This window comes from Zea mays, chromosome 8, assembly GCF_902167145.1.
Source record: "Zea mays cultivar B73 chromosome 8, Zm-B73-REFERENCE-NAM-5.0, whole genome shotgun sequence".
In the NCBI taxonomy this organism is placed as follows: domain Eukaryota; kingdom Viridiplantae; phylum Streptophyta; class Magnoliopsida; order Poales; family Poaceae; genus Zea; species Zea mays.
This window is the reverse complement of record NC_050103.1, coordinates 137,025,477-137,096,860: the sequence shown is the minus strand read 5'-3', so window position 1 is coordinate 137,096,860 and position 71,384 is coordinate 137,025,477. Positions and strand designations below refer to the sequence as shown.

The window sequence follows — 71,384 nt, the reverse complement described above, 5'->3', positions numbered from 1 at the left end:
GAGAACAAATGAAGTAAATATGCATAGAATATCACATACGATAATGAACTTACCATGGTTAAAAAGAAATGGGGAAAGGTCTCGCGAGAGTTAAAGCTTATGCCCGAGACGCACTACGGGTACACAAATGACTAAACGTCACGTGCTCTAGTTCCAATTGGTTCTTGAGAGCACCTAGAGGGGGGGGGGTGAATAGGTGATCCTGTAAAAACTTCAAACTTATAGCCACAAAACTTGATTAGGTGTTAGCACAGTTTATGCCAAGTGGCTAGAGAGGAGTCAAAACACAATAACCACAAGAATCCAATCAAGCACAGAGTGACACAGTGGTTTTATCCCGTGGTTCGGCCAAGACCAACGCTTGCCTACTCCACGTTGTGGCGTCCCAACGGACGAGGGTTGCAATCAACCCCTCTCAAGTGGTCCAAAGACCCACTTGAATACCACGGTGTTTTGTTTTCCTTTCACTATCCCGTTTGCAAGGAATCTCCACAAATTGGAGTCTCTTGCCCTTACAAGTATATGATCACAAATGAAACACAGAGTAAGGGAGGGAAGCAACACACACAAATCCACAGCAAAAGCGCACACACACGGCCAAGAATCGAGCTCACAAGACTATCTCAGAGTTCTCACTTAGAACAGAGCTCGAATCACTTAGAAACACAAACGAATGCGCAGAGACTTAGTGTGGATGATCAAGAATGCTCAAAGGTTGCTTGTGTGTCTCCTCCATGCGCCTAGGGGCTCCTTTTATAGCCCCAAGGCAGCTAGGAGCCGTTGAGAGCAAATCCGGAAGGCCATCTTTGCCTTCTGTCGTCGGGGGCACCGGACAGTCCGGTGCACACCGGACACTGTCCGGTGCCCGATTTGTTTCCTTAAACGGCGAAGACGACCGTTGCAGACCGTTGGCAGATCTGGCTCTGTTGGCGCACCGGACATGTCCGGTGCACACCGGACAGTCCGGTGCCGTCTTCCGACCGTTGGCTCGGCCACGTGTCCCGCACGGATTGCGCGGCCGACCGTTGGCCCTGGCCGACCGTTGGCTCACCGGACAGTCCGGTGCACACCGGACAGTCCGGTGAATTTTAGCCGTACGCCGCCGGCCAATTTCCCGAGAGCGGCCAGTTCGAGTCGCGCCAGCCTGGCGCACCGGACACTGTCCGGTGCACACCGGACAGTCCGGTGCTCCAGACCGAGCTGGGTCTTGGCAGCACACAGCCAAGTCCCTTCTCCTTTTCTCTATTCTTCTTCTTTCTGTTTCTAACACTTAGACAAATATATTAGTACTTAAAACCAATGTACTAAGGCTTAGAAACATACCTTTACTTCATGATTTTCACCTTGTTCATCCATGTACATAAATTCACATTTAGGCCCTTGTGTTTGCACTCAATCACCAAAATACTTAGAAATGGCCCAAGGGCACATTTCCCTTTCAATCTCCCCCTTTTTGGTGATTTATGCCAACACAACATAAAGCAAGTGGAACAAGTGCAAACTCACTTCAAATAAAATAAATTTAAGTTTTATTCAATTTTGGCATATATGGATCATCCTTTGCCACCACTTGGTTTGTTTTTGCAAATCAAACTCAAATCTCTATCTCTAAGTCAAACACACATGTTGAAGTATAAAGAGAGTCATTCCAAAAGAGATTGATCAAAGATTTCAAAAACTCCCCCTTTTTCCCATAATCAACACTTCTCCCCACAAGAAGCCAACTTTTGAAAATAGAGACAATAAGAGACAATAAAAGCTTTTGACAAAACAAAAACTCTATTCTACTATTTTCAAAATCTCTCAAGTGGTAGCTGATCCATTTATCGCTTTGGCCTTTATTTTCTCCCCCTTTGGCATCAAGCACCGAAACGGGATCAATCTTGGCCTTTTAACCCCATTGCCTCACCAAAGTCTTCAATTAAGAGCAAATGGCAATAAGATTTCATGAGATGAACTTGGAATTAGTTACCCTCTCATCGGAGTGCAGTGGAAGTCTTTCATGGTCCAAGTCCACCTTTTCCCTTTCAATCCTCCTTCGAGACTAAATCAAGCAATCTCAAGCAAATGGTTAGTCTCAAAGGGTCAAGTTGTAACACATCTCCCCCTAAACATGTGCATCACTTTGCAACGGACTTGTGAGGTCCAGGGAGTGTTGGTACAACTTGAGCACCACAATAAGCAACAAAATGCAGAATGAACCTGATCAAATGCATAAACACATGTATGCTACAATTCAATCCAAGTTCCGCGAATCTAAGACATTTAGCTCACTACGCAGCCTGCAAAAGGTCTTCTCATCTAGAGGCTTGGTAAAGATATCGGCTAGCTGGTTCTCGGTGCTAACATGAAACACTTCGATATCTCCCTTTTGCTGGTGGTCTCTCAAAAAGTGATGCCGGATGTCTATGTGCTTTGTGCGGCTGTGTTCAACAGGATTCTCCGCCATGCGGATAGCACTCTCATTGTCACATAGGAGTGGGACTTTGCTCAGATTGTAGCCAAAGTCCCGGAGGGTTTGCCTCATCCATAGTAGTTGCGCGCAACACTGACCTGCGGCAACGTACTCGGCCTCAGCGGTGGATAGGGCAACGGAGGTTTGTTTCTTAGAGTTCCATGACACCAGGGACCTTCCTAAGAATTGGCACGTCCCCGATGTACTCTTCCTATCGACCTTACATCCAGCATAGTCGGAGTCTGAGTATCCAACTAAGTCAAAGGTAGACCCCTTTGGATACCAGAGCCCGAAGCAAGGCGTAGCAACCAAATATCTAAGAATTCGCTTCACCGCCACTAAGTGACACTCCTTAGGATCGGATTGAAATCTAGCACACATGCATACGCTAAGCATAATATCCGGTCTACTAGCACATAAGTAAAGCAAAGAACCTATCATTGACCGGTATGCTTTTTGATCAACGGACTTACCTCCTTTGTTGAGGTCGGTGTGTCCGTCGGTCCCCATCGGAGTCTTTGCGGGCTTGGCGTCCTTCATCCCAAACCGCTTTAGCAGATCTTGCGTGTACTTCGTTTGGGAGATGAAGGTGCCGTCCTTGAGTTGCTTCACTTGGAACCCAAGGAAGTAGTTCAACTCGCCCATCATCGACATCTCGAATTTCTGCGTCATCACCCTGCTAAACTCTTCACAAGACTTTTGGTTAGTAGAACCAAATATTATGTCATCGACATAAATTTGGCACACAAACAAATCACCATTACAAGTCTTAGTAAAAAGAGTTGGATCGGCTTTCCCAACCTTGAAAGCATTAGCAATTAAGAAATCTCTAAGGCATTCATACCATGCTCTTGGGGCTTGCTTAAGTCCATAGAGCGCCTTAGAGAGCTTACACACATGGTCGGGGTACCGTTCATCCTCGAAGCCAGGGGGTTGCTCCACGTACACCTCCTCCTTGATTGGCCCGTTGAGGAAAGCGCTCTTCACATCCATTTGAAACAACCTGAAAGAATGGTGAGCGGCATATGCTAGCAAGATTCGAATTGACTCTAGCCTAGCCACAGGAGCAAAGGTCTCCTCGAAATCCAAACCTGCGACTTGGGCATAACCTTTTGCCACAAGTCGAGCCTTGTTCCTCGTCACCACCCCGTGCTCGTCCTGTTTGTTGCGGAACACCCACTTGGTTCCCACAACATTTTGCTTCGGATGAGGCACCAGTGTCCAAACTTCATTGCGCTTGAAGTTGTTTAACTCCTCTTGCATGGCCAACACCCAGTCCGGATCTAGCAAGGCCTCTTCTACCCTGAAAGGCTCAATGGAAGAGACAAAGGAGTAATGCTCACAAAAATTAACTAATCGAGATCGAGTAGTTACTCCCTTGCTAATGTCACCCAGAATTTGGTCGACGGGATGATCCCTTTGAATCATCGCTCGAACTTGAGTTGGAGGTGCCGGTTGCACTTCTTCCTCCATTACGTTATCATCTTGTGCTCCCCCTTATGCTTAGATAGGCGACGGGTCCGAAGAGGTCCATATGCAGTAGCTCCAGGGGTCTTGACGTGGTCATCACATTCTTGCTGTGATGCGCTCCTCCCACCTGTTTACCTGCCTGACAAGCTGCACAAGGTCTATCTTTTTCGAAATGTACATTTGTTAGACCTATCACATGTTCTCCCTTTAGAAGCTTGTGGAGGTTCTTCATCCCCACATGTGCTAAGCGGCGATGCCATAGCCAGCCCATGCAAGTCTTAGCCATTAAGCATGCATCTAGACCGGCCTCTTCTTTTGCAAAATCAACTAAATAAAGTTTGCCATCTAGTACACCCTTAAAAGCTAGTGAACCATCACATCTTCTAAAGACAGACACATCTACATTTGTAAATAAACAATTATATCCCATTTGACATAATTGACTGACAGATAGCAAATTATATCCAAGACTCTCCACTAAGAATACATTTGATATAGAATGCTCATTTGAAATTGCAATTTTACCTAGCCCTTTTACCTTGCCTTGATTCCCATCACCGAATATAATTGAATCTTGGGAATCCTTATTTTTGACGTAGGAGGTGAACATCTTCTTCTCCCCCGTCATATGGTTTGTGCATCCGCTGTCAATAATCCAGCTTGAACCCCCGGATGCATAAACCTGCAAGGCAAATTTAGGCTTGGGTCTTAGGTACCCAACTCATGTTGGGTCCTGCAAGGTTAGCACAAATGTCCTTAGGGACCCAAATGCAAGTCCTGTCTCCCTTGCATTTTGCCCCTAACTTCCTAGCAACTATTTTCCTATCCTTTCTACAAATAGCAAAGGAAGTGTTTAAAGCACAATAAATTATAGAAGGTTCATTCACTACTTTCCTAGGAGCATGAATAACATTCTTTCTAGGCACATGAGCAATATTTCTCCTAGGCATATCCCTATCATGCTTATAAGAAGAACTAGAGGCAAACATGGCATGAGAATCATAAACATGTGAATCAAAATCATTATAAGCATTTCTAGCATTTCTCCTATCATAATACATAAAAGCATGGTTCTTTTTAGCACTACTAGCCATAGGAGCCTTCCCTTTCTCCTTGACGAAGATGGGAGCCTTATGGCTTGTTAAGTTCTTGGCCTCTCTCTTGAAGCCAAGACCATCCTTAATTGAGGGGTGTCTACCAACCGTATAGGCATCCCTTGCAAATTTTATTTTATCAACTTCATTCTTGCTAGTCTTAAGTTGGGCATTAAGACTAGCCACTTCCTTATTTAATTTGGAAATTAAAACTAGATGTTCACTACAGGCATCAACATCGAAATCCTTACACCTAGTGCAAATCTTAACATGTTCTACACAAGAATTAGATTTATTTGCTACTTCTAACTTAGCATTTAAATCATTGTTAACACCTTGTAAAGTAGAAATGGTTTCATGACAAGTAGATAGTTCATAAGAAAGCATTTCATTTCTTTTTACTTCTAAAGCATATGATTTTTGTGCCTCTACAAATTTATCATGTTCATCATACAATAAATCCTCCTGCTTTTCTAAAAGCCTATCCTTTTCATTCAATGCATCAATCAATTCATTGATTTTATCTATCTTAGATCTATCTAAGCCCTTGAACAAGCATGAATAATCTATGTCATCATCACTAGACTCACTATCACTAGAAGAAGCATAAGTGGAGTCTTGAGTACTCACCTTCTTCTCCCTTGCCATAAGACATGTGAGACGCTCGTTGGGGAAGAGAGCCGATTTGTTGAAGGCAGTGGCGGCGAGTCCTTCGTTGTCGGAGTCGGAGGAGGAGCAATCCGAGTCCCACTCCTTTCCTAGATGCGCCTCGCCCTTTGCCTTCTTGTATTGCTTCTTCTTTTCTCTTTTGTTCCCCTTTTCCTGGTCACTTTCATTATCGGGACAGTTAGCGATAAAATGACCAAGCTTACCGCATTTGAAGCATGAGCGCTTCCCCTTGGTCTTGGTCTTGCTTGGCTGCCCCTTGCGACCATTTAGCGCCGTCTTGAATCTCTTGATGATGAGAGCCATCTCTTCATCGTTGAGTCCGGCCGCCTCAATTTGTGCCACCTTGCTAGGTAGCGCCTCCTTGCTTCGTGTTGCCTTGAGAGCGAGAGGTTGCGGCTCGTTGATCGGACCATTCAAGGCGTCGTCCACATATCTCGCCTCCTTGATCATCATTCGCCCGCTAACAAATTTCCCAAGAACTTCTTCGGGCGACATCTTGGTGTACCTGGGATTTTCACGTATATTGTTCACCAAGTGAGGATCAAGAACGGTAAATGACCTTAGCATTAGGCGGACGACGTCGTGGTCCGTCCATCGCGTGCTCCCGTAGCTTCTTATCTTGTTGATAAGGGTCTTGAGCCGATTGTATGTTTGCGTTGGCTCCTCGCCCCTTATCATTGCGAACCGTCCAAGCTCGCCCTCCACCAACTCCATCTTGGTGAGTAAGGTGACGTCGTTCCCCTCATGAGAAATCTTGAGGGTGTCCCAGATTTGCTTGGCGTTATCCAAGCCGCTCACCTTATGGTATTCATTCCTGCATAAGGAAGCTAGAAGAACAGTAGTAGCTTGTGCATTCTTATGAATTTGTTCATTAATGAACATGGGACTATCCGAACTATCAAAATGCATTCCACTCTCTACAATCTCCCATATACTAGGATGGAGAGAGAATAGGTGACTACGCATTTTGTGGCTCCAAAATCCGTAGTCCTCTCCATCAAAGTGTGGGGGCTTGCCGAGTGGAATGGAGAGCAAATGAGAATGTGAACTTTGCGGAATACGAGAGTAATCAAAAGAAAAGTTCGAATTAACCGGTTTTCTTCTCTCGTAGTCGTTGTGGTCCTCGTCCTTTTGGGAAGAAGTAGACTCGTCGCTGTCGTAGTAGACGATCTCCTTGATGCGCCTGGTCTTCTTCTTCTTTCCTTCCTTCCGTCTTTGGCCCGAGCCGGAGTCGGTAGGCTTATCGTCCTTCGGCTCGTTGACGAAGGATTCCTTCTCTTTGTCGTTGATCACTATACCCTTCCCCTTAGGATCCATCTCTTCGGGCGGTTAGTCCCTTTGTGAAGAGAACGGCTCTGATACCAATTGAGAGCACCTAGAGGGGGGGGTGAATAGGTGATCCTGTAAAAACTTCAAACTTATAGCCACAAAACTTGATTAGGTGTTAGCACAGTTTATGCCAAGTGGCTAGAGAGGAGTCAAAACACAATAACCACAAGAATCCAATCAAGCACAGAGTGACACAGTGGTTTTATCCCGTGGTTCGGCCAAGACCAACGCTTGCCTACTCCACGTTGTGGCGTCCCAACGGACGAGGGTTGCAATCAACCCCTCTCAAGTGGTCCAAAGACCCACTTGAATACCACGGTGTTTTGTTTTCCTTTCACTATCCCGTTTGCAAGGAATCTCCACAAATTGGAGTCTCTTGCCCTTACAAGTATATGATCACAAATGAAACACAGAGTAAGGGAGGGAAGCAACACACACAAATCCACAGCAAAAGCGCACACACACGGCCAAGAATCGAGCTCACAAGACTATCTCAGAGTTCTCACTTAGAACAGAGCTCGAATCACTTAGAAACACAAACGAATGCGCAGAGACTTAGTGTGGATGATCAAGAATGCTCAAAGGTTGCTTGTGTGTCTCCTCCATGCGCCTAGGGGCTCCTTTTATAGCCCCAAGGCAGCTAGGAGCCGTTGAGAGCAAATCCGGAAGGCCATCTTTGCCTTCTGTCGTCGGGGGCACCGGACAGTCCGGTGCACACCGGACACTGTCCGGTGCCCGATTTGTTTCCTTAAACGGCGAAGACGACCGTTGCAGACCGTTGGCAGATCTGGCTCTGTTGGCGCACCGGACATGTCCGGTGCACACCGGACAGTCCGGTGCCGTCTTCCGACCGTTGGCTCGGCCACGTGTCCCGCACGGATTGCGCGGCCGACCGTTGGCCCTGGCCGACCGTTGGCTCACCGGACAGTCCGGTGCACACCGGACAGTCCGGTGAATTTTAGCCGTACGCCGCCGGCCAATTTCCCGAGAGCGGCCAGTTCGAGTCGCGCCAGCCTGGCGCACCGGACACTGTCCGGTGCACACCGGACAGTCCGGTGCTCCAGACCGAGCTGGGTCTTGGCAGCACACAGCCAAGTCCCTTCTCCTTTTCTCTATTCTTCTTCTTTCTGTTTCTAACACTTAGACAAATATATTAGTACTTAAAACCAATGTACTAAGGCTTAGAAACATACCTTTACTTCATGATTTTCACCTTGTTCATCCATGTACATAAATTCACATTTAGGCCCTTGTGTTTGCACTCAATCACCAAAATACTTAGAAATGGCCCAAGGGCACATTTCCCTTTCAGTTCTAACAAAAGAATTAGCTACATGCACTAATGTAAACGTGACCACTTTTAGTAGATTATCATTGAATGAGATAGATGATTAGCTATACAAATTAACTAACGTAACCAATTTCCAAATTGAGACTCCTATCTTATTAATATAAACACGTTATTAGCGCACATAGGACACGGGGGGGGGTAGACGGGGGCACGACGGGTCGTGCCAAGGCACGCGCACTACGCGAGCACGCGCGCGAGGCCGCACGCACACGCCACGAACTAGCCGTGCGCACGTCGGGGCCGAGCGCTAGCCGAGCTCAAAGCCGCGCGCTAAAGGCACGCTGGGCCGAGTTCGAGGCCACGCCGGGGCCGTCACGACGCGAGCAAGGCACGACGGGCTGAGCGGGAAAGCGCGCCGGGGCAAGCGAGCACGGGCGAGCGAGGACGCGGCCGGGTGAGGACACGGCCGGGCAAGGCCGGGCGCGGGGGCGGGTGGCCGAGCCGGGGCGCGACGGGAGCGGCCGAGCCGGGCACGGGGCGGCCGAGCCGCGGCGAGGGGCGGGCGGCCAAGCGGGTGGCCGGGCACGAGGCGACCGGGCGCGGAGCCGGCCAGGCGCGGGCGAGGCCGGGGCAGCCGGGGCCGAGCTCGCCGGGGCCGAGGCGGGCGCGCCCATGGCGCGGGGGCGGGGGACGCCGGCGGGAGGGAAGGAGGAGGGAGGGGAGGAGAGGAGGGAGGAGAGGGGGAGAAACCTCACCGGAGAGGGAGGCCGGCGCGGCGGCGGCGCCGGGGAGGGGCGGCGGCGGCGCGGGGGCGGGATGGGGGCGACGGCGGCTAGGGTTAGGGTGTGGGAGAGAGAGAGGGGATGACGAGCGGGGCCCGCGGGGAGGGGATTTTTGGAAAAAGAAAAGGGGAGGGGGCGGTTGGGCCGGCTGGGCCCAAAGGGGAAGGGGGGCGCGCGGCTGGGCCGCCAGGCGGCCCACGGCGGGAAGGGAAGGGGGGGCTGGGCCGCCGCGAGGCCCACGCGGGGGGGGGGAAGGGGGGCGGCTGGGCCGAAAATGGGGAAGGGGGGGAGAGGAGAAGAAAAAGGTTTTTCTTTTTCTAAAATCTATTTTCCTCTAGATGAATGCATTCACATTTTTAAACAATCAAAAGGTATGCATGGTTCGGCATGGTGCATCACACAAAATAAAATATTTTAGGGTTTTGCTTTACATGGGATCTCAAGCCGAATCCCGCTATACTTTGGAAAAGATCAAGGTTTAGCGAGGAGAAAAGGGAAAAGGAAAGGGTTACGCCTGAATTTGGTGAGGGAAAAGAAGAAAAAAATCTACCCCCAAATTCAGGGCGTTACAAACCTATCCCCCTTAAAAGAATCTCGCCCTCGAGATTCAGGGTTAGCTAGCAAAGAGCTCTGGGTATTTAGCCAACAGATCATCTTCACGCTCCCAGGTTGCTTCTTCCTCTGAATGGTGATTCCATCTAACTTTGCACATTCTGATGGTCTTCCTTCGGGTGACTCTGTCTACAACCTCAAGGATTTGCACTGGCTTCTCAACGTAGGTCAAGTCCTCCTGGACTTCAAGACCTTCCACTGGCAACTGCTCTTCTGGCACACGCAAGCACTTCTTCAACTGAGACACATGAAAGACATCATGCACAGCAGACAAATTCTCTGGCAGACTGAGCTGATAGGCCACTTCTCCACGCCTTGAGAGAATTTGGTACGAACCAATGTAGCGGGGTGCTAGCTTGCCTTTGACTCCGAACCTTCTGACTCCTCTGATCGGTGACACTTTCAGATAGACAAAGTCTCCGACTTCGAAACTCAGCTCTCTTCTTCTTGTGTCTGCATAGCTTCGCTGCCTTGATAGCGCTATCTTTAGATTCTCTCGAGTATCTGTTGGCGCTTTCCAGTTCAGAATGTCTGCCACTTTCTTCGGATCCACAGCCAATCCTTCTTTGTTGATTATGTGACCCAAGAACAGGACTTCATTGATCCAGAATTCACATTTGCTCAACTTTGCATACAACTGGTGCTCTCGCAATCTCTGCAATACCACCTTCAAATGATCTGCGTGCTCTTCTTCGCTTTGAGAATAAATCAGAATGTCATCAATGAATACCACCACAAACTTCAAGATAATCCATGAATACACTGTTCATCAAGTTCATGAAGAACGCTGGCGCATTGGTCAAACCAAAAGACATCACTGTGAACTCATACAAACCATACTTGGTAATGAATGCCGTCTTCGGAATGTCCGAAGGTCGGATCCTAAGCTGATGATAACCTGACCTCAGATCAATGTTGGAGAACACACTGGCTCCTCTCAACTGGTCGAACAGATCTTCTATTCTGGGCAAGGGATACTTGTTCTTGATCGTGACCTCATTCAAAGCTCGATAATCGATACACATCCTTTTGGTGCCATCTTTCTTTTCCACAAACAAGACAGGAGCGGCCCAAGGCGAGGTGCTTGGCCGAATGTAACCTTTCTCTGACAGCTCATCAATCTGCTCCTTCAGTTCAACCAACTCTGGTCCAGATATTCTGTAAGCTCTCTTAAAGATAGGGCGGTTCCAGGAAGAAGCTCTATGGCAAACTCAACTTTCCGCTCTGGTGGCATACCCGGTAAGTCCTTTGGAAACACATCTGGGAACTCGGACACAACCTTGATACTCTCGATTGGGTCTGCTTCACTGCTATCCACAGCTATCTGATAACAACTTCCTTTCTTTGGCTCAGGCGGGACTAACTCGGTCACCACTTCCTCTCCTAGTGGGGACACCAACTTGATTGTCCTCTTATCACAACTGATAACTGCCTGATACTTATCTAGCCAATTCATCCCTAGGATGACATCTATTCCCTGAGTACCCATTACTATAAGGTTAGCGGGAAAAGCTATCCCCCTTATTTCCACACTTACATTCAAACAAATGCTATCGGCTCGAATTCTACCACCGGCTGAGTCAATTTGAATGGGGGTTGACATGGTAGTAATCGGAAGATTATGTGCTTCTACCCATGATGCAGTAATGAAAGAATGCGTTGCTCCAGTATCAAATAACACTTCTGCAATATGGGAGTCAACTGGGAACATACCTACTATCATGCCGGGAGTCTCCTGAACTGCTTCAGCCTCCAAGTGGTTCAGTCTCCCATGATTGTAACGTGGCTGAGAGCGGTTGCCTGCTCCAGGCTGAGACACGTTCTGCTTTGCTGGGGCATTGGGGCCTGACTGCTGCTGGGCTGCCTTCTTCGGACATTGCATCACCCAGTGGCCTTGCTCTCCACAGTGGAAACATGCCCTGTTTCCAACCTGAGCTAGTGTTGCCTGATTGTTCTGCTGGTTTGCTGGGGCAGGAAGACGAGGTGCCTGCTGATTCTTCCTCTGAAACTGACCTCCTCCTAACTGATTGCTCTGACGGTTCTGATACTGATGCTGAGGATACTGCCTTTGGAACTGCTGATGCTGTTGAGGTGGACGCTGGTTCTGCCTGAACTGCTGAGGTTGATTGCCTGAAAAACGAGGACGATTGCTGCTTCCAGGCTGGGGTCCACTGATCTTGCGCTTACGATCCTCCATCTCCTTACGCTTCCTTTCTGTCATGATTGCTCTGTCAATCAGGTGCTGAAATGTCGGGAAGGTGTGATTCATCAGTTGGTACTGCAGAGGGTCAACCAAGCCTCTCAGGAAACGGTACTGCCGCTTGGCGTCGGTGTTGACATCTTCAGGAGCATAGCGAGACAACTGCAGAAACCTGTCCCGGTACTCACTGACAGACAATGGCCCTTGCTTGAGAGCCAGGAACTCCTCCTTCTTCACTATCATCAGACCTGCCGGAACATGGTACTGATGAAAGCTCCCTCTGAACTCTTCCCAGGTGATGGCGTCAGGGTGGGCATGGGTGGCAAGGTAAGACTCCCACCATGACTGAGTTGCTCCTCTCAACAAACGGGACCATACAGGACTTTCTCTCTGTCATCACACTGAGCGGTGTGCAACTCCCGCTCCACAGTGCGCAGCCAGTCTTCAGCATCCATGTGGTCAGAAGAGTGAGCAAACGTTGGTGGATGACCTCTCATGAATTCAGCACACTTGTCTCTGGGCATCTGAGGCATCTGAGGCTGAGGTGGGGCCTGCTGCTATTGCTGCTGCTGCTGAATGGTGGCCAGAGTCTGACCGATGGCTTGAACTGCCTGAGTCTGCATCAGAAACATCTGCTCGATCGACATCGGGGGCGGGGCGGCAGGTGCTGTTGCTGGGGTACCTCTTCCTGTTGAGCGGCTCGCTCCTGCTGAGCACGCCTTCCTCCTCTGCGTCTGTTCTCTGACATCTGCAGAATGCAACCACACATGAGAACTGATCTGGCAAATCTTGCAGCATAAGAAAAGAGTATAGAATCCTTCAATAGCACTGAACAAATGAGCATCTTCACTGATCTCCAACACAGACCACATAGCTTCTCAGATAAAGAGGAAAGTGGAATAAAAGGTTTCCCAACTATATAACTAACTCCTTTAACATATAACAGGTAAACCAAAATGCAGGGGATGCCCACACTCTGGTGACAGTCATTACAAAGATCCAAACCAAACATAGTTCATCATGACAAACATAAATGCACAGGATATAGCAAACTACCCTGTCTAACTAAGACTTAACTAAGAGCGAGACTAACGCTAAGACTGTAGCTTCTACGTATATATTTTGTATTAATTACAAGACCCAACTCTAACGATCTATGGTTCTAGATTTATATTGGTCTTGCAGTCGGGATTGCCATAAGGCTGGCGTCCATGCCGAGGTGAGCGGTACGGGTGCTGAGTCCCGACGGGAGCGGGGGAACCATCATCCAGGTGACGATGTTCCGCGCGCTCAGCCCGCAGCAGGGCGATCTCAGCACGAGCCCTACTCAGCTCGTCTAATGCATGGTCCAGCTCCGTGTTTAGCACGGCGGCTAGGTTGACTGTGCTGCTCAACCTAGGATTGTCCTCACCGACGGGTGAGACAATCACGCCTCCTGTGCTGCCAGATGGACGGCGGGGGTAATACTTCAGGTCGAGACCGTCAACTACCCCACCGAGAACCGAGCAGTAGTGCGAAAGCGCACGCCGTGCAGCATATTGCATGGCCGCCTCAGCTGAGTCCCGCTCAGAGATAGAATAGTGCTCTGAGCAGGCCTCCGCACCCTGGGGACTGTTCTCCGGACGGCGCACCAAGCAGGTCGCCTCCCAGCGGTCCGGATAAACCCCACGACTATGCTGGTAGACCACACAGCGATACTCGATGGACCAAGTACGCCGGTTAAGTGCCCGACATAGCAGGGTGTCGAGCGCATCGTGGAAGTGACACCCGCGAGCAGCGTCGCGAGCGACGGGTCGAGCAACCCATCCTTCAGGCTCATGGTCAGCAGAGAAGTCGGTGTCGTGGCTCGAGCTGTCGTCGCCACCTCCGTCATCTGGGTCTCCTCCAGCAGCTACTCCAGAAGCTGGGGCGCCCAGTGGTGGTGCAGGGGGCGCCTCCAGGGGAAGCACAGGGGAGCAGCTCCTCACGGACTCTATCTCCTGTTGGAGCGAGAAGGAAGAGCCCTGCTGCTCCTGTCGTCGACGTTCCTGCTCCTCATGCAGGTGGTGGTGCAGTCTCTCCAAGTGGCTGGACTGTCCGGCCACGGGACGGCGAAGCGGACGCACAGCAAGGCGGGAGGGTAAGAAGGGGATGACGGACTTTCGTGCAGTGTGTCTAAGTCGAGCCATCTACAAAAGACATCGCAAGCAAAAGAGTGAGAACAGAATTAATATGACCAGCAAATAATGAACCATAAGTAAATGAAGGATTAGAATAAAACATAATTTTCAGCAAGGTATAATATATAGTAGAACATAGGTTTGGTCGGTATGACCAACTTTTGAAGGGATATCAAAGTCAAGGCAGGGACAGAGGCCTATAGTCCTTAGAACGACCATTCTATTCTAGGTTAGCGGTCCTACAGTCAGCACGGCTTTGATACCACTTATGTCACACCCGGTTTTAGAAGGCAAACCGAATGCGAACCATGTACGTGTCAGGATCAGTTATTCATGTACACAACAGTTACATAACATGGACATCATCACATAGTGCTCAAAATAGTATTAAAAGGGAAATAATAGTCGATTACATCATACGTCCGAGACATCCATATAGTCCTTACAATAAATCAAAGTGCGGAAAAGAAACGTAGATAAACGCGGCCTTCACAGGCAGCCGACTGGGGGTTGCCGCTAACCCACGCCTAGAACTCGTCGTAGTCTTGGAACTCCTGGAAGTCTCCTTCCACAGCTTCATCTTCTCCTGAGCAGTGGTTGCAATGCTGACAACCTGGGGATGGGGGGGTTTGGTGTGTAGAGCAAGGGTGAGTACACATCAACATACTCAGCAAGTATCCTGTTTGGCTGTAGTGGACTAGCTTTATGTGGGGGTAAGTCAAGCAGTTGCTTTTAGTTGGTCAGATTATTATTTACTAATAGAAAGCCAGGTTTTAGCATTAACCCAAGTTATTAGCCCGATGTACCCTTTCCAAACGGAAAGAATACCACTTACCAGCACCATAGTCATAACCAAAACCATCGATCTCATAGCCACCTGTACCATAATGTCTCTGATCAAGTACCACTAATCACTGGAGCTCCCTTGGCCGCTCATAACCGCGAGCACGGCTGATATATCAGTTTTCAAACACTCTGCAGAGGTTGTGCACTTTACCCACAAGTCGTGATTCCCATTCTGCCCGGAGAGAGCTACTCCCCATTAACCACTACCTAGGTGGTCTAGCAGGGTATCACTACGTAGCCTTTACAAAGATTCCACGGGACTGTAGCCACCCGTTAGGTTTCCTAAATGCACCGCACTCCTCCCCAAGGGGCGAACCCAAACTTAGCAGAGCGAGCCGCATACACCGAGCCCCATTGACGGCACGACGGCTAAGTGAACTACACCCCGGATCCTCTAATTATTCAGCTAAGGGCATCCCATTCCACCCTCATGGTTGCACTGTTTTCCCGGGCGGTCATCCATAGAACAGGTCCTTACGGAGAGGCACTCGAGAAACCGCTCGAGCCCCCTTAAAGGCCACAAGTACAACATCATATTAAGAGAAGGAAAAACAGCGTATCATAGATAATCTCATCATGTTCATTGATTAGAGTTTGAGCAATAGCATAAAGCTAAACAATAATAATCAAACCCAAATATGTAAACAAGGACATGGATAACAAAAGCTAGTCAATCCTTAGGCATAAATGTGTAAAGCGGGAGGTGAATTAAAGAATGAATAGGACAGAGATAGGTCAAGGGACACTTGCCTCCACCAACCGACTGCTGCTCAGGGGCTTCTCCTGCGAGTTCCTCGGGCTCTTCGACCGGATCGTTCTCTATGCGATTGCAAGCATACATACATCCATCCATTCAAATTAGGGAACAAACAATACACCATACAAGAGAACAAATGAAGTAAATATGCATAGAATATCACATACGATAATGAACTTACCATGGTTAAAAAGAAATGGAGAAAGGACTCGCGAGAGTTAAAGCTTATCACCGAGACGCACTACGGGTACACAAATGACTAAACGTCACGTGCTCTAGTTCCAATTGGTTCTAACAAAAGAATTAGCTACATCCACTAATGTAAACGTGACCACTTTTAGTAGATTATCATTGAATGAGATAGATGATTAGCTATACAAATTAACTAACGTAACCAATTTCCAAATTGAGACTCCTATCTTATTAATATAAACACGTGATTAGCGCACATAGGACACCGGGGGGGTAGACGGGGCGTCTGGGGGTAGACGGGGGCACGACGGGTCGTGCCAAGGCACGCGCACTACGCGAGCACGCGCGCGAGGCCGCACGCACACGCCACGAACTAGCCGTGCGCACGTCGGGGCCGAGCGCTAGCCGAGCTCAAAGCCGCGCGCTAAAGGCACGCTGGGCCGAGTTTGAGGCCACGCCGGGGCCGTCACGACGCGAGCAAGGCACGGCGGGGCGAGCGGGCAAGCGCGCCGGGGCAAGCGAGCACGGGCGAGCGAGGACGCGGCCGGGCGAGGACACGGCCGGGCGAGGCCGGGCGCGGGGGCGGGTGGCCGAGCCGGGGCGCGACAGGAGCGGCCGAGCCGGGGCACGGGGCGGCCGAGCCGCGGCGAGGGGCGGGCGGCCAAGCGGGCGGCCGGGCGCGAGGCGACCGGGGGCGACCGGGCGCGGAGCCGGCCGGGCGCGGGCGAGGCCGGGGCGGCCGGGGCCGGGGCCGAGGCCGAGCTCGCTGGAGCGGCCGAGCTCGCCAGGGCCGAGGCGGGCGCGCCCATGGCGCGGGGGCGGGGGACACCGGCGGGAGGGAAGGAGGAGGGAGGGGAGGAGAGGAGGGAGGAGAGGGGGAGAAACCTCACCGGAGAGGGAGGCCGGCGCGGCGGCGGCGCCGGGGAGGGGCGGCGGCGGCGCGGGGGCGGGACGGGGGCGACGACGGCTAGGGTTAGGGTGTGGGAGAGAGAGAGAGGGGATGACGAGCGGGGCCCGCGGGGAGGGGATTTTTGGAAAAAGAAAAGGGGAGGGGGCGGTTGGGCTGGCTGGGCCCAAAGGGGAAGGGGGGCGCGGCTGGGCCGCGAGGCGGCCCACGGCGGGAAGGGAAGGGGGGGCTGGGCCGCCGCGAGGCCCACACGGGGGGAAGGGGGGAGAGGAGAAGAAAAAGGTTTTTCTTTTTCTAAAATCTATTTTCCTCTAGATGAATGCATTCACAATTTTAAACAATCAAAAGGTATGCATGGTTCAGCATGGTGCATCACACAAAATAAAATATTTTAGGGTTTTGCTTTACATGGTATCTCAAGCCGAATCCCGCTATACTTTGGAAAAGATCAAGGTTTAGCGAGGAGAAAAGGGAAAAGGAAAGGGTAACGCCTGAATTTGGTGAGGGAAAAGAAGAAAAAAATCTACCCCCAAATTCAGGGCGTTACAATTAGGGGGAGGGATGAGAGGATTAGTGGGAAGATGAGAGGATTAGTGGGAGATTAGCATGTATTTGTCTTGTATAAGTGAGATTAGCTTGTAGAGCTCACCGTATGACACTGGAGGCATACGTATACGTGTGAGCATGAGAAAAGTTATGAAGAAAATATTTGTAGGGACTTGAAAAATGATTATGAAGGTATTTCTTAGGAAGAAAATACTTGGAGATATATCGGTGGAATATTTGGACGGTATTTCTGGAAAGAACTTGAAGGGGATCACTCGGGAAATATCTGGGCGGTATTTCTGGAAGAATTTGAGGGGGATCACTGGGGAAATATTTGTAGGATATTTTGAGGAGGATTTTGGAGAGAATATAGACCACTGTAATTTATTTGTTGATATCAACTAGCAAACAAACATTTTGAAATGAAATTTGAAATTCATTTTGAATTTAGAGGGAGTTTGAGAAAATTTCAAAATTTGAATTTTTGGGATGCTACATCAAACAACTCTGACGAGGGATCTTGGGAGGACTCGGGGTGCTCTTGCTTATTCATAGCCTGAGGGAAGACTGGAATTCCTTCCAAGACTATGGCTCCTTCTAGGAGTTCCCAAGCCTTCTCTCCTCTGATAGAGACCGGGTGACCTTCAAGAATCTGGGGAACTTCACCCCTGATGGGTTGAACAGGGTTGGATGAAGCGGACTCTTGGATCCGCATGGCTCAATGTTGGTTATGGGTGATCAGGTAGGCCTCCATCAACTTCTGGACATGCTCATCCTTGGCTTGCTTCAGGGCTTCAACAGCATTGACTTCACGACTTTCCAAGGCAGCTACATGGGCTTGAGCTGTGGTGAGATCCACATGGAGCTTACGGTTGCGCTTCTCTGCATCTTCTGCTCGGGCAATCATCTAACGGTGGTGCCGAGCCAAGAAATCATACTGTGCATCCAGGGTGAGCAGGTATGCGGTGAGGTACACGACTGAGGGGTCGTCCTCAAGCAACTGCTGCCCTTCCAATGCACGCATCCTGGCCATCCAAACAGGACGGTTTCTCTGAAAAGGCAAAAAGAATCTGAGCGGGGTGTCGGCCACTTCTTCTTCATAGATCTAACACAGGGACCTCAATGCCTTGCGGGCGATGACTTGGCAGGTGTCTCTGAATCTGTGCCCCGCAGCAGTGACACTCCATTCCACATGGTGCGGACTGGATCCAATGTATACAGTCACGACACACTTCTATGTGCCATGCTCGACGAATTCACGACCATCATACTCTGATTGGCTCCTGATTCTGAGGTGAACTATGCATGCTCTCAGCAACTTGGGGAAACCATCTTTATTCTGGCAAAAGCTGGTTTGGCAACGGACCTCCATCTGACTTCTGAGAGAAGGAACGAGGGAAAGCATTTTTGAAATGAAGGGATGAGAGCAAGAATTTTTTTAAGAAAATAGTTTTGACTCAAAAACTTTTGGATCAGGCTAAGGGTTACGTCCTGCGGCCAACCTAATAGCTCTGATACCACCTAAAGCGCCCCAGATCCTCTAGGACTCAAATGTGATACAATTACTAGTCCCAGGAGGCTAGTAAACACATTTATACACCAGACGATTACAGATCTGCTTAAATGATACAAACCTATAAAGGTGGCGAACAACTTTAAGAGTTGGTCCACAACTCGGGACATATCATCAGAGTGGGGCTGAAGTAGCCTGATATATGCAGCGAAGCAAATCAGCGGTCCAACAGCCACAGGCAAGGTTGGGAACAGTCGTAACTCTTACCCGATCTCCTTTTCTGAAAAACAACAAATAAGCAAGGGTGAGTACAAACGAACTCAGCAGCCCACCTTCACCCGCGGAATGGGGAAATCAGATATAATGCATGGAATATGTGGAGCTCAGGATATTTTGCAGAAACATCAATATTTTATGCAGGGTTGTTTTGTAAAACATTTTGTATTTTGCAAAGCGCATCCTCTCCTAAAGGAGCAGGAAGTTTTTCAATATAGAATAAAATCCTCTGGACTAAACCATCCAGGTATCTCAGCAGTTTCCCACTGGTTTTCATTTTCAAAAATAGCTACTGGACTTCCCGTCCACCATAGCTCACGGCTCAACCGCCGGACCTTTTAAAACCACTTTTCAAAAGCACCTTTTTTTGAAAAACAAAACACTAATTATCAAACCACACCAGACTCGTCCATTCCTGTGGACACAGACTATTCGAATAGGTTTTCAAACTCTGCGCAGAGGTGTACACTTTACCCACTGGTATGGCTCTACGATCTCATAGCTAGTGAGACCCGAAACCGAATCTCTTTCTTTCCTCGCACGTCCTTACCTTAGCGGTTATACCGGAAGGAGTCAGGCCACCGCCATGTCCAAACCGGACAAAACATTCCCCCTCCTTATCCTCCCGGTGCTCCCCAGCCTTCATAACCCTGGGGTTTGGACCGTACGAGTTTAGATTGAGTGACTGCCCATACAGTCTCGAGTGGTTGTACTTATCATGAGTACAGGTAGTGAAGGATGACAAACCGGTCCTTATGTGAGGGGACAATCCTTCTGCTCACACCTAAACCAGCTGAGCCATCACCTTAGGCCCTCCCCTAAACCAGGGAGTCCCTGATCATCCCTACTCAAAGGTGATGAGGGTGAAAACCCTTCATCATACACATTTTGAAAAGCATTTTCTTTTGAAAACTCACACCTTTTCTCAAATCATTTGTAACAAATATATCAAGGATTGATTGCAGCAAGCGGCTGGGTGACCATAATAACTTGTCTCAAAATCATATCATGCATAAAATAACAGGCTGAGGGTTGTGGTTGTAAAACATAGGTAATTTATGCATCAAAGGGATCCAGTGAGCTTGTCGTGCTTATCCGACGAAGGGGGAAGGGGAGCTCGCGGAACTGGCTTCTGGCTCCACCGCCTGGCATAGAATTGCAGATCTGGCCTCCATGAGACGGCACGAACGCTCCGATGACTATGCGACATGAACAAGCAAACATACAAACCAGCAAGTATACCAAAAATATTTAGTATAGTGGTCAGAATAGCGATATATGGGTGGGTAGAGTTTTGAGTAGAATCTGTGTCATGTGGTGTTGAGATTCTACTAGTGGTGGAGTGGAGGTGCTTACCAGAAGGGTGAACTGGAGGCAAAGCGACACTATGCGTGTAGCCGGTAGAGCGGAGTAACTGAGTGGGTGAGGTGTTTTCCTTGGCTGAGGGTGTTGAGTGTGTGTGGAGAGGGAGAGGGTAGCTGGGTGTATTTATAGCTGGGTGTATGTGGTGTAGCACAGTGAAGTTCACTGTTGGTGAGAATAGTGACGAATGAATCGTCTGACTTAGTATGAACAGGAGAGTTATAGGCAGAATATGGGACAAGAGTATTTTGGGAGTTTTCTGGAATATGAACCATGCTTAAGGGATGACATGATTGGATAGGGAATAATTCCATAAGAATTTATAAACAAGAATTATTGGAATCGGAGTTTGGAAGCCTGGTTTGAAGGAATCTCAAAGTTAATCGTGCTCAACTTGGAGAAACCTGGGATGGGTGACCAGATGGGAAGTTCCCTACTGGAAGGAAAATCACAGTCACCGGAGTTCGTATGACTGGAATATGGGTCTGGCTGGTCTTAGGGGGACTGGATAGCATGATGGATGATTAGTTGAAATTTGGGGTTGATCGGATGATCGATGAATAGTAAGAATGAGTAGTGACGGCGAAAAAAATAATTATAGATATCATCGATGAATAGTGTTGATAACGAGTAGTGTCGGTGAATAGTAACAATGAATAGAAACGATGTGAATAGTGTCGATGAATAGTAATGGTGAATAGTAACGATGAATAGTGATGGTGAATAGTCATACGACCGAACGATGAACGAACGATGAACGATGAATAGGAATTATGAACGAACGATCGAATGATCGGACGAACGAACGATCGGAATTTCGGCAGCATAACGGCAGGACAAAGATTATCTGGAAGAACGGTGAATAGGGACTATGAACGAACGATGAACGATAATTAGGAACTATGAACGAACGATGAACGATCGAATGATCAAACGAACGAACGATCAGAATTTCGGCAGCATAACGGCAGGAAAAAGATTATTTGGACGAACGAACGGACGGACGAACGAACCATGAACGATCGAACGATCAGATGAACGAACAAACAAACTAAGAACAGGGGACGAATGATCGAAGAACGACCGAACGATCCTTGTGCTAGTGTGTGCTTGTGTGGGAAGTGGAGTGGGCGTGTGTGTGGGAGGGAAGAGTTTCCATGAAATGGCTTGGGGTGGGATGAGAGGAGGCCCTTGCCCCTCTATTTATAGCCATGGTGGGGGGATTAGGGGGGAGGGATGAGAGGATTAATGGGAGATTAGCATGGATTTGTCTTATATGAGTGAGATTAGCTTGTATAGCTCACCGTATGACACCGGAGGCATACGTATACGTATGAGCATGAGGAAAGTTATGAAGAAAATATTTGTAGGGACTTGAAAAATGATTCTAAAGGTATTTCTCAGGAAGAAAATACTTGGAGAAATATCGGTGGAATATTTGGGCAGTATTTCTGGAAAGAACTTGAGTGGGATTACTGGGGAAATATTTGTAGGATATTTTGAGGAGGATTTTGGAGATAATATAGACCACTATATTTTATTTGTTGAAATCAACTCGCAAACAAACATTTTGAAATGAAATTTGAAATTCATTTTGAATTTAGAGCAAGTTTGAGAAAATTTCAAGATTTGAAATTTTGGGATGCTACAACACCGAACATTGCACAACGCAACGACTACGGATCTCTTGATTGGCTGGTTGGCTCCAAGTGACCGTTGGCTCCAAGTGTCCGGTGCTCCAAGTGACTGTTGGCTCCGGCCGACGTGCCCACTAGCCGTTGGCTGGCTGGCACACCAGACTATCTGGTGATTTATAGCCGACACTGGCATATTTTTCCTGAGAACAACCCTTTCGGTCGGACCATACACCGGTCTGTCCGATGCACACTGACCGTCTGGTGCTACACATACCAGTCCAACTTTCTCTTTTCCATTTCAAATCTCTTTTGCCCATTTTAGCTTGACTTCATAAAGTCCCTAGTACTTTGACAAATATGATTAGTACCCAAAACAAGTTACTAAGTGTTCGGAGCTTACATTTTTCACTTGGTACCATATGGATTTGTGTTATGCCCTCTTTCAAGCCTAAAAGAGCATTTCTCTCAATTTGCTTTATGTACCTATGCTCATTTGCTCATGTAGCATGATGTTAGTTTACACATAATGTGTTGAGCATTTAATCACCAAAACAATATAAAATGATTCAAGGACACATTTTCCCTTTCAGTGGGTAAGATCACCACACCAGAGAGTACAAGAGGTACCGACGATGAAGTGAGAGGAGCCTAGGACATCAAGAGATAGACGACTATATTTATGTTGGAATGTCGTCCTAATGTAGAAGCATTTTCTTGCTCATGAGATACCTCCCTCGTAAACCATGCACCTCTATTGTATAGGGCTATAGGCAATCTTGAAGCGTTAAGTCATATTATTAAAGGAGATTTTGAAGGTAGGACTATGTCTTAATTTCTTTTTACTATAGCACCAGTTTTCGCGATTCCATCGTTGTCCATTCATCTCTCTCCTCCTCCACATTTAAATGGTAAAAAATCAAAAAATATACACAAGTGGGGATTTAAACCATGTTTGTTAGATCCAAACCCACATTCACACCAACCTAACCAACATGATACTCATATCTTTGTGTTTTATACTCTATACTTAAACATAACTGGAAACGATAGCCAACCTACCATCATCTAACTAGTAGAACATTTGATTTATAGGAGTGGCGTGGCATCTGCACATAAAAATATGTTTTTTGAAATAAAGTTTTAAGAGAATTGTTCCTCAAAATAATTTAAAAGGTTTTGATCAACTTGTACATCTTTGTTTACCACCAAATTTAACATGTTGAGAACTGTTGAGCACCATATTTGACATCTGGGCACGGCCATACGGTCTGGCTCTATGGTCCGGACGGTTCGCACCCCGTGACCAAATTAATATGGACGAGAGTACTTATCCTTGTCCTAACATATCCATGGGAATCTGTTGGATCTCGTCTACCTCCTTCTCTATAAATATAAAGGGATACGACTGTTTGAGAATTCTAGTGAGCGAGATCTAGGTTCCTGCGAGGAAGAAGACGATCATGTGTCATCGCAGAGCACGACGATGCAGGGAAAGGTGATGCTACAGCGAGATCGTAGATCGTTCGTGCTGCCGCAGAGAGCATCATCAGACGATACATCTATAATGTTTGGTGACAGATCGGCGCCAAGATAGACTATATATACACTATTTTACTAATTACGAGACGGGGTTTTAACATGTGAGCAAGAGCAACCGGTATTAACATAATAATGATGGATCCGATCCGTGAGTTCGAGTGTTTGACTGCAGTTTTGTTGGGACTGAACGTGGGTGTACATGCATCGATATATACGCATGCATGTGCATGCACCGGCTGACGTGTAGCTAGGATCGGTCGATGCCCTCGGTTTCTCTTGGCCAGTTTCATCCGTCTGCCTCTCTGTCTCGATCGGTAATACGTATACAATGCAGCTAGGTAGCCTATACCACGTGGTGGATTATTCTGGGATTGTACACTCCAATATTGGACCATTTTTGGGAATGACACGATACACATTTGAAAGCACAATGTTCACAACAAGATACTGGGGAAAGGGACTTTCGTGATAGACGTTAGGCCATAGCTTGGCTGCAACAATGCAGGCACTAAAGAGGATTATTTGAGGAAATATCTATTAACAAACATATTATTTTATTTATATGTGACCAGTAACACATATATGGACTAGTACATAGAGGGGAAAAAGATTTTTAGGCATGGATCCTACAATTCAAAATCTAGCCACTAAATTTTAGGTCTCTTTAACTCTTAAAATTCTAAATAAAAGATCTAAAGCGGTATCTAAAGTTTACATCATCTCACTAAACTTCAAGCCACGTAAGTGAGCTAAAGTAATCTAAAGTTTTAGACCTCAACTATATATAGCCAACTAATAAATTTTAGACGTGGAAATCCAAGCAAGCTCTTAAACCTATTTTAACCCATTAGTTACTAACAGTTAGCTAGCTAGCTAATACAGTTAATATTAATTAGCTAAGTTTTAGTTGGCTTAGTTCAATATTACAGTGAGACAATTGTTAGTTTAATATTACTAGCTGGATTTGTTTGATCCAAAAGAGCTAAATAGTAACTTAGGTAGTGTTTGGTTGAGGAGCCAAGTAGAATGGAGTCGTTCCATCCCTGATTCTAGGAACGGAGTCACTCTGTTCTGTGTTTGGTAATCTGGAACGGAGCGGTTCTGTTTTTTGTTTGGTTGCAGAGTGAACGGAACGGTTCGGTTCTACTTGGCTCTTCAACCAAACACTACCTTAATATATCGACCCAAACAGGATCTTACCGTACTCTCCCCATTGCATACTACTCTCTTTTTATTAGACAGTCAAACAAACACACAACATGTGTTGGGGACCTTCGGCGTCCGAAGGTCCTCAAAAACAGGATTTAACAGTATTTCTGTAGTACAATGTGTGAACAGGTACCTTCGGACTAAAGTTGGCATTGCAGTAGACCGGAATAATACGAAGGTTGATACAGAGCCGAAGGTGCGAGCAGGAAAGCTTCGGCGTAATAGCAAAGAGTGGAACCGACTTAAAGATGAAAAGGCTATTCAGACCTCAATAGACTACTATAGAGTTATTATCAAATGTAAAGGGCATGAATGTAATTTTGTAAGGGCTGTGTCCCGTGTCTATAAATAGGTGAACAGTATCCCCGTACTGTTCACGCTGACTTGGCATTCGCTGTTTGCGTCACGCTTGTACTGTCATTTCCTTCTGATTGAAGGTACGCTTGTAGTTCAATAATATTTTTGTTTATGCTCAATAATAATAAATAATTGTTCACGTTTTCTTTTACATTCTTTATATTTCACCCTCCGTCGTTGTTTGATGAATTGATGAAGGTATGACCTTCATCACCTTCGTCCGCAAGTCATTATATCCTAAGGGAAATAATGCTTCGGAGGACGAAGGATATTAACGATTAACATTTTCTATGTTGCCTTGTTCTTAACTCTTAGCATTTGAGAACAAGTCCCCAACATTGGCGCCCACCTCCGGTGAACTCACTTCCATTTCTTGAGCTTTTCAACACCTTCGGCAAGCATCACCTTCATCATGCCGCCAAAGAAGACTTCAGCACCAGGGGCTGGCACGCTGCAGCCGCTGGACCCCAATCAAGACGTCCTTTCTCTTCGAGAGGCACGAAGCCAGAAGAGGAAGGCTACCAGTCCAACACCTCCGGAGGATGATCTAGATCAGGAAATTCAAAATCTGGAAATCCTTCAGCAGCAGGTTCAACGCAAGAAGGAGAAGATGGCCAGGCTAGTTGAACTGCAGAGGCAGATAGACGAAGCCTCTGAAGAAGTTCGTCATCTTGCTCAAGATGAACAACACCGAAGGCCTCAACATCAAGATCTTCATCAGGAGGGCTTTCCCAACGAAGATGACTGGTATGACAATTTCCATCATGGGAATTTTGTTTTTGATGATGCTTCTCCCCTGTCCGCTGAGCTGCAGGCTACACCTTGGCCTCCGTCTTACAAGCCGCCTCAGCTCCCTGTATTTGATGGCCACTCAGACCCGAAGCAGTTTTTGATGAGCTACGAAGCAACAGTGTCTTCGTACGGTGGCAATGCTTCAGTCATGGCCAAATCTTTTGTTATGGCTGTCAGAAGTGTTGCTCAAACCTGGTATTCCTCCCTTCGACCAGGAACGATCACTTCATGGCAGAAGCTGAAGGACTTGTTGTTAACTAGCTTTCAAGGGTTTCAGACGAAGCCGGTCACTGCTCAGGCTCTCTTCCAATGTACCCAGGACCATGAAGAGTACCTTCAGGCATATGTCCGAAGGTTTCTACGATTGAGGGCACAAGCGCTAACAGTGCCCAATGAGATTGTCATTGAGGCTATGATCAAAGGGCTTCGGCCAGGGCCGTCAGCACAGTATTTTGCCAGGAAGCCACCACAAACACTGGAAAAGCTGCTCCAGAAGATGGACGAATACATTCGAGCCGACAATGACTTTCGTCAAAGAAGGGAGGAGGCTTTCAGGTTTTCTGAAATGACCAGGGGCTTCGGAGGGAGGTTCTACCCGAGGCATGTGAGATCAATTCACAATTCTACACAAAATGATGACAGAGGAAGCCAACAGCAAAGGCCACAATGCTCCTCACAGGCTTCTGGACAACAGCAAAACTCCTTCCGACCACCAGCTCTAAGAGGCAGAGGCGCCAGGGGCTTCGGAGGAAGATTTGGCGATCAACCGAGAAGAATCTTTTGCTTATTCTGTGGTGAGAACAAAGGCCATACTACCAGGATGTGCCATGTTACTATTCAGAAGCAAAAGGAAATAGCTGAAGCAGCAGCACAGCAAGCTCAGCCGAAGCAGGTCATGCATACAGCTTCGTATCATTCGCCCTACATCCCAGAATATGTGGGCAACCATCCTGCAGTCTCTGCTGCTTCGGCGAGTCAGCCTCAAGCTTCCTGGCAACAGCCTCCGCCTCCACCTCCGTTGCAACAAGGCCAGCAGCCAGAAGGGAGCCAATATGCTCCGCATCAAAGGGACTTCAGAGAACAGTCCGAAGCTCGCACGGTCAACAGCACTGTGCCAGAGTCAAAGCACATCTATTGACAAATATCCTACCTTAATAAGCAATCTTTTCATTCAGTTTTATTTTCTGTAATAAAGGACATTGTTTAGGTTACATGTAATTAGTTTCGTTCATTCCTACAAGAGAAATATGTTTTCTTCACAGGCTTGTGATAATAAAAAGGACCTTCGGACTATCGAAAGTTCTTCGAAGCAACAAAAAGTCGTTCTAAGGAACGCAGTGTAAGTTTGACGAAGTCACAAAAGTCGTTCCGAAGGGAGCGCAGTGTAAGTTTTCTGCTCCAAAGTCGTTCCAAAAGGAATGCAGAGCATACAGCGAAAAGTCAACGCTGATACCGCCTAAGTAAAAGTCGAAGAAGCTCCAAAGACGTTCCTAAGGGAATGCAGAGCTTACAGCGAAAAGTCAACGCTGATTCCGCCTAAGTAAAAGGCGAAGAAGCTCCAAAGACGTTCCTAAGGGAATGCAGAGCTTATAGCGAAAAGTCAACGCTGATTTACAAAAAGATTATGTGTTTTATCGCGCAGATATGTGTGTATCTTCGGAACATCACCTTACATAGCATAACATCATCACATCATCTTTGCATAACATAAGCATCATACATCATACTGCATGTGGCATAAGAAAGAAGTATGATACCAATCTTCGGGAAAACGCTTTGAAAAAGGGGCAAATCATGCCGTCACAAGGAGAAACAATATTGATCTCTCAAGTATAGCCTTGAAGCATGTTTCTACGAAGCTTCAACACTCTTTCAGGATACTTCGGATATTGTTGTGATAAATGGTAATTCTTCTTCACGAAGCATGAAAAGAAGGGAAGATGTTTTTTCGCCAAAGACTCAAAAACGGTACGTGTGTAAAGTTTCATGCATCGTAAAGAATTGAGTAGCAAAAATAGATATATTACATTCGGGGTTACAAAATGTTACACTATATTACATTTCAGAAGTTTTTTACAAAAATGTTTAATCCTCTCTCAAAACGACTTCTGCAGCCTCATTCAGGAGCCGATTGACGACTTCGTCCATAATATCTTCGGCCATCTTTTTAATTTCGTCGTCCCCCTTCGGCTGGGGGTCCGAAGGCGCTTTAGTCGGATCTGAAGCAGGACACGGCTACATTGCTATTACAAATCGTAAACAAATCTTAAAGCCTAAGATTGCAACACGATAAAAACTACTAGTTAATACCTAATTGACCTTCGGCCTCTGCGCTCTTTTTAGCAGCCTCAGCTACTTCTCTAGCATCGTGAATGCCCTTTTCACTTCTTCGAATAATTTCTCCGGCCATCTCTCGGCCACCATTATCCCAGATATCAGTAAAAAACTTTCCACCAATTATGCTAGCTTCGGCCGAAGGATCTTTTGTATCTTCAAAGGACAAAGCAGCTTCGGACTGTGCCAAAATTTTTATGTGTTCACAGCCCTTTTTCTCTAAGATGGTGGCAATCCCTCTGGCGCCAGAGAAGGCACATATATCTCCTCGGCTACTTAAAATTTCTTCGAAAGCTTCAGCTTCGTGGCCAATCCATTCAATAACACCTTCGGGATTGCCTCTCGAAAAGTTTTCCTCACTTGAGAACGCGCCAACCTTGGCGAAGCTAGCCTTTAATTTCTTAACACAATCTATAGACTTGTTGTAGCATCGCTTTTTGGACGAACGAAGCTCTTCAACAGTCACTTCTAGGTGATCCGCCCATTGGTCGCTGAGTTCACGTTTTGTTTCTTCAAGAATGCGCTCTTCCTTGGCTCTGGCCAGTTGCTTCCGAAGGTCTTCAATTTCGCGTTTCTGAACTTCAGCTTGACTTTTAAAAGCAGCTTCGTCTTCCTTTATCTTATTTATCAATGAGTATAATATTTTATCTTTTTCGAGACCTTCGTTCCTCAGTTCAATTACTTCAGAACGAAGGTTGCTCAGGGCTATAGTACACCCTTCGTCCTCAGCATCTTTCTGCGCCCTGAGGGCATTGCTGAGTATCAGGCCCTGCAAAGAAGAGTATGTTTGTATCCTTAGATTTAAACAAATGAAAAATTTTGAAAAAATACAAGAATTTCATTTCTCGCACCTTTAAGCTATTGTAAGCTAGGCTGTCAGCCAGATCATTCTTTGACAGCACCGAAAGTCCGTCTTCTAAAGTTGGAAATCCGAAGCTCCTGCTCATCTCCCGACAGACAGAAATTTCCTTGCTGTCGGGGAGACAATACAAGAAGTCTTCTTCTCCACTGCCATTGAATATTAATGCCCCCTTTGGATATTTCAGTCTTTGGGCATAGTGCTGGGCCTCTTGTTCTTCTTTTTCTGATAGTTTTTTCCCCGAAGCATGACGAATAATATAGTCACGAATTTTGGAGGATGCTTCGGGGGCAATAACACCGGTTTCTTCAGCAAATGTTGGCTTTGTTATTTTTTCTGCCTCACTTTCCAAGGGTTTTATCTTTGCGGGCTCTGAAGGCCCAGCTTCGGTTTCAGTCTCTTGACTTGGAGCTTTAGAATCAGAAATTTCAGTTGTTTCGGGAGTAGCAGCAGCCTTCTTCGGAGGTGTGCTTGACGATTTAATCGTTTCCAGTACATCTAACACATTCGCCATTCTCTTTCTTTTCGGAGTTACGGCTGGCACTTTTTCATTTTTTGCCCTCCCAATGCTTGCTGCAGGATTCAAAACTTCTGATGTTTTGGAACTCCCAGTTACTTCCTTTACCTCTTCCATTTTTTCTGTGGATGGCGCTTCGGCCTTCTCTTTCGTTTCTGATATCAAAATCTTTGATTGCTCCAATTTTGTCTCTGTTGGCACTTTGGCCGCTTCTGCGACTTCTGGCAGCAAAGTTGGCTCGGTTGGTTTTTCAGCTTCGGTGGCCGAAGGAATTTCTCCAGTAAACTCAGGCACCGAAGCTGGTTCAATATAGCGCGGCCGATGTGTGAGAACCTTTATTTTCTTTCTTTTTGGTTCTGGCTCGTCAAAAGCAATTGTAGCTTCTTCTTTTGCAGAGGTTGTGTTTTTTCTCTTCTGCCTTTGAATGGGATAGCAATAGTCAGGGTAGACAAACCCGATTGCATCGAATACCCGATTCAGCCTCTTCTTCTTTCGGCCTCCGAAGGCTGCCGACATTGCAGTATCTTTGGCCTTCGAATAAGCCCCAAGCAGTTCATCACTTAAATTTTCAATACTTTTTAACCAGTCGTCATCTGGCTCGACGAATTTATCTCCAAATTTAAAAGTGTACTTTAACCTGATAAGACCACCTTCGTCGGCCTCTTTTACGGTTTCTTGAGGCATTTCCCATTTCTCCGCAAGTGGCCATACCCTGAAGGCAATATGTTCTTGAACTAAATCTCTTGTTCCAATGAAAGAGCACACTGCGCCGAAGGCCCTCTGGCATTCTTCGGCAGCTTCATTCATTTCAACCTTCGGCCTCCGAAGGCCGAAGCTTTGCCAAATAGGGTGCATAATTATGCCTTCGATATCTTCTCGCGCGCTCAGGTCATTTTTCACATAGAACCATTCTGTCATCCAGTCTCCGGGCCATCTTTTCCGAAAGGTCGGCACGGGGCAGCTTGACCCAGACCGAGAAACAAAACTGTAGCAGCCAAAATTGTTGTGATACTGTTCCTTACCCCAAGGTTTTGTTTCATATGATAATTCATGTATATTGCAGAAGCTTTTTGCGTCAGGCTTCAGACCTTGGCTTCTCACGGCCCACACGAAGACATTCAGTTTTATAATTGCCTCGGGCGTAAGTTGGTGGAGATAAACTTCGAATATTTTCAGTACCTCCACAACGAAGCTGCTCAAAGGAAATCGCAGTCCAGCTTTCAGAAAGCTTCGGTACACTACGACTTCATTCTCTTCAGGGTGTGGGCAAGTTTTTTCGCCTTCATCGGCCCTCACAATGGACAAATCCCGGAATTACCTTCCTCTCATGTTGACAAGATGATTCTTTTTGATAGTTGATTTACCATAAACTGAATGGCTTGGTCGCCATGGACGATCTTCGGAGTCCTCGCCACCACTGTCCACATCATAGCTGTCACTGTCACCAGTATCTTCGGACAAACCTTCCAGAATCTCCTTAGTAATCTTTTCTGTATTGGTCTTTGACATCGCTATAAGAAACCCCAGGTTTTTCTCTTCGTCAAGGCTCAGCTTCATCTCAGCAATAGCCTTCTTATCTTCAGACATCTTCGGAGACGCTAAAAAAACTATTTTCAAGGCCGAAGCTTCAAAGCTAAAAGCTTAGCAAATCACAGTGCACAAGAGCTAAAAATTGAGTGAGCAGGAGTGGTTCGCCAGGAAGCGTGCAAAATGAGTTTGCGGTATGGTCGTATTTATACGCTTGGTGTGTTGAAAGCTGAAAGACCCCACTTGTCATTGAATGTTGCTATTCTAGCAAAGGGAAGGTGTTTTTTCGGACCTTCGGCGTAAAGCCTTCGTCCATATCGCAATCTAAATTTATTATTTCAAACAAATTAAAATTGCGAGGGGCTACTGTTGGGGACCTTCGGCGTCCGAAGGTCCTCAAAAACAGGATTTAACAGTATTTCTGTAGTACAATGTGTGAACAGGTACCTTCGGACTAAAGTTGGCATTGCAGTAGACCGGAATAATACGAAGGTTGATACAGAGCCGAAGGTGCGAGCAGGAAAGCTTCGGCGTAATAGCAAAGAGTGGAACCGACTTAAAGATGAAAAGGCTATTCAGACCTCAATAGACTACTATAGAGTTATTATCAAATGTAAAGGGCATGAATGTAATTTTGTAAGGGCTGTGTCCCGTATCTATAAATAGGTGAACAGTATCCCCGTACTGTTCACGCTGACTTGGCATTCGCTGTTTGCGTCACGCTTGTACTGTCATTTCCTTCTGATTGAAGGTACGCTTGTAGTTCAATAATATTTTTGTTTATGCTCAATAATAATAAATAATTGTTCACGTTTTCTTTTACATTCTTTATATTTCACCCTCCGTCGTTGTTTGATGAATTGATGAAGGTATGACCTTCATCACCTTCGTCCGCAGGTCATTATATCCTAAGGGAAATAATGCTTCGGAGGACGAAGGATATTAACGATTAATATTTTCTATGTTGCCTTGTTCTTAACTCTTAGCATTTGAGAACAAGTCTCCAACAACATGCATAGACATAGTGCGTAGAATAAATTTCTAATAATAATGACAAGGTACCACTCTTGTGTACTCTTATTGGATAGTCAAACAAATGCACCGATCAACGACAAAAAAATATGCATATAAGGTCCACTATAACACACATTTACATGTACAATAGGCTAAAATTTCTAATAAAAGTAGCTGACCACTCGTATGTGAATTGAGGTTCTGGTTTACACATCTAGTTTGGCTTGACTCGACTCAACTCATTTCAATTTTGTCACGAGCTAAACTTGGTTTGTTAACGAGTTAACTCTTTAGCTCGAATGAGCACCATTTGTTAAAAAAAACCCGCACTTGCGTTGGATGAACTAATTCGTGATGAATTTTGTTAACTTGATGTTAGATTGATATGGTATTTGAAATTGTGAGTATTATTGCTCATTTCTAATGTTAATTTGGTCTAGAATTAAATAGTAATTGATTATATTGTTATATATATATATATATATATATATATATATATATATATTGTTTTTTGATTGTGACTCGCGAGCTAAACGAGGCAGCTCGAGCTTGCAAACGAGTCGAGACGAGCTGATTCTCTGGCTCGGTTCCTTAACGAATCTAGCTAAGCCAGCTCTTTACTTTAACAAGCCAGCTTGAGCTCGGTCGAGCCGAGCCAAACTGGCTCAATATCCAACCCTACATCTAGTCATATATACCTAACTAAGCAATTAATCGATGTCCGTCTTAACCAAGTGATTAAAATCTAGTAGGGACTTCTCTTAGAGCATCTCCAAAGAACTCTCTATTTTTTACTATATATTTATCTCCTCGTAAAGATCAGATTCTATATATAGCATTTCACTCCAACGGACTTTTAAACTGGCAAGTTAGTTTGGCTAGTCAAGTTTGGTTAATGAGGGGGTCAATTTAGAGAGCCGGATAGTTTGACGAGTTGGATGACTGATCCGTTAGAGAGTTATTTTGCTATTAAATAGTCAAAATTTAACTTAACTAGCCATTTGACTGTTTTTTTAGATACTCTTTTTATCTTCTACCTTTCTAGCTATTTATTTCAAACGTTCATGGATACCAAGAATGGTAGCAATTTGCTACAGAAACATGTAAGTATGTCAGCTATATAAAGATACATGCTGTTATGGTTCATGCTGATAAGGGTACTTGACCTTTTATATGCGGACTACTGATGTTGTACTACATCTTTAATTAAGTCTTTATAAAGATTTCGGACGAAATTTCAGCCGATTTTTGTGGATTTAGTATTCCCGAGGATTGATGAAAATTGCTTTTTAGGTTATGTTATACCTCTATAGCTAATAGTTAGCTTCTAAAATTACTTATAGAGATTCTAAATATTCTCAGCTGTTTGTACTCAGTAATTTAGCTAATAATTTATTAGTTAGCTAACTATTAACTCTATGGTTAAAACAAGACCTTAATGTCGAAATTTAAAAGCTTGGACAGGAGAGGATCACCGAGATATGAAGAGGAAAGAAGAGTTTGATATGTCCTCCCTCTCCAACCACAAACCCTCGTGGCCGCAGCTGTTTCTGTTTCTATTCTCACGTCACGCGCAGGCTGCGGGCAAGCAATGGCAGGTGGGCCCTGTCGCGCTGGCCGATCCAGCGCTGACTCAGCCCCCGCACCGCATACATGAGAGATGAGAAGCCGCCACCCGCCGCTGCGGCTGCGGCGCCCGCGCCACCACGAGTGACCCATCGTGCTCGGATCGTACGGCCTCAACCGCAAAATCCAGTATTTAAGCGCTGCGGAACACTCGTCGAGAGGAGAGGACAGAGCAGAGGACCACCACCGGACCGGGCTGGAGCTGGAGGCGTGGCGGCGCCGGCGCGTCCATCAGGAGGAGAAGGGGCAGGGATGGTGCTGGGCGGCGGCATGGCGGCAGCGGCCGTAGGCGGGGACGACGCCGTCGTCATGCAGCTGGGCGGCGCCGAGGGCGAGGAGACCGTCGTCACCGTCAACTGCCCCGACCAGACAGGCCTGGGCTGCGACCTCTGCCGCACCATCCTCGAGTTCGGCCTCCGCATCACCCGCGCCGGTACGTCTCCGCTCCCCATCGGCCAAATCCATCGCTTCTTCTCCTCCTTTCCAGATTTATTTTTTCATCGTTATCTGTCTGCTTCTTCTGCTCTTCCTACAACGGAAAGCCTTTCCCCTTTTTTCTATACTGCCGAAGTTGCCAGCCACCACCAATCTTGCTACAGTTCATGTCGTCTCCTTAATAAACTCTTTTACGCATCATTGCCTGTTCCTAATCATAAACAACTGTGGAGTCCAGAATTCTGCGAACCTGGAACCATTTGACCCTTCGTTCGTTCATTCATCGTTGTCGTCGCCTAAAATTCGATTCGGTTCCTTTTTCGTGTGTGGTTGGTTGGTTCTAGCAGACGTGTCCACGGACGGCCACTGGTGCTTCGTGGTGTTCTGGGTCGTGCCCCGCTCCTCGTCCATCAAGGTCCGGTGGGCGAGCCTCAAGAACCGGCTCATGTCCATGTGCCCTTCCTCCTACTCCATCCCCTTCTTCTACCGGGACGTGAGCCAGCCAGAGCCAGGCCCCTTGCAGTTCTACCTCCTCAAGCTCATGTCGCCGGACCGCAAAGGATTGCTGCATGGTAACTATCTATGTCCTCATTCATCCATGCTGCATCAAGTGTTTAAAAAGCTTCTCTCTGAACGATATTGGACGGAAGAGTACTGACTGGAGAGTGCCGTGTCCGTGTCATCTGCAGATGTGACGCACATACTATCGGATCTGGAGCTCATAATCCACAGGGTGAAGGTGTCGACCACACCGGACGGAAGAGTTGTGGACCTCTTCTTTATCACTGATGGCATGTAAGCGAGCAACCATTTGGTATCTGTTCTGTTCTTCCCCGAGGCATTAGCTATAGCTTCACAAATATGACTGCTCTGTGAAGGGAACTGCTGCACAGAAAGGAGAGGCAAGAGGAGACCTGCTCGGCGCTAACTGCAACCCTGGGCCCTTCCATCAGCTGCGAGGTCGTACCAGCAGAAGGGTTCCAGCAGGGGTTCTCTTCCCTCCCGCCGGAGATCGCCGAGGAACTGTTCAGGGCGGAGCTAGCTGACACTGACAGCGAGGTGTGCTCGAGCCCGCTCAGCGCGGAGCTGAGGAAGGTCCGGACGACGGCCACTGTCAACTTCGACAACTCCCTGAGCCCCGCGCACACGCTGGTTCAGATCGTCTGCGCTGACCAGAAGGGGCTCATTTACGATATCTTGAGGACGATGAAGGACTGCAACATCCAGGTATCTCATCTGGCTGGAGCATCGCTGTACTTGTTTATATATATAAATAGTTCGGATCAAATGATCTGTACATAATATTATTATCTTATTATTATTCCATGCTTTTTGGTGCGCCGTTTCAGATATTTTATGGCCGGTTCAGATCAGACAAGAAAGGGTCAGCCAGCAAAGGTTCATCAGGTTGCCGTGAGGTGGATCTTTTCGTGAAGCAAGTAGACGGGAAGAAGGTGACTGATCCTGCGAAACAGGACGCGCTGCGGTCACGCCTGAGGTCCGAGACGCTCCATCCGCTCAGGGTCATGGTCGTCGGCCGTGGACCCGACACGGAGCTCCTCGTCGCCAACCCGGTCGAGGCCTCCGGGAAGGGACGGCCGCGCGTGTTCTACGACGCCACTCTTGCTCTGAAGGCGCTTGGGATCTGCATCTTCTCTGTAAGAACTGCTTCTTTTGTTTGTTCCATTTCAGGCTTAGTATTTCACTCCATTGGGTCTTCTTCTTTTGCTCCGTTTCAGGCTGAGATCGGGAGGCAAGCGGCGTCCGAGCGCCACTGGGAGGTGTACAGGTTCCTCCTGGATGACAGCAAGGAGTTCCCCTTGGCAAGCAGCCTCGCTAACAGGAACTGTGTCGTCGATAGGGCGAGGAAGACGCTGATGGGATGCTACAACTGAGACTTGGGTGGGTGTCGATCTGTATCTGTCTGCAAGAATCCAACGAAGCAGTGCAAGTGCAATGCAAGGCTTCCCCCATCCACAGATGCATTTGCATGCTATGCTGCTTCCTGGAGTTGTGCACGGGGATGGTTTGAAACCAGAGTTGTGGACAGCACAGACTGGAATGAATGAACATCTTGCTGCCATGGATCCATTGTCTACGGAAAAAGGAGCATGCTTGGTGTGGAGGTGCGATGCAATGGCGGGAGCTTTTTTTTTTTGATAATGGAAGAAACATGTTCCAGCCTTTTGCATCATATCAAGGATGCATATGGCTTCATAGCATATTCAACCTGACAAAAGCAGCAACAAGTAGCAATGAAGCACATGGTTCTCATGAACAATAATAAGAAACTAAGAGGCCTCAATCCTAGCATTGCATCGCCATCCATGTATTGTAAAAATGTTCATTGCCACCACTTCCAATGCGTGACAAATATCTTTGATATCTTGGTGTATCTCCTCTCTCCTTTCCTTTCTTTTGCAGCAGTCTCCAGAATCTAAGCCACTAAGACCCCTTGAAAATAACATGCATATAATTGAAGGTGCCATTAAATACAATATCATTGTGGCTTAGCCAGATTAACCAAAACATGGCAGCTACCCCTATTACAATGATTGAGCTTTTGTTTGTTCAGGGATGCTGACACAGATACATGGAGGAGCCGGCCTGTTGTATAGCTTATTTTAGTGGAACAACTGCTGCCTCACCATCTTGCCTTCCCCTTGTCGTTGTTCTCCTCATGTAAGCGCAGTTTGTAAGGATGCATGTGTTGGAGTTGGAAAGTGATCCGATGGCGGATGCTACTACTGCTCCCTATACAGTGAGTACAGCTTGGTTGTTCAAAGAAGATACTGATGCCCGGACAAGCACCACCCGCTGCATTATTGGTGAGCGCGCACAGGCACAGCACCCCGCCTCTGCACTGCACATCCCAGTGTGTCTGTCGTTTTTGTTCCATCTCGCTTGCATTGCACATGGGTGGTGAGTGAGTGAGTGAATAAACGCACTAGGGGCCGGGCAGGGGCGAAGCCAGGATCCGAAGACAGAGAGGGTAGACTTAGCCTCCAAGCGACCAAATCAGTAACGACACAATATAAAAATGACAAGGAAACCAAACACAATGTATATATTGATATATAATCTTCATTAAAAAACAGTATAATGAAACATCTATTTTGTCAAACAAAATAAAATTACATCTCAGTTATTTTGAATTTAGCTCTACGTGTATTAGCTAGATCATAGGCCTTGATAATACCATCAGAACAAATCATTGCCGCTAATTCCCTTTCAATATAAACGACCAGATAATCCCGTAAATAGGCATCTCCCATTTTTCTTCGAAGACGTGTCTTCACAAATTTCATAGCTGAAAAGGCTCTCTTTGTGGTCGCAGTTGACACAGGGAGAGTTAAGAGTAATCTCAATAATTTATCTACCATCGGATAAGAAGAATCTTTACCCAGCTTAACTAATCCACTTGGTTAGGCCAAAAATTAAGGGTTTCAGACTACCAAATAATAAACTGGCAGCAAGATAATGGGCTATAGGATACATTATTAATCTGATTTGGTTGAGTCATTAGGGGTGCCAGGCCCACTCCGGCCCTCCTGGTGGCTTCGCCACTGGGGCGGGGCTCATGGTTTGGTTTCTATCAGCAGGAGGAGAGGTGCCTTAACCCAGGACAGCGACTTGTGCGTCTGATCGTTTTCAGTGGAATCACCGAATCAGGTAGATGTTTGTGGAGTAGCCATGGCCCATGGTTGGTTGGTCGTCGCTTTGCCTGCCTCCAAAACCGCGGCGACCGTCCACGGAGGTCGCTACCTAGTGGCCGGGCTTGTATAAGCGGGAATAGGAGCATGATTATTCGTGTCAAGGAAGATAATTGATTAATTAGGGATCATGATTACACGGCGATGATCATGCGTTATGAGTCAAGTGTCTGCTCTGCTCTCGCTAAATTCTATCGGATTTTCAGAGGACTTAGGTCCTCGAACTTAAATGTTGTATCACTTAAATCACCGAACTTTCATTAGTATGCTCTAACGTGGCACAACATTGTCATCATTATGTATGTTTTTAATGAGTGTGGTATACATGTCACAAAGGTACATCTTTATCTTGTATACTTTAGCATCATTGACAATCTTCCCACAAATTTATACTCATCCATGTGTGTAATCTTGGATCTAAATCATTTAAGCACACATGTAGGGGACTCTTATCACTACTAAATCAAGTTTTATGGTGCTTATTCATATTATAATGACAAAGATTGAAAAGTTAGATAAATGACATAAAATCCAAGTACACTAGCGTGAAGTGCTCAACGAAGGGGGCAGATTGAAAAGTCATTGCTTTGCTTTATTTTTTGTGAATGGGTGACAACTTAGGTGGATTAATATGTTTTTATGTTGAGACACACAAGATTTAGTCCACAAGTACACTAGGGCGAGCAACTCTAGCCATATAGATAGGATGTTGGAAGATTGTCACTACTAAATGATACTAAGGTATATAAGATGAAGATATACCTTTATAACATACAAATCGAATGTGGATGTGTCATGCCACATTAGAGCACACTAATGAAACCACATCAGATCACACTAATAAAAGTTCGGGGAATCAAGTGACATTAGGGACCCACCCAAGTGACCCTTAACCTGACGACCAAACATTAGTGGAGGTCCATACCCTTGACCCGACACGCTTAAAACTTTGATAAAAAAACTCATAGCAGCATCCAGTTCAAGCCTAATGCAATAAGGAGCTGTCATATGCTTTGCCCATTCTAACTTCCAGGTATATAAATCAACCAGCATCATATTGTTATAACCTCGCGATGAACATAATAACATCATGTCGAGCATAGCTACTTGTACAAACTTCGAATGCTATAGTTTCAGAACAAGAGCTTGCTGGAGGGGCGAAACAAACACTGACAAATTATAGGAGCACACAACATAATGCAGAATTTTATGGCTAGCAGGTAAGGTGCGAAGCAATAATCAAACTCCCCAGTTCGGTAAAAGTACCCAGAATACCTAGCAAGTGCAGAAAGTAGTTAATGGAGCGACAACAATGGAGCACATCTAAAGCTAGGAAGATGCACTTGTAGCTAGCAAGCAGAATTAGAAGAAACTAGTCATAGTTATTCCAGTAATAATTCTCAAAGCAAGGGAAGAAAATAACAGAAAGGGCGCATTAAGTTGACCAGTACTAGGGTTTCCATCTGCAGATCGAAAGTAAGGACCAACCAAAAGCTAGGCAACACAACAAGCTGCGCGTCTCGCCATACACAAATTCATCACCCAAAAACCAAAACCTTCACCGTCTGATCTGTCTGTCTGATCCGATGTGTGGGAGCAAGAGCGGTCGGATCGGATCGGATCACGCGGAGGCCGCGGCCGTCCGGGAGCGGTAGAGCTTGCCGAAGATGTGGAGGGCGGTGACGAAGCCGATGAAGCAGAGGGACATGACGAGCACCATGGTAGGCGAGAGCCGGAGCCCCGGCGCCTCGTCGGTGTAGAAGCGGAGCATGTTGCTCCCGCCGCCCCCCGAGAATCCGCCACCCCCGCCGGACGCGGTGGCGCGGCGGCGGCGCATCCCGGCGGCCGCCGCGGCCGTGCCGCGCGGCCCCACGGTGGCCGGGCGCGCGCCGGCGCCGGCGCCAGCGCCAACGGAGGACTGCGACTGCGAGGAGGAGCGGGCCATGGCTGGCGGGCGGCGTACGTAGGGATCTGCGGCACGAGGCGGAGGATGAGTGGAGAACTCGCTCGTATGCTCGGGATCGGCGGCGCTTATGCTCCTCCCGCTGCTTCGTCGTCGTCGTCGCCTAGACGGGAGGAGATAAGCTCGGTGGTGGGGTCGGGGGATGGGCAGGTTATTACTGCGTGCCGTGCGACTGCTATTCGTTGGGCTGGCTGTATCCAACCCGTACGTACATACTATCGGCCTACGTACTCGTGATAATTGCTAAAGATCGCAAAACGGAGCCCACGAGACCCACCAGCCCATTTCATTTTATCGTTTGGACCTCGAAACCAAAGGGAGAACGTCGAGATGGCATTTGGCATTTTATCGTTTAAACTATTATGCTCCTTGGGTTAAGTGATTTTTTTTAAAAAGATCTAAGAGCGGATTTGCAAATATATAACAGTTCTATAATAAGAGGAGGGGTTGTTCCAAACCGGCCATCTCTTCCACTCAGTAGTTCTCTAGATTTTCATCCGCTTAGAACTAGTTAGTGTGCTTCACTTCTAAAGAGAAGTAAACAACTCTATCGTATTTGTCACACCTGTAAAAATGAACGGTATTGGAAGGAAGCGAGATCTTGTTGACAGTATACAAAGGCCCTCTTTGACACAACTTCTATAAATTTTTTTCATAGGTTTAAGCAAAAGATAGACCAAACAGGACATTTTTGAAGCAGTTATCAGTTTAGCTGTTTATCAGAATGTACTAAAAGCAGACAATAAATAGAAACTGTTTTTTACAACTTCTATAACCAAAATATGTTCCATGAAATTCGTGCTCAAGGCTTTATAAAAGGCTCGATTAGAGTTGGGGGTTTGTTTGGTTCAGCTTTTTTCTGAGAAGCTTTTCTAAGAATCTGATTGTGAGGAGAATCTGACTGTAAAGAGAATCTAAGTATCATGGTGATTACATGTAAAAGAAGATAAAATATTTCATAGGATTTATGATATCGAAAGTGATGGTTTTTACTATCGCAACGACTCAGCTTATTATATGTTCATGTTGATTTTAGACAATTTTGACCAAAATAATTCTTATATAAGCAGACTGAAAAGAAAAAAAGCTAGACATTTACTAGTCTGCAGCAGCTTCTGGTGTCTAGAAGCTGGAAAAAAAAGCTGCGGACCTGGTCTCTCCCTCGCCCACTTATGTGCCATTAAAGCCCAATACATGAGCTACAATGTGGCCCAGCCTCAGAAGGCCCAATAGGTGGTCACTCTACTACCCGAAGCCGCGGGCTGAACCCTAACTGACCCAGAGCGATCGGAGCTGACGACGATGGCCGGGAAGGCGGCGGCCGCGACGGCGGCGAGGTGGGCGGAGGGGTACCCGTGGAAGGAGAAGCTGGCAAAGTACAAGGGTGAGCTCGGGAAGGGGGTGTGGGGATACTGGGAGCTCGGCGCGTGGAAGCCGCTCGGCATCAGCGCTCGCAAGCGCGCCCGCCTCCGCAAGGAGGTGCTCCTCGCCGGCGAGGACTGGAGCTACGATCCTCCCCGCGGGGAGATGCGTACCAAGCGCAAGGGCCACAAGTGCGACCGCATCTCCGCCGAGAAGTAAGCGCGCGCATCTCTTGCGCCCCTCCACTCCATTTGTGTGCTTAGTTTGCTCACTGGGTCAACTGATTGACGCCTCGTTTTCATTTCCGTCTCTCAGGCGAGCAAATACTGTTGAGCTGATGAAGAAGATGCCCCAGATGCTGCTCGACTACAAGGTTTGCGTCTGCGTCATCTTAGTTTGTCTTATGTTACCCGTTGTAGGACGTTTACATTGCAATCCAGTGTGCTTCGTTTCCGTTTCTCAGGTCAGCAAATACATCTTGGGCTGCTGTTAGAGATTCTTGTGTGGAAGTGAAACCATGCCAATTTGAAGCCGTGATGGCTTAGATGTATTGTTGTAGCTGGTATTTTGGATTGCTCAGGATCTAGCAAACTTCATGATAATTAACATGAGTTTTTTTGGTTGAAGACTAGTTATCCTTACATAATAGCCTCCCACATTAAGTTTTTATTGTGCTGACACTATTTAGGCTCTGTTTGAATGCACTAGAGCTAATGGTTAGCTGCTAAAATTACTTGGAGACACCTAAACAGCCCAGCTAATAGTTCAACTATTAGTTCGAGTCATCCAAACACCCCAACTAATAGTTCAGCTAACTATTAGTTGCACCCTCAACTACCCATTAGTTATATCCAGTTTAATCCAGCTAATAGTTAGCCGGCTATTTATTAGCCAGCTAATTTCACTAGCATTTTTTCAGACAGCTAACTATTAGCTCTAGTGCATTCAAATAGGACCTTAGTCTATAGTGCAGTAATCTCTCAGTGATTTTTCTCAAACTTCAACCTTCACAGTACCGAAATCTAAATTTCATTTCGGTTCCTTTTATCATGGTAGATAACAGAAAAGGAGTAAACACTCACAGTCATTCTGTTCTATTCTGACTCTAATTGAGAACCTGTTAAGGTCCTTTTCGGCTTATATCGGGGTAATGAGGCCTATCGGGCCTATTCTTGTATAAGCAACATCATAATCTACATAAGAATATTATTCCTTTGTAATGTTCTAGTTCAGTGGCTTGTATATATTGAGATCATGCTGAGCCTAGTTGGCTTATCTTTTGTATAATGTCGAAACTAATGGTTTGCTTATCTGCTTGATCGATGCTAAACATAGTCATATTTTGAATCTTGATCACTGATCTAGACAAGCCACAGGCCTTGGGCACAGTTGTTTTAGCTTTGTTGCAGCAAGCCAGAAGGCTATCTTGGTATTTCCCCTGGAAAATTCCTTCAACTGCTATATTTTGGCTGGAATGCTAGCTTATGCTGGATTGCAGGTAGAGGTGTATTTGGGCAACAATTAGATTTGGGATTATCATCACGGCATTAGCATTAGCATAATTTAGTTATCATGTATTGTACACCAAATATATTTGGGATCTAGATTGGACCAAATATATTTTGGGACCTAGATTTAAGTCTAATCTTTATTATAAAGAGGCTTGTGTTGGTGGGCTGGTTCAGTGATATCATAATTTAACAACAGATAAGCATTTGCAAGGATCATATGTATAATCTTATTCTGCATCGAGCTACTTGTTTCAATCGGATCAACAGCTAACATATCATTATGAAATCAGTGAAACCAAAGTCTTACTGCTGCACCTGTAATTGTGCCCTAGCAGTCCTTATAATCCTAACACCTACAATCAACTTTCTAGTTCAAAGCATTCAAATGAATGTTCTTTGTGAGTCAAACACAAGGCTGAGATGAAACACTGTAGTATTTTCTAAAAAAAATTAAGATACTAATTGTAACATACCATCTGCCGATGGCGCACTAGGTATATGTATATGTTTAAACTCAATCCAAGATTTCCATAAAGCCTACAATACAGCTTATAAAATAAACATAAAATACCTAAGGGCTAGTTTGGTGGATATGAAAATGGAGGGGATCCATGGGGGAGGGATCCCCTTGTTATTCAAAATTGAATAGCAAGAGGATCCCTCCACCATAGATTCCCTCCATTTCCATGTCCACCAAACGAGCCCTAAAGCAGTAGAGCACACCCATAGATTCTGCTGGTGCGCTAATATAAGGGTCTGCAGTTCTGCTGCACTGATGGCAAGATTTCCTGATGGTTGCTCGCCATTATCTACTTTGCTAGTCTAGTAATAGTAATGACATAATTTTGGGAAAATATTTTCTAAAACTGTGGCCATTGAAAAAATATTTTCCAACGGACAATCAAATATCTGTTGTCAGCGATCCAGCTTTTTATCCTGCATTGACCTTGGTGCACAAAGATGCCATGTTTGTGTTTTCAGATCAAATGTAACGATAGCTGTAATAGTGATTGAACGAAGGCATCCCTTGAAAAAAGATCTAACTGGCTCATCTCTCTGTTCGTGCTTTGAAACTTTTTTTCCACCAGAAACGTAGGTGGGAGAAGAAGATGAAAGCGGAGGAGAGCGGCAAGAATTGATACCACGCGGCTCGTCCAGGGTGCTTCTCTTCCTAAATAAGGTCCAAACTTTATCCAGGAGGTTTGCAGGACGGCTAGATTCTGACGCGTCATTTCCTTGTGGATTCCTTCTCTCCTGTGATGCGACTTTGGACGCACTATCCTGATTGTGATGCTTTCCAACACTTGTGCCACTGGATCGTGATTTCAGTGAGCCCCAACTTCTGCAGCACTAGTATTTTGTTGAGACAAATCAGCTATAAGCATGCCATCTGCCCAATAAACTTGTTCATCATGTAAGATCAATGCTGTTAGTTTTTGTCCGAGTTTGTGCTTGCGTTTGATTACACTTACCTGCAGAAGAATGATTGTCTGAAAAGTTTGTCCTTGTGTAATAAGTGTTGAATGTTGGAAATCCTAACCCTCTCAAGGATTGGGAGATTAATATATAGAATTAGTTGGATGGGCTAGGCCCATTACAATAGGGGCGAGATAGTAAATACACAGTGGAGGACTGTAACCCTAACTGGTACTCTAACATCTCCCGCAGACCGCAGTCACAATTCTATCATGTACATGTGTTGAGACTGAACTGAAAGTCTAGGAATACACTGGACGACAGTCCCTTGGTGAAATGTCGGCAAACTGTAGCGTTGTGGGGACGCTGAGGACCCGAACGTCATCTGTTGCACACGCTCTCGGGCGAAGTGCAGGTTGATCTCCACATGCTTCATGCGCGGATGCTGCACGGGATTTGTGGAGAGGTAGACGGCATTGACGTTGTCGTAGTAGACTAGGGTGGCGCGCTGGAGGGGGCTGTAGAGCTCGTTGAGGAGCTGGCGCATCGAGGATGCTTCTACCACGCCATTGGATCCAGCGCGGTACTTGACCTCTGCGCTGGGGTGATAGACGACGGGCTGCCGCTTGGCGGCCCAAGAAACGAGGTTGGCGCTCAGGAACACGACATAGCCGGAGGTGGATCGGCACGTGTCAGGGCAGCCGGCCCAGTCAACATCAGTGTAGACCACAAGTTCTGACGTCGAGGATGGTCGGAGGAGGAGGTCGTAGTCGAGGGAGCCCCGGAGGTAGAGGAGAATCTACTTGAGAGCAGTGAGGTGGGGCTCCCGTGGTGTGTGCATATGAAGGTACACCTGTTGAACGACGTAGGCGATGTCGGACCGGGAGAAGGCGAGATACTGGAGCGCGCCTGTTAGGCTCCAGTAAGACACCGTGTCGGTGATCGGGAGCCCGTCATCCTCAGAGAGCTTCGTCTTAGTGTCAACAGGCGTGGAGCATGGCTTACAGTCAGACATGCCAGCCCACTTCAAAATTTTGATGGCGTACTGACGCTGATGCAGGAAGAGACCCTGGGGCTGGCGCTCGGCAGTGATGCCGAGGAAGTGATGAAGAGGCCCTAGGTCCTTCATCGTAAACTTCCGCTGGAGGGTGGTGATCGTGCGCTGTAGGAGATCGACGGTGAATGCCGTGAGCACAATGTCGTCGACGTAGAGGAGGAGGCAGACGATGTCCTTGCCCCGCTGGTAGATGAAGAATGATGTGTCCGACTTGGCCTCGACGAAGCCGATGGAGGCCAAGTAGGTGGCGAAGCGGATGTACTAGGCCCACGACGCCTGCTTGAGGCCGTATAGTGAGCGGTTCAGCCGACAAACCAGGTCCAGGTTAGCGGCGTCGACGAAGCCGGTGGGCTATCTGCAGTAGATAGTCTCCGTCAGAGTGCCATAGAGGAAGGCGTTTTTGACGTCGAGCTGGTGGATCGCCCAGTTCAAGAGAGGGCGAGGGAGAGGACGGTGGCGAACTTGACGACGGGGCTGAAGGTCTCATCATTGTCCATCCGGGGCACTGGCTGAAGCCTCGAAGGACCCAACATGCCTTGTAACAGTCGAGGGAGCCATTGTTGGAACTTGCTCTCCTGAGCAAGTTGATCCAACGGGGGAATGAAAGCAACGTGAACAAGGTTTTAACTCGAGATGACAATAGCTCTGTTAATCCAGCCTCTCAAGGGCACTGTACGGGGGTATTTATAGGTGCCTGAGTGCCCAACGTCTCAATGTAAGGACGCATGTACCCTCAGGCACCTGGTCTATCCCCGGAATATTCCTATAAAGGAGGGTTACAGACTGTCATTACAGAAAAACTATTACAAATCGGGCCTGTAACACACTTCTCCGTGCGAGGCCTGTTACGATGGGCCGAATCCCACGTGGACCTCCAGGTCGAGTGAGGACGTGGGACGGGGCGATGTTGTCATAGACCTTCGTCTTGTAGTGTAGAAGACGAAGGGTGGACCTCGCCGGTCGTTCTGCTTCCTGTTGGCGCAGCGAGATAGACGAAGGCTGGAGCGAAGGGTAGCGTCTTCGCCTTCGCCCCAACATTTGCCCTCCGAGGGACCAGTTCGACTAAGTCATCTGGTGCCGAAGATGTCGCTCGCTGCCCTCGCTCGAAATGGTTCCGCGGGGGTTTTTGATGTGACCGTTGACGGACGTGGTACTGTTGGACTGCGGGTTTCCCGAAGCGTCGCGTCCTGTGTATAAAAGGGGGGCGGGGCGGCGCAGGTTAGGTTCTCTTTCTGCGCGCCGCAAAACCCTAGCCTCCTTTTGAAACCGTTCGTCCGTTCGCTTGCCCTCCTTGCTCCTGCTCGTCGGAGATCTGGCCCGCGTCAAGTAGACCGCCCGCCGCCGCCGACGTTACGTAGCCATGCCGTCCTCTTCCTCGTTTGCTGCAAATACACCGCCGGCCGGCGCATCGTCCGAGGACACTTTGAGCAACATGGCGGTGGAGGAGCTACATCCTGGTGATACAGTGGAGTTTGGTGTGTCGCGGATTTCCTCGGTCCGCGTTCAGGATATGCAGTAGCTTGGATACTTTGGCAGCGGAGTGGGGCGTGTCCCGGGGGCGGAGGAGGTCCCCGAGCCAGAAGGCGAGTTGGTCGTGTTTGAGGCGTTTTTCACCGCTGGCCTTCGTCTGCCTGCACATCGATTCGTGGCGGAGGTCCTGCGGAGATTCGAGGTCCAGGTCCACTAGCTGACGCCGAATGCCGTGGTGGCCCTGGCGAAGTATGTTTGGGCACCGACTTCGTATGGTGGACAGCCCTCTATGGAGGTCTTCGCAAAACATTACTGTCTGCATTGGCAAAAGAGGAAAATTGGACATGAGATTGCACAGTTTGGATCGTGCACGTTTACGCCGAGGACCGGCAAGACTTCGATGGAGGTCGTGGAGTTGGTTCCTTGCGCCCGCAATAAGTGGGGCAACTGGTGGGATTTCTGGTTTTACGTTTCCGAAGGCGCAGTTGAAGACCACCCAGGACTCCCGTGGCCGTCATGTGCTCCCATTATTATGTGGCGTACCCGCAGTTTGAGGTGGCGGAGGATGATGAAGACGAAGGAGCCCTTCGGTGCGCTGCCCGCATGAGTAGCGAGCGCGATTTAGTGGAGGAATTTATCGGGTATGGGGTATGGCCCTTGGCACATGGCTGAGCGCTGGGCGAAGTATGCCCTCGCGAGATGCCTTCCCGGGGCGGGCAGCGGGTGCGAAGTCCCGCCTTCGCATTGGATTTGCATGGTCGGGATCTCGCCGCATTCGTGCGCGAAGCGGAAGACGGTGCAGCGAGGATCGTGGGGCGCTATGTGCCGAAGACAGAGGGTCTGCAGAGCTGGGATATCCGTGGGGCCAACGATAGATTGAATCGGGTCTTCGAATTGAACTGCTTGCCATACGATGGTTATCCCGGGGAAGACGCCGCCGACCGCCGTGGGAAAAAACCGATGGGAGTGACCGAGGAAGAGCCTTCGCAGGTGGCTGCCCCGGCCACTAAGAAGAGAAAATTAGGTACTACAGTGAGGGGACTGGGGGTCTCCGATAGTTTTTCTATGGAGTTGATGGGGACGTGCGCAGCCCTCGGGGGAAAGATGTCTTTGCCCGAGCTCCGGGAGTCTTCGGCGCAGATGCTGGAGGTTACCGGGGGTCGATGGCCCAAGAATGTTCCGATCCCCCACGCGGCTGGCGAAGACTTCTTTACGTCTCGCATGGCTCGTGACTTAGAAGTGTTTCCTTACGGACATAATATTGCTGCTGTTGTGTCGGCAGTGATGAACAAGGACCGTCAAGACGCTGCGCAGAAGCGCCGGGCGGTCGTCAGGCTCGCAGATCCTATGTGTGAGACGAAGAGGGCGCAGGGGAGCGCGAAGACTGCTGCTGCCTCCGGCAGTAGCAAGCCGGTGCCGGCTGCGAAACCGGTTGTCCCCGGACCCAGCAAGGCGTCGGCGAGCGCGAAGACTGCCGCCTCTGGCGGAACCAAGCCTCCCCCGGGCGAACCCGTGAAAGGACGGGAGTTGCCTTCGCCGGGGAGGCGTGTTGCCGACTTCGACACGAACATCAGTGTCGAGGATTATTTTGTTGGTAAGTTTTTGTTTGCTAGTTCTTTGACCGATGATATGTTGTAGGGTCGGGTGAGGGGCAATTGGTTGTTGTCCCGCCTTCGGCGGCAACCACGTTGCCAACAGCGGTGGTTGGGGCGAAGGGTGCCGCGCAAGACCCGTGGGCCGCCTTCTGCGTGAGCGACGAGATTCTGTCAGCTGCCGCCGCCAAGGACGTGGCGGGCTCCATGTCCCATCGGCTGAGGGAGGCGTCGCAGCAGCTGTCGCAGCAGCTGACGCAGCAACTGAAGCAAGTAAGTTGTGCTGGACTTCGATGTTTGTTGTTTTTATGAGGGTTTGGGTCTCATGTGCTTTTGTCAGGCGGCCGACTTCGCCGACCGCGTGGCGTCGGGTGTCCTGACTGCGGACGTGGCTGCCAAAGTCGAGAGTCTTCGGGCGCAGCATGCGGATGCTGTCCGGGAGAAGTCGGCTGCGGAAAGCAAAAACCACAGGCTAGCGGAGAAAGTGGCCGCCATGGAGGCCGAGAAGGCGGACCTCCGGCGCCAGCTGGCGGAGGAGAGGAGGGAGGCGAACCAGGCCATCGCTAAAGCGCAGGCTGCACGAGCGGAGGCCAAAGTGGCGCGGGCGGAGAGCAGTCTCGCCAGCCAACGCACCGAGGAGGTGGAGGCAAGGTTCAACGCATTGCGCAGCTGCGTGGACAAGGCCGAGGCCTCGACGCGCTCGGAAGTCGAGCGAACGCATGCACAGTTAGTGGACGCGTACCGCGAGCTGGGTGTGCGGACTGCTGACTTCGCAGTACCCGACCGGGAAGCAAGCCTTCGCTTCCTCGAATGGTTGCAGGAGGAGCTGCTGGTGCTCCCGACCATTGTGGAGGGTTTCATGTCCTTCGCCTCCCTCGTCACCTGCGAGGGGACCATGAATGCATTGTCCCGCGAGGGGTGCAGGCACTACGAGGTCTTCGACCAATCAGACGAGAACTTTGAACGTGAAATCTTCAAGGCCGAAGACCCTGTGGTGAAGCAGTCAGCGGGGGCTCTCTTCGATAGGATGTGGGGTCCGCACGGTCTGGAGGCAGTCAGGGAGCGATCCGACCGGGCGATAGAGCAGGTAAAGGTTATTATTATTATTATTATTATTATTATTATTATTATTATTATTATTATTATTATTATTATTATTATTTTGGTTATGTGTGTGGGTATGGGTGGTTTTGCTGAGTGAATGTGCTGTTGCTGCAGATGGCGCGTGCCGAGGACGTCGAGGACCTTGGAGGTCTGGCCGGCGCGTCGCCCGCGGCTGTGGAGGTCGATCCGGTGCCGCCCTCGGATGCCGGTGAAGGCTCCTCGGCTGTATCCGTGCCTATCGTGGCCGATGAAGACCCTTTGTCAGCCCCTGCGCCGACGAGCGAAGATGCCTTGAGGGTGGCGGCAGAGCTGGCAGCCGAAGACCCTACGGCCGCGGCCGGGCCTTCGCAGACAGTGGCGGACCCAGCTGCTATGTTTAGGGTGTGCCAAGAAAAAAATAAAAAAACAAACAAAAAATAAGGATCAACAAGACTCGAACCTTGATCACCAAGTTTAAAATATAACACTTACACCACTATGCTAACTACACTTATGTGATCTTAGGGTGTGCCGTGGACCATATGGACCACCTGCTGGGTCCGCCCCTGTTCGCAGATGGCTGAATAGGTGTTGTGGAGTTTGTAAATTTTGTCTGTGTGTTACTGAACCTCGGTCGCTGCGCAAGTTCAGGGGTTTGGGCCTGTGCACGCAACCGCTACTGACAATGCTAATTTTGTGGCGGCTTTGACCGTGGTTGCTGAAGACGATTCTAATGATTTTGTGTCTAAGTGTTTTGAGTCTGATGATTCTGGGAGTTCGATTGTGTGGACAGAGGAGTCTTCGGAGGAGGACTTGGATTATTTTGCAGCGTTGGATGTGGCTGCGGCGGAGACTTCTCCACGTGTGATGGTTGCTGAGGATCTTCTGGGTGCGAGTGCTGGGCGTAGGCGGCGAAGGGCGGTGGCAAAACGGAGAGTGAGTGAGTTGTCGCGAAGTGATAGGCGTCATCGTGGTGAGATGGAGGGTGGTCGTCTTCGTGTGGACGGGACTGGCAAACGGGAATTGTTGTCCTCGCCGGATGGGGCAAGTGTGGGTGAGGGGGAGCTGCGAAGTCTGTTTGCGGGTGAGGAATTGAGGATAATGTTGTTCAACTATAGGGAGATGGGTATCATTCCGAAGGTTGAGCCAATGTAATGTGTGATGCCCTCGCTGTATGTATGTAACCTTAATTTTGTGTGATGAAGCTGTGCGCTTTCGTTGATCAGGCCGCTCCCGTAGGCTTCTGTACGGAGTTCTGTAGAAAAGACTTCGATTTTTCGTACCTGTTATTCCGGCTGCACCTGTAGGCGACTTTTGCGCGGAGTCTTTTGGAAAAGATGCGATGTTGCATACTTATTGTGCTAGTCCGGCTGCACCCTTAGGCGACTTTTGCACGGAGAGTGGTTTTGTGCACTTATTGTGCTAGTCCAGCTGCACTCTTAGGCGACTTATTTTGCACGGAGAGTCTTTTAGAAAAGACTTCGATTTTGCGCACTTATTGTGCTAGTCCGGCTGCACCCTTAGGCGACTTTTGCACGGAGAGTCTTTTGGAAAAGACTTCGATTTTGCGCACTTATTGTGCTAATCCGGCTGCACCCTTAGGCGACTTTTGCGCGGAGTGTCGCACGCGAGGGTGGCCAGTGCTGCCCCTCGCGGTGACTTCGATGTGGTCGAATGCCGAAGACCGTCGATGCGGTCTTTTTCGACATTGTATTAATTTTTTTGCGGGGGATTTTTGCGTGTATATTACATGGCTCCGCCTCATTAAAAACCTCACCCCCGGGAGGAAAAGAGTGCGGGCCGGAATAATACTGTTTGGTGGATTACAAGGGCGTGTTAACCCTGAGGATTCAAACAAAAAATTTACGGAGATTGTCAATATTCCAGGAATGCTCTAAGTCTTCGTCGGATGGCGTTGTTAGCCTATACGCGCTGGGGGACGCCTTCGTCTTGACGATGAAGGGACCCTCCCACTTCGGCTCCAGCTTGCCCCGTGACTCTGTCCGAGCTGTCCGGACGAGTACGAGGTCCCCTTCGTTGAATTCTCTCGGGACGACTGTGTGGTCGCGCCATGCTTTTGTTTGAATTGGTATTTGTTGAGGGCCTGCAGGGCGAAGACACGGTCTTCGTCGATGAGATCCTTGGAAGTTGGTTCGTCTACGTCGGGGACGGCTGAAGTGCTTGTCCGTGGTGACCCATGTTTGATTTCCTGCGGGGTCATGGCCTTCGATCCATATAGCAGGCGGAAAGGTGTGAACCCAGTCGCCCGACACTCGATCGTGTTCAGCGCCCATACTGCTTCAGGTAGCAAGTGGGCCCATTTGCCCTTCTTGTCGTCGAGAAGCATTTTCTTGATGGCCGTGAAAATTTTACCGTTGGCGCGCTCCACGACGCCGTTGGATTGTGGGTGATATACTGAGGCGAAGGCAAGCTTGGTGCCAATTGAGAAGCAGAAGTCTTTGAAGTCCTGGCTATCAAATTGTTTGCCATTGTCAACTGTGAGCTCGGACGGGACTCCGAATCGGCAAACAATGTTTTGCCAGAAGAATTTCTGGGCAGTCTTCGATGTTATCGTGGATATTGCCCTTGCCTCGATCCACTTGGTAAAATACTCGACGACGACGAAGGTGAACTTGAGGTTCCCTTGGGCCATGGGTAGTGGCCCGACAATGTCCAGGCCCCAGCGCTGAAGGGGCCATGTGTGGGCGATCAGCTTTGTGAATTGCGAAGGGTTGCTCGAGCGGGGGGAAATTTTTTGGCAGTCTTCACATGATCTCGCGACTCGATTCGCGGCGCAGATCATGGCGGGCCAGTAGAAGCCTTGACAGATCACCTTGGCAGCGAGGGCCCTGGGCCCCGCGTGAGAGCCACAAGTCTCGCTGTGGACTTCGCGCAGGATTTGGACGCCTTAGGTCTCGGTGACACATTTAAGCATGGGTTGGCTGACCCCCTTCTTGTAAAGCTGGCCTTCAATGAGTACGAAGTCTCGGCTTCGGTGCTTGAGGCGCTTGGCCTCGTTGATGTCACTTGGATGGTAATATCCCTGCAGGAACAGGGTGATTGGCGCGCGCCAGTCTTCGGTCATGATGAGGTTAACTATGTGGTGGCCTAAGGTGTCATTGGTTATTTGTAGGCCCTTTGGGCTGCGAACGGCTGGCGTACCGATGACATGATAGAACACGTCGGAGGGCAAGGCCTCGCTTCTGGCTGCTGCTTTGGCCAACGCATCGGCCTCCTCGTTTTTGGCGCGGTCTACATGTTGCAAGGTGAAGCCCTTAAATTGTCTGTCAAGACTGCGAACAGCCGTGAGATATTGCATGAGTGCGGGGTCCTTTGCTGCATAATCTTTTTCGACCTGGCCGGCAACTACTTTGGAGTCTGTTTTGATTATGCATGTAGTGACACCAAGCGCCCGTAGCTTGCGAAGGCCGAGGATGACAACTTCGTACTCTGCTACATTGTTGGTGCATCTGTCGGACTCCAAAGCAAAGCTGAGGCGTGCCGCGTATCTGTGTTTGACCCCTGCGGGAGACGTGATGACTGCAGCTGCGCCTGCCCCCGCATGGCACCATGCGCCGTCGCAATGGATGGTTCACACCTTCTCTGCAGGGCCGTCCGGCTGCGTTATTGGCCCTGTCCAGTCAACGATGAAGTCTGCCAGGACTTGTGACTTGATGGCTGTCCTGGGCTCGAAGGTAATGTGATAGCCAGAGAGCTCGGCTGCCCATTTGGCGATCCGGACAGACGCCTCTGGATTTCTGAATAATTCGTCGAGTCCCCTGTCTGAGGTGACCTGTACCTTCAATGCTTCGAAATAGTGGCGCAACTTGCGTGATGCCATAACGACTGCATAGGCAATTTTTTCCAACTCCGTCATGTTGCATTTGGAAGTCGTGAGGACTTCGGAGACATAATAAACAGGACACTGCCGAGTTGTGCCCTCTCTGGTCTGCTCTTGGACCAACGCTGTGCTGACTGCGTGGGGCGAAGCTGCGACGTAGAGCAACAGGGGTAGCGAGGGGTTGGGGCTGGTAAGGATTGCCAACTCTGACAGGTGCTGCTTTAGTGATGCGAAGGCCGTCGCTTGCTCTGGTCCCCATGCGAAGTCTTTTGCGTCGCGTAGCGTTTTGAGGAAAGGTAGGCTTCGCTCTGCGGACTTGGAAATGAATCTATTGAGGGCGGCCAATCTTCCTGTCAGACGTTGGACGTCTCTGGCTGACTGCGGAGGCGTCATGTTGATGATAGCCTGGATTTTTGTCGGGTTGGCTTCGATCCCGCGGTGCGACACCAGGTAGCCCAGTATCTTCCCCTGGCGAACGCCGAAGACACACTTTTTGGGGTTTAAGCGAAGTCGTGCGTCCCGCATGTTCGCAAATGTTTCCGCGAGGTCGGCCAGATGGTCCTCTTTGTTTTTGCTGGCGACGACAATGTCGTCCACATACGTGAATATGTTCCGGCCGACTTGGCTCTCAAGCACTCTCTTGGTGAGGCGAGAGAAGGTGGACCCAGCGTTCTTTAGTCCCTCCGGCATTCTGACGAAGCAATACGTGCCGAAGGGTGTGATGAAGCTGGTACTGGTCTTGTCTTTCTCCTTCATATATATTTGGTGATAGCCCGAGAAGCAGTCAAGGAGTGACATGACTTCGCATCCGGCCGCACTATCGAGAATCTTGTCGATCCGAGGCAGCGGGAAATTATCCTTGGGGCAGGCCTTGTTGAGACTGGTGAAATCAATGCACATCCGCCACTTGCCACTCTTCTTTTGCACCATGACTACGTTGGCGAGCCACGTAGGGTAGGCAACTGGTTCAATGAAATTGGCCTCAAGCAGGCGGTGTACCTCGGCTTTGGCGGCTTCGGTTTTTTCATCAGACATTTTGCGCAGTCTCTGGTTCTTCGGCCGCACCGAAGGGTTGATGCCCAGGCTATGTTCGATGATAGTGCGACTGACGCCGACCAGGTCGAGGGCGGACCAGGCGAAGACGTCCTTATTTTTGGAGAGACAGGAGATGAGTCTCTCTTCGTCATGCGAAGTAAGGTCTTCGCTTATGACGACCGTCTGCTTGGGCATAGCCTGGTCAAGGGGAACTGTCTTCGTTCCATCGTTACTCAGTAGCTATGCCTTTGCATGCTCGTTGGCGGTTTGGCGGGCAGCCTCGGGGACTTCGCGCTGCGTCGTAAGGCAGTGTACGTTTCGTTGCCCTGGAACGAAGTCTCTTTCAATGTTGCACGCAGTCTGCTGGTTGCCATAGACTGTGATCACGCCTTGCGGACCCAGGATTTTCATGCACAAGTAGAGTCCGTGAATGGCTGCTTCAAACTTGTTGATGGATCCCCGACCCATTATGGCGTTGTACGGGTATACCATGTCGACGATGTCGAAGGTGACCTACTCACTTCGCGCATTGGGTGCTACACCGAAGGACAGGGGGAGCTCTATCTTGCCCACAGGAAAGGTGCCCTTGCCGCCGAAGCCATATAAAGGGTTGTCCGAAGGCTTGAGTAGATTGTGGCTGATGCCCATGCGGTCGAAGGCGTGAAGGAAAATGATGTCCGCCTGGCTGCCGTTGTCAACCAAGATTTTGTGCAGGTCCCAGCCTGCCACGCTGCAGTTGATTACCATGGCGTCCATATGAGGTGCGCTGCGCAGATCGACATCTCTGGCGTCGAAGGTCAGCGGCATGTGGGACCACTTCGTTTGCACGACTGGGCCGGTGACGGCGACGTGGTTGATGCTTCGGTAGTGGTCCCTCTTCTGTCGCTTCGTGTCGAAGTCGACGCTGGACCCCCCAGTGATCATGTGAATGACTCCGCGATACGGTTGATCAGTGAAGTCTTCTTGCTTTGGTGCTTGGGGGTGATTTGGGTGGTGGACGTTTGGCTGATGCAGGTGTGGAGGTTGGAGCGGAGGAGGTACGATTTGTACCTCCTAGTGGTGTTGGTATGCGTGGTTAGGTGGTGCTGAGCGGGGCCGTGGTTGTATGGTTGTGGGAGGTGGTGTTGATATGTGTGGGCGACAACTCTTGGGTTGTCGGCGGGTTATGCCCGGGACATCCTGTCCCTGGTGGCCTTCGTTTCCGGGCAGTCCCTCGTCGGGTGCGCGCAGTCTTCGCCGTGAAATAGGCAGTAAAACCTGCGCGGCTGCTGTGCCCATCCTCGACCCCGACCACGCGTGCCATTGCCGCGGCCCTGGGGGGGATAATCTTGACGGCGAGGAGTCTCACCAGCGGGGTGCTGGTTGGCAATGTTGTGCACTTGATGTTGACTGCGGCTGTCCCGACCGGAGTCTGACTGCGAAGGTCTTGTCCATGTTTGGCTGGACTGCGGAGGGTCCTTGGGTTTCCTCTGCGACTCGACCTTGCGTTGGTGGAGTTCCTCGGATCTGGCATATTTTTCAAATAGTTGATAGAGCTCCTGGAGGTTCTTTGGTGGGTCCCTGATGCAGTGGCTGTAGAGGACGCCAGCCCGAAGGCCACTGATGGCGTAGTGAATTGCAATTTGGTCGTCGACCGAAGGCAGTTGTGACTTGAGGGTCAGGAACTTGCGGTAGTACTCCCGCAGAGTTTCTTTCTCCAGTTGCTTGCAGAGTGACAGTTCGGCCAAGGCGTCGGTGTCTGGGCGGTACCCTTGGAAGTTGAAAGTTGCCTAGAGGGGGGGTGAATAGGCAAGTTAAAACTTTTTCAACAAAAACTAGAAGCAAACTGGGTAAAACTGAATTGATCTCGAAATTCACCCAGTTAACTTTGGAAATGAGATGCTCTAAATGATCCACAGGGTTCAAAGTAGTAGATCTGAGAAGGGCACTTCTCAAAATCCACACACCAAAAAGATATAAACAAATCTTCCACGCAATGGTGAGAGAACGAAAAACACGAATAAGCACAATGAACAAGAACACAAGAGACACAAGATTTATCCCGAGGTTCGGTCACACCACCAAGGTGCCCTACTTCCTCGTTGAGGCGCCCACAAAGAGCCGGGTCTCTTTCAACCCTAATCCTCCCTTTGCCGACCACAAAGGTCAAGCCCACACAATAATCTTTGCTCAAACGAGCGGGTAATACAAACTTTCTTGTGGTCTTCCACAAGATTTGGAGACTCACAAGAGACACCTAGTCGTCTAGGAGCTAGAAGCTCCAAGAGTAATGAATCCATAAAGAACTCGATGTAGTACCAAAGCTCGAATCAAGAAGAGCAAGAGAGATTTGGAGATGATGCACAAAAACCGCAGCTCTCAAACTCACTCAAAGATTTCTCTCCAAAGATTTGAAATGGGAGAGGCAAGAGGTGTGTGAGAGAGAGTGGGAGGTGTTTCTCAGGTTGGGAATGAAGTTTTGTGCGTGCTCCGCTGTGGGGAAGAGTGTGGGAGGTGTATATAAAGGTGCTCCCAAAAGCTGGTGGCCGTTGGGGAAAGTTGACAAAAACCGGTTGAACCGGTTTGTAAACCGGTTGAACCGGTTTCCACCAGGAAGAACTCGGTTCACTGATCTACTCAGCCGGAGAGTCGACCGGACTCAAAACCGGTTGAGCCGGGCTCAAATCCGGTTGAACCGGTTTTCCCAAAATCTGCACATGACTTTTTCTGATAGGACTGACTGGCAGACTGGCAGTGACAGAGCGGAACAGTGCAGAAACCGGTTGAACCGGTTTTAGGTCCGGTTGAACCGGTTTTTGAACTGTTGCACAGATTTTGAGAAAACCGAAGTGAAACCAGGGAAAAATGGAAGTTTTAGATCAAGGATTTTGAGCTTTAGTACCAACACCAACCTTCTTTATGGATCCCCCTTGATAGTACGACGATTCCTATACTCAAGTCAAATAAAATATAATTAAGTAAACTCCTTGAGTCATTGGTGTCTCAAGTGTGATTTCTCCATGGTGTTGCTTCATAAGGATCACAAACATCTTTGTCTCACCTTTTGAAGCATACACAAATCGAGCCTATGACTTGTGCCATTTCACCATATATGAGTTCAAATCATGGCTTCAAGTCACCTTACTGATGCATCAACATGTTGTAACTCTTCATAGCTGATTAGTTCATCGACTTAGTGCAAGTACTCTCTTCTTCACCTTAGCCATGGTACCTCAGTCTACAAGCCGTCGCTTGGCCTTCACCTTCGCTTAGTTCCTCGAAGCCCTTTCCTTGCTATCTTCACCCTATCAAGCCATTCTTGAGTCACATCCTATTCAACATCCATTGAGAGAATCATTTCTTCAATATTGTGAACCTTGCTTGAATGTCATCTAGATATAACTGCTAAGATCAATCAAGCTCTAGTTTGATTCTCATATATTCATATATGGACTAATAGTAATATGGTCAAGCCAATTCACGATTCCTCATATCTTATTCACTTTGGCTTGACCAATCCTCTTAATCACTTCAACCTCTATTATGATCATATTTATGCATAGTGATTTCTCAGGACTTGTCCATATATTCAAACCAATATAGGGACCATATTATATCCATTTGCATTGTCTCACTGGTTATTTGACCTTGTGTTGAACCTTGTTCACTGATCATTATACACTATTCAAGTATGTTCATCATACTGAATTTCCTGTTCAACACTTAGCAAACTTGTTAGACCTTTAAATGTGTTGTTATCCAAATCACCAAAACTCACAAAAGGAATGAATGCACTTTCAATCTCCCCCTTTTTGGTGATTGATGACAACACATTTAAAGCTTACATAAGATTTGATAAATAAGATTTTAAATCCTATGATATAGTTTCCTCCCCCTAAATATGTGCATTTCAGAAAATAACACTTTTGTACTCAAATGCCAAAAGCACATATTTAGGTCAAAGTATAGACAACTTATATCATACTATTCATAGGGTGCAGTGTGTCATAAAATAAACGTGATGCTCATGACAAAGAATGCACTTACCAATTTTCTACATCTTATGTTTTCTTATGGTTCCCCCTTTTTGTTAATTATTTCTCCCCTTTTCAAAAGTCTTCTTACACTTAGTTACATAAGACTAAAGGTAAGCTTTAATGCACAATTTCTCCCCCTTTGTCATAAATCTCCAAAAAGGATACAAAGAATATAAAGGGTAGAAATTATGATTAAGCATGATGTGAACACACTATCATGAAGAGGGTCCTTAGATGGCACAAAGGTAATGGAGAAGTGTCATAAGTGATGTACCTTTGCGTTTTACCTTTTCAAAGGGGTGTTCCACACTTGTGTTGTATTTAGAGTTCATTTTGCAATCTCTTGTTGGCATAATTGCGACATAGGTCCAAGATATCAAATGAATATTGTCATACTAATTGAAAGATAAATCTTGATACCTGGAGTCTAGATGTCACCTATCATTTTCTTATCATAACAAGAGGCATCATGAAGATTGCACAAGTATGAATTATACAACTAGTGATCATGTACGAAAAATATCAATTGAAAACCACCAATTGATACAGTTTGATAGATAATCAGATCACTAATTGCATATTACACTAAGTTCTCCTCAAGTTTTAGTGCACACATATATATGAATTCAATTGATACCTGTTGAGAGTACTTATTTGCAACTTAAAGTACCATTGGCATAAAAGGAGTATCAATTGAACATAATCATGCAACATAAGAAACATGTGCACTATTTAATCAATTAAGTTCTAGACAGGAGAATCTATAAGCTATGCTACTTTAGATATTTGTAATCCAAAAAGATGTGATACATATTTACCAATTTTAGATGACGTTGGAGTAGCATATACAAGAGAAACTCATTCTCTTATGAAATGTATAGGAGATACATTTACTGGAGCAAAGAATCTTTGATACCCATCAAATTTTGCAGTGGAAGCGATTGTCTTTGCCCGAAGATTCCTTTCTAATTTGAGACTACATACATAATAGACTTGGAAATGAAGTTAGTCTCAAAGATTCAAATTATAGACCATTCTCCCCCTAAATGTGTGCATACAAGTGATGAATACTTGTTTAGCTTATGCACTTGGACTTGTGAGGTCAGGGGATTAAGTTCTACAATTTGAACCTTGGTACAGATAAAGTATGAAAATGTGAAATTGTACCAATTGAAGGAATTACTCATAATCAAAAGATATACTTGTAGACATGATATGCAATATTTTAAGCCAAGATTCTTGAGAACTTAGCATGTTTGACTCATACCTCACTAAGATGACTTAAGACAAACTTATGTCATCACCACAAGAGGTATTAATCAAATATCTAGAGATTCTTTAATCGTCACCACAAGTGCAACCTTATGGCGTGACTTAAGATATTGCATACACATTTCCACACTAGTCATGTAAGAGCCTAGATACACAAATGTAATACAATAGTTCATGGAGTGACACACCTTTGTTCCATGCCATATGGTCTTCATTATAATCATGAATTTCTATCTTAGCTTTTGATAGGCTTGACATTTCAAAGAGAAACTTATCCTCTTTAAACGATCAAGAGAAACTCATTCTCTTCAAAGAACTACACAAATTCACTAAAAGAAAATGTTAGTCTTTAAGGACACAAGATATAGAATGAGCTCCCCTAAATGTATGCATCAAGTACTTGAATTACTTGTAACATGCACTTGATTCAATTAAGATTCTTAGAGGAGTTCATCATATATCTTGGTCAAGGCATAATATATTTGAAACAATTGAATTTATGCTAGAGAACACATATCGTTCCCCAATATAACTAATCCATGGGGTGACATGTGGTAAATATTTGATCATTTCCTTGGAACCACTCATCCTCATTTGATGTTCTCCAAGGTGTGAGACTACAAAACATGAACTTGAAGACATCATTAGCCTCACAAGATATAGGCTAAACTCTTCCTCAATTTGTGCATGCAAGAGTACACAAAGTACACTTATGCACATTAACAATACGAGGTTAAAGGAGATGTTTGCACTATATCTTGGTTTAACATAACATGCTTTACATAGATGATGAAAATTAAACCAATTGAAAGTTTAAGAACTGAAAGTATATCAATTGAAATCTTGAAGGGTAAAGCATGCTAATATGAACCTCAACCTCATAATGAAGGATATCATATAAATATGTCACTACATCTTCATTATTTGGTTGACAAAAAAAATATAACTCCCTTCTTGATTCACTGTGATCTCTTTTCTCTTTGTGATTTCATCCAACCAAGTGATCTTGAACTTCATTCATTTTTTGTAGATTTTGAATCCATCTTGAAAGCTCTTGGAAGGACCTCGTTGTAACACTTAGAAAAGAGAGCATTAAAAAACACAAGAGAGGGTTTCACAAATGATGATCCTTATATGTGGATGGCAAATGAATCATCATTATTGAAACCCAAAAGGATAGATTAAATTCCTTTTAAATTAGTGCACACATATAGTTGATGTCAAAGTTATATGCACTATTGAACATTTTATAATGCAATGAATTTAACCTATACTATGGTACATCCCACTAAGGATAGAATACTAAAACAACTGAAGGAGAGGAAGTTTTCATACCTTGGCCTCTTATCAACTTCTTCTTACTTTAGTTGAATAATATCCTTTAAGCTTGTGATTTATACAATTTAAAACAAGCACCATCTCTTAACATAGATTTTCTATGGATAAACTCAACACAAGAGATGGCATTAGTAGCACAAGCACTAGTTTCTTATTTAGCAACCCTTTATATGTGAAAGGCAAACGAGTTGCTAAAATAGAGAAACATCATAATATGGACTAAATTTCCCTTGAGCCTTCATGCACAATATATTTTGAATGACATGGATAATATGCATGGTTATTCAATGAAGTTTAAAGGGCTGACTTAATCCATATTATGGTGAGTGTCTAATATAGAAGAATAAAATCCAAATTAACTAGATAGAGAATACATCACATAATTTTGGATTGTTCACCATATGATAATATTCATTCAACTTCCAATTAGACCTTTATTTTATAATCAACAACTGATGTATATCCTCAAATGCTTCTTTTTCCTTAGTGGCTACACAAGTCACAAAAAGATAAGATTTAAAAAAAAATATGCATTTGAGATTCAGTTGTTATCACCCTTGCTACTATCTCCAAATATGATTTATACACTCATTATCGAGCACCCAACTTGATCCATTGAAGAAGTGATCCTGCAAAACAAGTTTAAGCTTCGTATTTTGGTACCCAATTTGAATTAGGTCCTTTGAGATTAGTAGTAAGAGCCTTGAGTACCCACACAATCCTCTTTGTGTAGGCATTCACATATATTTGACAACCATCTTACATGGTTTCAAGTCAATATTTAATCACAAAAAAAACTAGAGTTAAGAATAGGAGCCTTTTCTCCTTTTCTTGATACATCATTGTGTTGCCTTCTTGATGATGAACCTAGCTTGACCTTGGGTGCACCTAGCTTATCAAGGTTAGTCACACAAGCATTCATATCATAAAGACAAGTTATGCATGGAATTTACAACTTAGTGATCCAATCCTAGAATGAAGCATATGGATACCGATTGAAGTAGATTCCTAAGATATCAATTTGTAGGTTTCCAAAATTTAGATAGTATGGATCATTAATTGCACCTTTTACAATTTAAAATCATATCCATGTTAGTGCATATGTGTGTGATGAATATCAACAAAAAGGATTCTTATGCACTTTTAGAATTAACGATAAGGAAATTTTAAACTGCATCAAGAGTAGCTATTTAGAAAATAAAGATTACAATCCATATGAATGAGATACAAATTTACCATTTTGGATTGTCTTAGATTAGCTTACTCAAGGGAAACTTATTCTCTATGACACAAGATATATAATAATGTGCTCCCACTACATATGTGCATCAAGTATTTGAATGACTTGCCAAATGCACTTTCAATTCAGTTAAGAGTCTCATGAGGAGTACATTACATATATTGGTCAAGGCATGACAAATTTGCAAAGAATTAACTTATGCCTAAGAATACTTACCACCATATAGAATGTACCATTTGTTATATCAATTGAAAGATCTTACTATATGAGATGGTGTCATCTAAGTATTCTTCTTTTCTTCATTTGTGGAGACTTCCTTCTTTGTTATCTCTTTTCCTTTTAAAACTAGTCGATAAAACACTTTGAAAAGAGGTATTAGTAGTACAAGGAAGTATTTAATGAATGATGATATCTATATATGAATGACAAACAAATCATCATTTATGAGGCGTAAAGGCATAAATTAAATTCCTTTTAAGTTAATGCACATGGAGCAGTGAATTCACAATATGCACTAATTTACAAATTTAAGCCAAAAGGAATTTAACCTTCATATTGACATTCCTTTCCTAGAATATATTAGTACCAATTGAAAGAATGCCACTTGGAAGGAACTACTATTGATCAACTACCAATTGAAGCAGTTTGTTCCATACCTTTGCCTTGAGCATTCCTAATCTTTCTTTTAGGTGAAGATTAACCTTTAAAGCTTGTGATTTTATCAATTGAAAGAGCACAATCTCTACTTATGAATTTCCATGAAATATCTTAAAAGAGATTGTATTAGTAACACAAGCAATAGTTTCCTATTTAGCAACCTCTAGTATATGAATGAAAAGAAGGTTACTAAAAAAGGAAACCTCATGATATGAACTAAATTACCCTTACAAGCATCATGCATAACATCAATTGTAAACAAGATGAAAGTAGTATGATTATTTAATTAAGTTTTACATGGCAAGTTTAATTCATAGCATGGTGAGTGATTAATGTAGAATACTCAAAACCAATTTAAACAAGAATGAATACTTCACATAGTATTGGTTCAATCTTCTTTGAATGTTGAATGACACACTCCATTTGGGAAACACATTCTCATGTTGTGAAACTACATAAATCACTTAGATAAAAACATTAGTCTCACAACTCTAGTCATATAGAGAATTTCCCTTTTGGTAAGTGCTTTAAGAATTTGAATTTCTTACTTAGCACTCTATTCATTTAAGAACATGGGATAATCCTCTTTATGTCTAGGTCATGGCAATAACACGATAATTAATTTGAAATATGCCACAAGATACATATAATCGATTTAAAGCATGTAGATTGTCACAATATAAAAAATATGAACTTGCAATCTACCATATAATTAGATCCTTTCCAAAGCAAGGTAAAATCTTTTAAGTTCATTCTCAAGTGCTTCATTTTTCCTATGTGGCTACAAAAGACACAAAGGAATATACCAATTAAAAGCAATGTGAACTTAAGAATTAATTGTTACCATCCTTTGGATATCACTTGGTTGTAGGCCTTTTGCTTGATTCCCACAAAGGTTAATCCTTATTCCCTACAACACAAGTTCTTGCTAGAGATGAATATGAAGTTAGTGATATAACAACTCAATTCATCTTTGGGTCAATCTTAAAGGATAGACAATGTAAGATTGATAGCTTGAGATAAGAATTGAGTTAAACCGCTCAAGCACCCCCAAAGCTTCATATCATCTCTGGGTACCTGCAAAACTTATCAAGTACATTTTGGTACCCATCTCATGATAGGTTTATCAAGGTTAGCCAATAAGGACTTAGGCACCCAAATAGCCTTGGTCCTAGAATGTGGTGAACTCATCACCTTTCTAGCACAAGAGTCAAATTTGGGTCTCCTAAGCATATTTGAATGTATTGACAAGTTAGGCTTAGGAGTTTTACCCTTTGGACAAACCTTGAATAGATGACCTTTTTCACGGCAATTGTAGCAAATGCGATGCTTGTCCTTGCAATGCATTTGCCTTTTGCTTTCATCCTTTTTGATGGTCATCTTTCTTGATCGTGCAAGGTCTTGATTCTTCATGTGGGGGCATGAATCAATTTCATGGCCCTTCTCCTTGCATCCATAGCACCTCCTATTGCTTCTCTTTGATCTTTCTTTGTTGAAGCACATAGGTACATTGTTAGAGCAAATCATATGAGCATTAATTTTCTCACCATAGATTTTGCTCATGCCCTTCTTGGAAAGCTTGGTATTCTTTTGAAGGGGTTTTGTGCATGCTACGGTTGTCCCCTTCTCAAGCTTTTTCACCATATTATCACGGTTATCTTGAGAAGGTTGAGCATGACATTTTCCCTTCAATTGAGTCAAGCTCCTTTTTAGCCTCTCATTTTCTTCCTTGAGCTCTTTATTTTCTTGTGTGATAGAAATATCACTAATTCCTGAAATTTCTAGCTCAATGGAAGATTGGCTTGCTTGATAACAACAATTGTTAGCACATGGTAATATAGTTTCTATTTGAGCACATGTGCATATGTGAGGTTGGTATGATTTCAAATTAGTTAACACAACCTCATGAGCCATTTCTAACATGATATGTGAATCCATAAATTTATTATGAGAGTACATAAGCATATCATGTTTTTCTTGCAAAGCTACATTTTCAATATTTATCTTTTCTATTGTGTTCTTGAGCATAGCATTTTTATTTTCTAATTGAGCAATATATGATGAATGATGAACAACTTTAATTTGCTCAATTGAAATGTCTTCATACCTTTGGACCAAATCATCATGAGAGCACTTTAGCTTCTCATGCTCTTTGGTCAACTTCTCCAAGTCTTTGATTTTTTCGATGAGGATATCTTCTTGCTTATGAAGCATTTCCTTTTGTTCTTCTTCTCTTTTCATGAGTTTGAGCAAGCTCATCCGGTTCTTCTTGCTTAGTTGAGCGAAGAATTTTTGAAGATCATCATCATATTCACTATCACTTTCATGCTCCTCCTCATCCTCACTTTCGCTTTCACTGTCACTCTCATTAGCAAGAAAGCACATATGAGAAGTGGATTTGAAAGACGAACCTTGTGAAGAGGTGGATTCGTCGTTTGGTCTCCATCGATCATTTTCTTCTTCAATTTTGTTCTTCACCTCATCTTCCTTCATTTTGAGGAACATTGTTTCGGCGATTCTCATGGCAAGATCTATTGCCCTAGGATCAACATCTGCACCAAAAGATGAAGTCGAGGCAACCTCAATTTTTTCAAGCTTAGAAGCACTTTTGTTTCTTAGTCCCCCCGACATGATCTTTCCTCACGCGGTTAAGCGTTAGAACAAGGATTAGGCTCCGATACCAATTGAAAGTTGCCTAGAGGGGGGGGGGTGAATAGGCAAGTTAAAACTTTTTCAACAAAAACTAGAAGCAAACTGGGTAAAACTGAATTGATCTCGAATTTCACCCAGTTAACTTTGGAAATGAGATGTTCTAAATGATCCACAGGGTTCAAAGTAGTAGATCTGAGAAGGGCACTTCTCAAAATCCACACACCAAAAAGATATAAACAAATCTTCCACGCAATGGTGAGAGAACGAAGAACACGAATAAGCACAATGAACAAGAACACAAGAGACACAAGATTTATCCCGAGGTTCGGTCACACCACCAAGGTGCCCTACTTCCTCGTTGAGGCGCCCACAAAGAGCCGGGTCTCTTTCAACCCTAATCCTCCCTTTGCCGACCACAAAGGTCAAGCCCACACAATAATCTTTGCTCAAACGAGCGGGTAATACAAACTTTCTTGTGGTCTTCCACAAGATTTGGAGACTCACAAGAGACACCTAGTCGTCTAGGAGCTAGAAGCTCCAAGAGTAATGAATCCACAAAGAACTCGATGTAGTAACAAAGCTCGAATCAAGAAGAGCAAGAGAGATTTGGAGATGATGCACAAAAACCGCAGCTCTCAAACTCACTCAAAGATTTCTCTCCAAAGATTTGAAATGGGAGAGGCAAGAGGTGTGTGAGAGAGAGTGGGAGGTGTTTCTCAGGTTGGGAATGAAGTTTTGTGCGTGCTCCGCTGTGGGGAAGAGTGTGGGATGTGTATATAAAGGTGCTCCCAAAAGCTGGTGGCCGTTGGGGAAAGTTGACAAAAACCGGTTGAACCGGTTTGTAAACTGGTTGAACCGGTTTCCACCAGGAAGAACTCGGTTCACTGATCTACTCAGCCGGAGAGTCGACCGGACTCAAAACCGGTTGAGCCGGGCTCAAATCCGGTTGAACCGGTTTTCCCAAAATCTGCACATGACTTTTTCTGATAGGACTGACTGGCAGACTGGCAGTGACAGAGCGGAACAGTGCAGAAACCGGTTGAACCGGTTTTAGGTCCGGTTGAACCGGTTTTTGAACTGTTGCACAGATTTTGAGAAAACCGAAGTGAAACCAGGGAAAAATGGAAGTTTTAGATCAATGATTTTGAGCTTTAGTACCAACACCAACCTTCTTTATGGATCCCCCTTGATAGTACGACGATTCCTATACTCAAGTCAAATAAAATATAATTAAGTAAACTCCTTGAGTCATTGGTGTCTCAAGTGTGATTTCTCCATGGTGTTGCTTCATAAGGATCACAAACATCTTTGTCTCACCTTTTGAAGCATACACAAATCGAGCCTATGACTTGTGCCATTTCACCATATATGAGTTCAAATCATGGCTTCAAGTCACCTTACTGATGCATCAACATGTTGTAACTCTTCATAGCTGATTAGTTCATCGACTTAGTGCAAGTACTCTCTTCTTCACCTTAGCCATGGTACCTCGGTCTACAAGCCGTCGCTTGGCCTTCACCTTCGCTTAGTTCCTCGAAGCCCTTTCCTTGCTATCTTCACCCTATCAAGCCATTCTTGAGTCACATCCTATTCAGCATCCATTGAGAGAATCATTTCTTCAATATTGTGAACCTTGCTTGAATGTCATCTAGATATAACTGCTAAGATCAATCAAGCTCTAGTTTGATTCTCATATATTCATATATGGACTAATAGTAATATGGTCAAGCCAATTCACGATTCCTCATATCTTATTCACTTTGGCTTGACCAATCCTCTTAATCACTTCAACCTCTATTATGATCATATTTATGCATAGTGATTTCTCAGGACTTGTCCATATATTCAAACCAATATAGGGACCATATTATATCCATTTGCATTGTCTCACTGGTTATTTGACCTTGTGTTGAACCTTGTTCACTGATCATTATACACTATTCAAGTATGTTCATCATACTGAATTTCCTGTTCAACACTTAGCAAACTTGTTAGACCTTTAAATGTGTTGTTATCCAAATCACCAAAACTCACAAAAGGAATGAATGCACTTTCAGAAGTTGAGCAGGAATTTGTCCCGGAGACTTCTCCAGGAGTCGATAGACAGCGGGGGCAACCTGGTGTACCAGGTTAGGGCCGGGCCTTCGAGGGCAATGATGAAGACTTGGCCATCGTGGAGTCGTCCCCTCCGGACGATGCGACAGCGACCTGATAGCTCATGATATACTGTGCTGGGTCGGTGCTGCCGTTGTACTTGGGGTAGGCCCCTGCCCTGAAATTGGCGGGTCATGGTGACACTTGCAGGTGCGGCGCTAGGGGACTCCGCTCATCGAGGTAGTTGATGCCTTGAAATGCTGCGGCGTGCGGGATGACGGGTCCGCGCTGGGGAATGAGAAGGTCTCCGATTGGCGCGCGTTGTTGGAGGGGTGGACCGTGCTGCAGATCATGTTGGCCTTCGCGCTGCATGAGCGCAATTTCTTGTTCGAGCTCCTGAGCCCTCTGCTCCTCGTCTCGTATCATCTGGCGCACCTTGGCCTGCGCGGAGACACGTTGGCGCTTGGCCTCGAGGATTTCTTTCTGCTTCTGGAGGTTGCGGTTCTTGATGCGCAAGGCCCGCAGTTGTAGTTGTTCCTCTGCTGAAACGCCGATGACTTCGCCATCCTCAGTGGCAACCTCACCCTCTAGTGGAGCGAAGCCTGGGGGTGCTTGCGGTTGTCTTCCGGAGCTACAGGTGCGAAGGGTGCCTTCGGGTGTAGGTTGATCATTGCGCTGTCTCTTGCTGAGCGCGTCGTCTTCGCAGGCTTCTTGGTGGGTGGTGTCTGTAGGGGCCTTGCCCTTTTTCTCGGCCAGCAGCGCTGCCTTCGTTGCTTCGTCAACGGATGGGGCTGCCTTCGAGCTAGCTCTCTTGGGTGCCATCGCGGGTGGTTTTTCGTAGCACGAACAGTGGGCGCCAAATGTTGGAACTTGCTCTCCTGGGCAAGTTGATCCAACGGGGGAATGAAAGCAACGCGAACAAGGTTTTAATTCGAGAGGGCAATAGCTCTGTTAATCCAGCCTCTCAAGGGCACTGTACGGGGGTATTTATAGGTGCCTGAGTGCCTAACGTCTCAATGTAAGGATGCATGTACCCTCAGGCACCTGGTCTATCCCCGGAATATTCCTATAAAGGAGGGTTACAGACTGTCATTACAGAAAAGCTATTACAAATCGGGCCCGTAACACACTTCTCCGTGCGGGGCTTGTTACGATGGGCCGAATCCCACGTGGGCCTCCAGGTCGAGTGAGGACGTGGGACGGGGCGACGTTGTCGTAGGCCTTCGTCTTGTAGTGTAGAAGACGAAGGGTGGACCTCACCGGTCGTTTTGCTTCCTGTTGGCGCAGCGAGATAGACGAAGGCTGGAGCGAAGGGTAGCGTCTTGGCCTTCGCCCCAACAGCCATTTGAAGGCAGCTTGTGGTGAAAGAGGCACTTGTCGGTGACCGCATTGGTGTCGAGTGGATGTGGCACCAGGTCCTAGGTGTGGTTGGCCAACAGGGCCGCGTACTCCTCCTCCATGGCCCGACGCCAGTGAGGGTCGGTGAGGGCGGTGCGAACGGAGGAGGGGACCGAGGAGGTGTCCGGTGGAGTATTGGTCGTATCAGCGGCCAGGATCAGCCAGTCGACAGGCCGAAGAACACCGGCGGCGTGGCAAGTCACCATCGGGTGAATGTGTCCGGGGTCGGGGTGAATGGCGACCGGGTGGTACACCAACAGCTCAGGGGCCGCAGGCAGGGCCAGGCCACGCTCGTCGAGGGGGCCGGGTCCGTGGGCGCCGACGGAGGAGCGCTCCCGTGGCGGTGGTAGACGAGGGCTGGGTCAACGAAGTGGTTCCCGCTCGTTTACGGGGCCGGAGTCGTCGGGGCCACACGTGGCGTAGGCGGGGTCAACGGAGCCGCGTGTGGCGCAGGTGGGGTCGACGGGGCCGCGCGTGGTGCAGGCAGACGTGCGAGCGGGGGGCGTCGAGGCCACATGTGGCATGGGCGGGGTTGACGGTGTCGCGCGCGAGAGCGGTTGTGCTGCGCGAGGTGCGAGCAACGGTGCGAGGCGAGGTGCCTGGGAAGAAGGGGTACTCGGATCAGACTCAAGGAGGGAGTCGAGATCGGTGGGTGGGGAGGAGTCAGCAAGGGGAAACACATTTTCGTCAAAAACGACGTGACGAGAGATGATGATGCAATGGGAGGTGAGTTGTAACTCCCTAAAATCATATTTTGACATTTAAGAAAAATCTCTAAATTTAAAATTTGAAAGTAATCTTAATAAGGATGTTTCACATTTTAAATTTATTATTCTCCTAGGACAAACAAATGGAGAAATTTAGATGGTTCAAATTTAGATTTTGAATTCTAACACTAGAATTGAATTTAAGTAAACAAAAAATAATACTATTCTTTGATGAAACTGTATATTACATAAAGCTATTATTATTAAATGGTATATAGGATTAGAAGCATTTGTATACATGAGCAAGACAATAAGTTAAAATAAAATAAAACATTTGCATTCATGTTGGAATTTCGGTTGTGAATTTATCTTGAATTGGAAGCATGAAATCAAGTTTGAGATTTGGAAATTTGAAACTATAACACAGAACACAAATTGAGAAAATAAGAAACAAAAAAAAGAGAACAAAACCACCTTGGGCTGATTTCACCTCAGCCGGCCCACCTCATTTTTTCACCCCACTTCGCACAGCCAACTCGGGCCTGGCGCCGACAGCTGGGCCTGGTCACCAGTGTCCTAGCCACATCCGTGCTAGACCTGAATGAAAGGGAAATAGGCTTACACCTTTTCCTAAATGATTTTGGTGGTTGTATTGCCCAACACAAATAATTGAACTAACTAGTTTGCTCTAGATTATAAGTTTTACAGGTGCCAAAGGTTCAACACAAACCAATAAAAAGTCCAAGAAAGGGTTCAAATAAAAAGAGCAAAAGACAACCCAAAGGCAGCCCTGGTCTGACGCACCGGACTGTCCGGTGTGCCACCGGACAGTGTCCGGTGCACTAGGGAGTTCCACTCCAAACTTGCCACCTTCGGGAATTCGGGGAGGCCGCTCCGCTATAATTCACCGGACTGTCCGGTGTAGCACCGGACTGTCCGGTGTGCCAAGCGGAGCAACGGTCGTCAGCGCCAACGGTCGTCTGCAAAGGAACAGTGAAACACTACAGTGCGCTCCTGCGCGCGCAGAAGTCAGAGCAGGCGTCAGTTGGCGCACCGGACAGTGAATAGGACCTGTCCGGTGCACCACCGGACTGTCCGGTGGCCCCGTTGTCAGAAGCTCCAACGGTCGGAACCCAACGACCTGGTGACGTGGCTAGCGCACCGGACAGTGTCCGGTGCGCCATTCGACAGAAGCCCTCACCAACGGTCATTTTGTTGGTTGGGGCTATAAATACCCCCAACCATCACACTTCAATGCATCCAAGTTTTCAACCATCAAACCTCATACAAGAGCTCTAGACTTCATTCCAAGACACAAACAAAGAGATCAAATCCTCTCCCAAGTCCGGAATCACTCTAAACAAATTAGTGACTAGAGAGAGAGACTTTTGTGTTCTTTTAAGCTCTTGCGCTTGGATCGCTTTTCTTCTTCCTCTATTCTTGTGTTCAACTCACTTGTAATCAAAACAAGAGACACCAAGTTGTGGTGGTCCTTGTAGTGGACTAAGTGTCCCATTTGATTGAAGAGAAAGGCTCACTCGGTCTAAGTGACCGTTTGAGAGAGGGAAAGGGTTGAAAGAGACCCGGTCTTTATGACCAGCTCAACGGGGAGTAGGTTTGCAAGAACCAAACCTCGGTAAAACAAATCACCGTGTTCATCC

At 46.8% G+C, this 71,384-nt stretch overlaps 3 protein-coding genes across 6 annotated transcripts; 2 read left to right on the top strand and 1 right to left on the bottom strand.

Annotated features, from left to right (window-relative positions):
- The first annotated feature begins 33,678 nt into the window (after positions 1 to 33,678).
- On the top strand, positions 33,679 to 36,701 carry LOC100274521 (ACT domain-containing protein ACR9). Of its 4 annotated transcripts, none has more exons than XM_008656428.3 (6): positions 33,679 to 34,304; positions 34,651 to 34,878; positions 34,996 to 35,101; positions 35,185 to 35,533; positions 35,656 to 35,964; positions 36,046 to 36,701. In XM_008656428.3, exons 1-6 carry the CDS (start codon positions 33,899 to 33,901, stop codon positions 36,199 to 36,201), a joined length of 1,554 nt encoding a protein of 517 aa, XP_008654650.1. In that variant the 5' UTR covers positions 33,679 to 33,898; the 3' UTR covers positions 36,202 to 36,701. The 4 variants fall into 4 exon arrangements, with proteins under 4 accessions (XP_008654650.1, XP_008654649.1, XP_008654648.1 ...); NM_001317057.1 differs by having other exon boundaries at positions 33,848 to 34,304; positions 34,654 to 34,878; positions 36,046 to 36,629; XM_008656427.3 differs by having other exon boundaries at positions 34,654 to 34,878; positions 35,656 to 36,701.
- A 2,539-nt stretch (positions 36,702 to 39,240) lies between these two features.
- LOC100280873 (protein transport protein Sec61 beta subunit) lies at positions 39,241 to 40,106 on the bottom strand. The gene has a single exon (NM_001153793.1). The coding sequence runs from the start codon at positions 39,962 to 39,964 to the stop codon at positions 39,641 to 39,643; it is 324 nt and encodes a 107-aa protein (NP_001147265.1). The 5' UTR covers positions 39,965 to 40,106; the 3' UTR covers positions 39,241 to 39,640.
- Positions 40,107 to 41,210: 1,104 nt separating this feature from the next.
- Positions 41,211 to 44,352, top strand: LOC101202700 (uncharacterized). Its single transcript, NM_001294319.2, has 3 exons — positions 41,211 to 41,559; positions 41,660 to 41,717; positions 43,944 to 44,352. Exons 1-3 carry the CDS (start codon positions 41,285 to 41,287, stop codon positions 43,992 to 43,994), a joined length of 384 nt encoding a protein of 127 aa, NP_001281248.2. The 5' UTR covers positions 41,211 to 41,284; the 3' UTR covers positions 43,995 to 44,352.
- Positions 44,353 to 71,384: the final 27,032 nt, after the last annotated feature.

Excerpts from the sequence above, each read along its gene's own strand:
- LOC100274521 (XM_008656426.3), top strand. The coding sequence starts at position 33,899 with ATGAGAGATGAGAAGCCGCCACCCGCCGCTGCGGCTGCGGCGCCCGCG. Across the intron at positions 34,305-34,650 it reads CCTCCGCATCACCCGCGCCG|CAGACGTGTCCACGGACGGC; the intron begins GTACGTCTCCGC and ends GGTTGGTTCTAG. Across the intron at positions 35,102-35,184 it reads TTCTTTATCACTGATGGCAT|GGAACTGCTGCACAGAAAGG; the intron begins GTAAGCGAGCAA and ends TGCTCTGTGAAG.
- LOC100280873 (NM_001153793.1), bottom strand. The coding sequence starts at position 39,964 with ATGGCCCGCTCCTCCTCGCAGTCGCAGTCCTCCGTTGGCGCTGGCGCC.
- LOC101202700 (NM_001294319.2), top strand. The coding sequence starts at position 41,285 with ATGGCCGGGAAGGCGGCGGCCGCGACGGCGGCGAGGTGGGCGGAGGGG. Across the intron at positions 41,560-41,659 it reads GACCGCATCTCCGCCGAGAA|GCGAGCAAATACTGTTGAGC; the intron begins GTAAGCGCGCGC and ends TCCGTCTCTCAG. Across the intron at positions 41,718-43,943 it reads AGATGCTGCTCGACTACAAG|AAACGTAGGTGGGAGAAGAA; the intron begins GTTTGCGTCTGC and ends TTTTTCCACCAG.